The sequence below is a fragment of the Terrapene carolina genome, unplaced genomic scaffold (genome assembly GCF_002925995.2).
Source record: "Terrapene carolina triunguis isolate 2854851 unplaced genomic scaffold, T_m_triunguis-2.0 Scaffold111, whole genome shotgun sequence".
NCBI classification, from domain to species: domain Eukaryota; kingdom Metazoa; phylum Chordata; order Testudines; family Emydidae; genus Terrapene; species Terrapene triunguis.
In genome coordinates this window covers 8494788-8566876 of record NW_020664462.1, presented here as the reverse complement: position 1 = coordinate 8566876, position 72089 = coordinate 8494788, and positions in this window count along the sequence as shown.

The following is a 72089-nucleotide window of genomic DNA, read 5'->3' as shown; positions in this document are numbered from 1 at the left end:
AGGGCAATTGGTTTTCAGCCCTTGACCTACAAGATGCCTATTTCCATGTGACTATACATCCGGCCCACAGACGCTTCCTTCGGCTCGACACATTTTCAATACAGGGTTCTACCCTTCGGACTGTCTACGGCACCCCGTGTTTTTTCCAAGCTCCTAGCCGTAGTTACTGCCTACCTCAGGAAACAAGGGGTCATAATATTTCCTTACCTCGACAATTGCCTCTTCAAAGCCTCAACGTTCGACGAAGCTCTCCGGTTCACGCCGCTCACCGTCGATTGTTTCCTATCTCTCGGCCTACAAATAAACAAAAACAAATCCACATTACGCCCCACCCAGCACCTGGAGTTCATAGGAGCAGACCTCGACTCCCAGACGGGGTTGGCATCTCTCCCACCCGACCGCTTCAACTCCATAAGCCTACTGGCCACAAGACTTCGCAACAGTCCCTAGGTCACTGCTCGAGACTGTCTACAACTACGAGGTCACATGGCCTCGTACACTTTCGTGGTCCGAAATGCACGACTATATATGAGGTGCTTCCAAGCGTGGTTGGCCACGGTTTACAGACCGAATGTGCACTCTCTAAACAAGCCTCTCTCCATACCTTTCCGAGTCAAAGACTCTCTGCTGTGGTGGACAGTTCACTCCAACCTCTATTCTGGAGTCCCTTTTCTCCAGGAGGCTCCATCCCTCATACTGACTACCGATGCATCCCTGACAGGGACTATCCTGCATAACTCAACAACCATTTGAGCCCCTAGCCACTTGCTCCCTTTTACACCTTTTGATGAAAACAGCATTTTTAGTGGCAATTACCTCCGCCAGACGGGCAGGAGAAATAGCAGCTCTTATGGCAGACCCACCATATACGCTATTTTTCAAGGACAAGGTTACCCTTAGATTACACCCCAAATTTCTTCCAAAGGTGCATTCCTCATTCCACAGTAATGAGCCGATACAACTACCGACCTTCTTTCCGAAACCACACGCAAACTCGTTCGAAGCCACAATGCATACACTAGACGTACGCAGGGCCTTGTCCTTCTATTTGGATAGAACCAAACCTTTTAGAAATTCTTCTAGACCTTTTGTCTCCATCGCGGAGCGTTCCAAAGGGACTCCTATTTCTACCCAGAGACTTTCAAACTGGATTTCTCAGTGCATCTGATTGTGCTATCAGATGAAGGTTACACCCCCAGCCGACATCAGAACTCACTCCACTAGATCTCTGGCTGCCTCTGTGGCTTTCTTATGCAAAGTTCCCCTGGCTGACATCTGTAAAGCAGCCACTTGGTCCTCTGAACACACATTTGTTAAGCACTATGCCCTTACTCAGGGCCCTCTCTCTGATACACGATTGGGCAGAGCTGTACTATCTACTGCATTCCCATCAGATCCTAAGTCCCTACCTCCTTGAGACACACTGCTTTTAAGTCACCTGGAGTGGAGCACCCACAGGGACATCTCTCTCTCGAAGAGGAGGTTACTCACCCTGTGCAGTATCTGATGTTCTTCGAGATGAGTGTCCCTGTGGGTGCTCCACTACCCACCCTCCTCCCCTCTACTTCGGAGTTGGGGGGCCTCCGTTGTAGAGAAGGAACCGAGGAGACCGGCCACGCATGCGTACTATTAAGCTAGACTCAGAGCGGGGGGGCAGGCTCTGCGCATGCGTGGCCAGTACGAGTACTGCTACAAAAATCTCCGAGCAAAGGCGCTGGGACGCACCAACACCTGGAGTGGAGCACCCACAGGGACACTCATCTCGAAGAATGTCAGTTGCTGCACAGGGTGAGTAACCTCCTCTTATCTGGACAAATAGCACCTAATTTTTTTCTCTCAGGTTCCCCCCTGGTATCACACCACTGAAACCAGGAGAAGCATCCTTCAGGCTTCCCTGGAGCTGATGATCAATTCTGGAGACTAGAGCCCAGGAATGGTTAATTGCTTTGACCTTGATGAAAGTATCAAAGCAAGTGCGTGGCACGGGGGGAGAACCATTCATGCTTTTCAAGTGCTAACATCAATTCACAATAATTAAAATGAACCAAACAGCATAATTGCATCGAAGAAAGGAAACATTTTTAACAAGCACTCTCAATGGAATTTTGAATGGGACTGAATATTTTTTTCCCCCAGGGTGGCATAATTTAGAGTCACTTTTCCCCCAAACACTAATAATGTTATTATATAAAATCTCCTACTAATGGGAAAGGCCCATTATTCGGTGCCACTGTACAAACAGTTTCATTATTTAAATTAGCTCTATTTAAATTTGTAGACCCATTTTTTAAAAAGATTAATTATTTTTCAAGCAACAAACTCAATTCTGCTCAGAAATAGAGTGAAAATCCTTTCCAAGGACTAACAGATAAAAGGAATACACTTGCTAAAGTATCTATAAAGTTCTAGTGCATCAAAGTGAAGTGTAGTAGAAAATTGACCTTGGAAAAGAAATATCTAAATCCCTCTTTGGCAGGCTGTATCAGAGTAAAATGCATTTCCTAATGACCCTATCCAACTCCCATTAAACTCAGGGGAAAGATTCTCATTGGGCACAATAGGAATTAGATTAGCCCCTAAAAAAGCAGAGCTCTCTCCAAAGAATCTCTCTTGAAATAAAGCGAACATTTGGGTGCAAGAAGATTCTCCCTTCTGAAGCTAAAACTCAGGCCTGAGAGTCAGCACTGGACTCATGGGCGGTTGGTATAATAGGCAAGGCTAAGCTATGTCCTGGCATTGCCCATGCTCCACCCTCTCCCTGAAGCTGGTGTAAACTCAGCTACAGCTGGAGGCCAGCGGCCCGGTGCTGGGAGTAGTGATGGGCGACCCGGTGCTTGGAGTGGTGGTGGGCGGCCCGGGCTGGGAGTAGTGCTGGGGCTGGCTGGTGGCCCAGGGTGGTTTGGCCGGTGCTCCTCTGGCCATGGGGGTATATGGTAGGGACGGGGCCTTGGGCAGAAGGGGCGGGGCCACCTGGCTTGCCTCCCATGACTGGGCTCTACTCCTGGCTCTGCCACAGTCTTCCTGTGTGATTATCCCCTTCAAAGCCCTCTGCCTCAGCCTTCAGCTCGGACCTTGGCCAAGTCCTATGTCCATGTCAATTAACGCAGCTCCACTGACGTCCCATGTTTTTGTAGCCCCTGGGGCCTGATTCTGCTCTTACTTACGCTGGCTTCAATATCGTTACACCTGACTTACACCAAACATAAGTGAGATCAAGAGCAGGCCCTCTTTTGGCAGAGGAGTGTTTTGTGTTAGCAAAGGGATGGACAGCGAGATTCTCGAACCATGCCCTTATTGTATCAGGAGGATACAGGAAGTGCAACTGTGCCCCATTGCGGGGGGGGGGGGGTGGTACAGGTCCCCCCCACCGCCCCCGTGCCTGATCTGCAGAGGATCTGAATCTATTACAGCCCCCAACAACAGAGCTGGGGCTGTTTTGCTCAAGCTGTAACAGCTCATGCTCTTAGCTTGGGAGGCTCCCATCCCGGTGCGTAGGGCATGAGCCCCCACAACTCTGTGAATGTGTCCCTTTATGTCCTAGTCTCCAGGACAAAGATGGCTGCCTAACAGCCTGTCACGTGGCCCAACTAAGGCTTGTGAAGTAGAGCTATCCTGACACCAAGCACCTGCAATGTCCACTGCAGCTGACAGGAGCTGGCCGTCCCAGGCACGGGCCGTCCCAGGATTTGGTCCATAATTTCTAACCTCAGAGGAAACACAACAGAAAGGGTCAAGAGACTCACTGTCCAGGAAATGGCATTAATCCGACAAGACTTCGTGAAAGGAAAGGAGGGTCCAGCGTGCCTGTAAAGGCCACCACCTGGTTGAGATGGTGGGGGAAGCGGGCTGCTGCCCAGCTATACCCAACACACAAACTGGCAGTGGAGTCCTTCAGTGGCCGGAGATTAGCACACTTAAAGCAGGCCTACATTTGCCCCTGGTGTGTCTTGCATTTCACCATAGCCAGGACTCTTGTGGTCCAGCACACGCAGCTTTGCCGGGTGAGCTAAAGAGGAGCATCCTTTAGGGAAGCCAGTAAGAACCATGCCATGTCTCCATTGACAGAAGAAGGCTGATGGTGTGATTAAGACACTAGCCTGGCCCTTAGGAATTCTGGGTTCACTTCCCTACTTGGCCATAGATTTTCTGTGTGTGACCTTGGGCACGTCGCTTTGACACTCTGGCCCTCTTCCCTGTCTGTCAAATGGAGGCAATGCTTCCATTGTCATGCTTGTCTCTGTAGATTGTAAGCTGTTTGGGGCGGGGAGTGTCTCTCACTCTCTTTGTACGGCACCTAGCACAATAGGGCCCTGAGGTCAGCTGGGGCTTCTTGGTGCTACTGAACTACAAACAATAATACTAGTAACAGTTCTAGGCTGATCTGATCAGCCTCTCGTTTAATCCATTTCTCACAAATGCAAAGGCCCCTGGCCCTCACCTGTTGGCTCCATTCCGCAAGCAGAAATGTACGAACATTCTGTTGAAGTGGCATCCTACCTTTTAATACCTCCACACGGGCACTGACTCTATAGGTGCTCCGGGGCTGGAGCATCCACCGGAAAAAAATAATGGGTGCTCAGCACCCATGGGTGGCCCCACCGATCAGCTCCTCTCCCTTCCCCCCAGCACCTCCGGCCTGCCAGTGATCAGCGGTGTGCAGGAGGCACTGGGAGGGAGGAGGAGGAGCGGGGGCAGGAAGAGACGGAGTGAGGGCGGGGCATGCTCGGGGGAGGGGGCGGAACAGGGTGAGAAGAGGTGGGGCGGGGGCAGAGCGGGAGTGGGAAGGGGTGGGGGTGGGACCTTGGGGGAAGGGGTGGATTGAGGGTGAGGCCTGGGGCAGAGTTGGGGTCGAGCACTGCCGGGGAAACCAGAAAGTCGGCACCTCTGCCTCCACACACGTGCAGTTTCCAAAATCATAGTTTCATAGCCAAAATTTCCTGCAAAGCTTCTATATGAAAATAATGGAGTGAGAGCCAGTTAGCGCTTTGGAGCTCATTCACAGGCGCTTGGAATGACACCAGGGTCAGTTTTGAAATAACAGGGGATATACAGAACCGGGAACAGCGAATGAGCTGGTAGTCCCATATAGGCCTTTTGCATTTAGAAGAGCGCAATAGTATAAGGAGCAGTGAAGCAGAAAGGTTCATGTTCTGTTTGTGTCGAACTACAGTTCCGTATTTTAAGCTCTCAGCCAAAACATAGAAGTTGAGCAATTGCTTGAGAAATGAGAGCGGGGAATGAACCATATAGATTTTTCTCCTCCTGCTCATCAGCGTATTGCTGTTCGTCATGATAAACCGGTGCTGCTGCACAGTGGCAGAGGCAGAGCCAGCATTGTCCTGTCAGCGAGGTTGTCTTCTCCCACAAAACCTGTAAAAGGCTAGATCCTGAGGGGGTGTAAATCAGCATAACCCCAATGATCTCAGCAGAGCTCTGCCTCATTTACACCAGCTGAGGATCCGGCCCACATTTGCCAAAAGCAATTCCTACCGAGACGTATCACATGACACCCATCAAATTGCAAAACTCCAGGAGGGTGCAAGCTAAGGTAACATAAACCATTCCGCCACAGAACCCAGTGCACGCTCATCTAGCAGTGCATAGACTAGCACACAGGTAGCCTTAACTCTGCCCCTGTAGTTCTGTTAGCCTTATGTGTGCCTCTTATTAAAGGGGTAGATTTAGCCCAGAGCAGTGGGTCACGTGCATAGCTGTACCGCCCCAGAACCAAAAAGATCATGCAGAGGTAATGTGTATCTCAAAGGGTCTGTATTTGGAGGGGTGGGTGTATTACAAGACTCAGGGGGTGCCTGTCCTTGGAAGAAGGAAGAGCAGGGGTGGTGGTTTCAGAGTAAGACACATTCATGAGGGTTTCTTTCACAAGAGGAGCAGCCATAGGGCTTGGGAGAAGGGATCATGCCTATGGGGGGCAGATGTCTCAGGGCAGCGAGCAGAAGGGAGAGGTGTCTAGCCATGGCAGCCGTGCCAGGGGAAGTCTCTGCACCAGAGAACCAGCACCATGGCAATGCTGCCATCCCTGGAATGCGGGCCAGCGAGGTGCCACCCACACGGCCTCTCCCAAATCTGCTTCTAACCAAGCTTGGCTGCACGGCCTCCCTCCCGTGTATCTTGTTCAGTGACGTGCTGCTGGCTTCGCAGAGTGACAGCTGATTGATAGACACATACATAGCAATGCATTTAGTGTGGTGTTCTCAGGCTGATGCTGTACTGACTCACTGCCACGAGGACTACCCCAGAGTGTGTGTGTGGGGGGGGGGCGGTGGATGGGACTGAGGATTAGAGAGATGAAAACAGTCACCCTGTTGCATTTTCGGAGACCTAGCCACTCTGTACCCACTCTGATTACTTGAAGGTCCTGGGAGATGGAGCCCAGAACTTCCAGATGATCCAATATAGGGATGGAAAAGCCCAGGTATATTCACCTGGTTCATCTCCCCCCAGGATCGTTTCCTAATGTGGAGTTACAGGGGCATTGTCCAGTCTAGAGGAGCTGGTTGAAATTTTCCAAATTTTGATTTTTTTTCCAATTGAAAATTCCCATTGAACTTTTTTTTTGGGGGGGAGGGGAATTTTCACAATTTCCCCCTCCCCATTTGTACACCACCTCTACAGCTCTGGATTTAGCTGTGTCAGTAGAAGGTGGGTTCTAAAGCTTCCCTTCAAGAGGTCTCGCTGTCGGGAACTGCTCCCGGATAACTCACCCTACCTGTGAACATTCTTGACTTCACCCCCTTATGCAGCCTTTCATTGTGCTAAGATTCCTCTGCCTTCCTTGGCATTAACATTTGTAGATGGCTACTGTGTCCTTTCTTTACTGGGTGATGAAAATGATTAGAGGCCCAGAGAGACTTCCTGTGAGGAGAGAGCCTGAAAAGATTGGGACTACTTAGTGAGAGGGGAGATGAAAAAGAGGGAACGTGTTAAATCTATACACAATACCAAATGGTTTAGAGAAGGGAGATTGAGTGAATAGAAGTATCTATTCTCATAACTCAAGAACAGGGGAGCAGTCAATGAAAGCAAAGGGTAGCAAATCTGAAACTGTTTGATGTTCACGCAGTGCATAATTAAACTCTGGAACTCATTGCCACTGGATGTTGCTGAGGCCAAAAGATTAGTGGGATTAAAAATGGATTAGACATTTTACATGGAAAATGCAACCATCCATAGTTCTAATGGATGAGGTATTGATTTAAAAAAAAAAGAGATCTAAACCCTCATATTTCAGAGCACAAGTCAGCCAGTAACTGATGAGGGTAGCAAAAATATTTTCCTAAGGGCAGGTTATTCCATAATTGTCCTCTACAGGATTTCTTGCATCTTCCTCTGAAGCATCTGGTGCTAGCCATGATGGAGATAGGATGTTGGATTAGAATCACCTTGGGTCTGATCCGGTTTGGCAATTTCTATGTTCCTATAATGGTGGGGGGAGAGGAGATAGAAATCTTGCAAGATCAGTTGTTGTATCAGAATTAAATCAGATTCTCCGCTGGGGTTGGGATAAGACCCTTATTAAAGTCTGTAGGATATTTCCATAGGGATGAAGCCGATTGGCTTCTACAGAATTTTCTTTTTTAAACAGGAAGAGTTTAATAGCAAATTAGATCCTGTCGCTAGGTTATTTTTAAAGCCACCCTACAGAATTTTATAGCCTGGTGTTAATTCTCTTAAATTCTATAGGATGATTCGGGAAGCCTATAGAAAGGTGCGTCTCTATTAAATGCCATAGGCCTTTAGCACAAAGGACATCTGAACTCAGAGCTAGAGCTCTGATGGTGTCTAGATCTGACCAGCAACGGCTAAGACCAGGGCCGGCTCCAGGGTTTTGGCCGCCCCAAGCAACCAAAAAAAAAAAAAAAAAAGCCGCGATCGCGATTGCAATCTGCGGCGGCAATTCGGCGGAAGGTCCTTCGCTCCGAGCGGGAGTGAGGGACCGTCCGCCGAAATGCCGCTGAATAGCTGGACCTGCCGCCCCTCTCCGGAGTGGCCGCCCCAAGCACCTGCTTGCCAAGCTGGTGCCTGGAGCCGGCCCTGGCTAAAACAGTGATCACTGGTGACTGCTTTACCCTGACATGACTTACATACATGACCCAGCTTTATCGTTACCTTGTCCTTCACCCCAAGTCGTCTGTCTCTTTATCCACCTGTTACATTTTGTCCTAAACCAGGATTGTGTGCTTGTTCCACTCTTCCGTACAGTGCTTAGTACAACAAGGCTCTGAGTCCTGATTGGGGTCTCTAAGCATTATGATAATAGAAATATCAAATAATAATCGCATTGTCCGGACTCTCTCAATTCCTGTATTACTGGTATGTCCAGGCGTAGTGTCCTCGTGAACATGCACTGCGGGAGAGTTCTAATGCACAATGAGAAATCATCCTGGAAACGATTAGGTGCAGTGTGAAACTGCGTCACTGAAAGCTGTAAGTTTGGGAGTTGGAGCACAATGGCATTTAATACCTGTAAGTCTAATTGCCATGTAGAAATGGGTCACTGGAGCCTAACCCACACCATTCTCTGTATCTGATTAAACTGGGGTGTGCCAACAGCTTGGGGCGGGTCTGACCTAGATAGCCAATATAATCTGCTTGAGCCTAATTCTAGCCGAGATGATTAATGGAGGAAACACATTAGGGGCTAAATTGTGACCTGGGACTTCTGTGTGCACCTCTCGGCAGCTTCCCAGCAGGCCCATCTCAAGCCTGAATTAGTCTCCAGATGCGTTGTGAAAGGACAGGTGCCTTTGGCTGACGTTCTTTGTCCAGAAGGTATTGTAGTGTCCCTTGCTCCACAGCAATCGGGAAGGCAGCAGAGCAGCCCCAGTAGTCTTAGAGACTCCTGCAAGGTGAATCAGTGGGTTCCTTACCTGGCCATCTCCCCCCTGGCATCCCACTGCACGAGGCTTCTTTCCCTGGGGGTACGTCTACACTTACCGTCCGGCGGCAGGCAATCGATTTTCTGGGATCGATTTATCGCGTCTGGTTTAAACGCGATAAATCGATCCTGGATCAATCCCGGAAGTGCTCGCCGTCGACGCCGGTACTCCAGCTCGGCGAGAGGAGTACGCGGCATCGACGGGAGAGCCTTCCTGCCGCGTCTGGACCCGCGGTAAGTTCGGACTAAGGTACTTCGACTTCAGCTACATTATTAACGTAGCTGAATTTGCGTACCTTAGTCCGAAGTGGGGGGTAGTGTGGACCAGGCCTGGGTGAAAAGGCCTTGGGGATGTCGAAGAGACACAATCTTGATAGCGAAGTCACAGTTCCCTGTAATGTCACTAGGTGGCGTAGTGAACTAACCTCGTTATCTCCACACTGATTTATACCTGCCTCTGGAGATTTCCATTACTTGCATCTGAAGAAGTGAGGTTCTTACCCACGAAAGCTTATGCTCCCAATACTTCTGTTAGTCTCAAAGGTGCCACAGGACCCTCTGTTGCTTTTTACTAGGTGGCGTGTGACTGAGCTGCACCAGCAGGGCTAACAGATGGAAAACCTGGTATTGCTAGTAAAAAACACTAAGTGGGTACCACTCAGAGACCCCTAGCACAACAGGGACCTGATCCCTGGCTGGCATCGGGAGGTACAATCTTAATATAATGAAATAATCACAGGGAGCGGATAGTCACAGCTTACTCACTCTGTGACATAGGTGCTGGAACTAGGGGTGCTGCTGCATCCCCTGGCTTGAAGTGGTTTCCATCATATGCAGGGTTTACTGTTTGGTTCAATGGCTTTCAGCACCCCCACTATACAACTTGTTCCAGCACCCCTGCTCTGGAAAGGGCTGGTCAAATGAAAAATCCCATTTCCCTCTCCATTTTTTCCTGCCTGCTGTTGGTAAAGCTCCCCAATATGTCTCTGTTTTCTTCAGTCTCACACTTCCCCCTGTTTGTGTGGCTCTTTTCACAGCAACTGCGGAGAGACAAACATTATTTTAAGAGATTGGCCAGGGCACTCGCGGGGGGTCAGTGGAGCAGAAACGGAAACAACTTTAAACTCTTTAAAAAATAAATTGACTAGATCTCAAGTTGATGGCGTCCCTGTAAGATGAGGAAGCCCTGCCTAAGAGAGATCGGGAATGACTACTTTGCTATCTAAAAACTGAGTAATTCCTTTAGACCCCATTTCAGTGGTATGTTCCTATTTGACAAGGCAGTGGGACTTGAGCACATGCTTAAACGCTTTGCTGAATTGGGAACTAATTGCCTTCTGCTGCTTCGTTGTATCTACAGTTTCTATCTTTTGTTCCAGGGGGCAAGGAGGGAGAGAGAATTATACTTATTAAAGAAAATCCAGCACAAAAAGCACTTCCTCAAAGCAGTGGGGTTTTTTTGGAATGGCCTCTGCCTTCAAGATCTAGAAAGTCTGGTGCTCTGAATTTTTCCAGAGTTCGAATAAACCACAAGCCAGCTGTCTACTGTCCAGCAGTCACACTCCAAGGTTTGACTCTTAGTCTGTCAAGCCCTAAATAAATACAGGCCCAGTGCCACTGGTAATGTTGGTCCCATCAGGACTGAGGTTGATGGAGCCGGATCTCTCCACCCACCTCTAGATGATCACAAAACTACAAAAGACTCTTTTTTTCCCCTGGGCCTCCACGGTTATGTCTACACTGCAATTAAAAACCCTGCTGCTGGCCTGTACCAGCTGACTCAGGATGAGGGGCTTGGTCTAAGGGGCTGCTTAATTGTGGTGTAGACATTTGGGATCTGGCTGGAGCCCAGGCTCTAGGACCCTGTGAGGTGGGAGTAGGGTGACCAGACAGCAAGTGTGAAAAATTGGGACAGGGCGTGGGGGGTAACAGGTGCCTATATAAGAAAAAGACCCAAAAATCTGGACTGTCCCTATAAAATCGGGACATCTGGTCACCCTAGGTGGGAGGGTCCCAGAGCTCAGGCTGCAGACTGAGCCTGAACGTCAGGGGTGGCCAACCTGAGCCTGAGAAGGAGCCAGAATTCACCAGTGTACATTGCCAAAGAGCCACAGTAATACGTCAGCCGCCCCCCAGCAGCTTCCCTCACCCGCTTCCAGCATCTCCCACCCACCAGCAGCCCTGCCAATCAGCGCCTCCCCCTTCCTCCCCGCACCTCCCGATCAGCTGTTTTGTGGCGTGCAGGAGGCTTGGGGGGGGGGGGAGGGGAAGGAGCGAGGGCACGGCAAGCTCAGGGGAGGGGGCCGGAAGGGGTGGAGTGGGGGCATGGCCTGTGGCAGAGCCAGGGGTTGAGCAGTGAGCACCCCCCGGCACATTGGAAAGTTGGCGCCTGTAGCTCCAGCTCCGGAGTCGGTGCCTATACAAGGAGCCGCATACTAACTTCTGAAGAGCCGCATGCGGCTCCGGAGCCACAGGTTGGCCCACCCCTGGTCTACACTGCAATTAAACAATCCTGAGCCGGAGTCAGGTGGCACAGGCCAATCACAGGTGTCTAATTGCTGTATAAACTTCCCTATGTTGTTTCTAGGGTCCTCGGGTTCCCAGGTATTGTGACCCCACCAGAGCCATGCTACCAAAGCTGCCCAGACCTGCAGCTGCCTTTTTAAGAGAGAACATAAGAACATAAGAACGGCCGTACTGGGTCAGACCAAAGGTCCATCTATCCCAGTATCCTGTCTACCGATAGTGGCCAATGCCAGGTGCCCCAGAGGGAGTGAACCTAACAGGTAATGATCAAGTGATCTCTCTCCTGCCATCCATCTCCACCTTCTGACAAACAGAGTCTAGGGACACCATTCCTTACTCATCGTGGCTAATAGCCATTAATGGACTTAACCTCCATGAATTTATCCAGTTCTCTTTTAAACGCTGTTATAGTCTTAGCCTTCACAACCTCCTCAGGTAAGGAGTTCCACAAGTAGACTGTGCGCTGTGTGAAGAAGAACTTCCTTTTATTTGTTTTAAACTTGCTGCCTATTAATTCCATTTGGTGACCCCTAGTTCTTGTATTATGGGAATAAGTAAATAACTTTTCCTTATCTACTTTCTCCACATCACTCATAATTTTATATACCTCTATCATATCCCACCTTAGTCTCCTCTTTTCCAAGCTGAAAAGTCCTAGCCTCTTTAATCTCTCCTCACATGGGACCGTCTCCAAACCCCTAATCATTTTAGTTGCCCTTCTCTGAAACTTTTCTAGTGCCAGTATATCTTTTTTGAGATGAGGAGACCACATCTGTATGCAGTATTCAAGATGTGGGCGTACCATCGATTTATATAAGGGCAATAATATATTCTCCGTCTTATTCTCTATCCCCTTTTTAATGATTCCTAACATCCTGTTTGCTTTTTTGACTGCCTCTGCACACTGGGTGGACATCTTCAGAGAACTATCCATGATGACTCCAAGATCTTTTTCCTGATTTGTTGTAGCTAAATTAGCCCCCATCATATTGTATGTATAGTTGGGGTTATTTTTTCCAATGTGCATTACTTTACATTTATCCACATTAAATTTCATTTGCCATTTTGTTGCCCAATCACTTAGTTTTGTGAGATCTTTTTAAAGTTCTTCACACTCTGCTTTGGTCTTAACTATCTTGAGCAGTTTAGTATCATCTGCAAACTTTGCCACCTCACTTTTTACCCCTTTCTCCAGACCATTTATGAATAAGTTGAATAGGATTGGTCTTAGAACTGACCTTTGGGGAACACCACTAGTTACCCCTCTCCATTCTGAGAATTTACCATTAATTCCTACCCTTTGTTCCCTGTCTTTTAACCAGTTCTCAATCCATGAAAGGACCTTCCCTTTTATCCCATGACAACTTAATTTATGTAAGAGCCTTTGGTGAGGGAGCTTGTCAAAGGCTTTCTGGAAATCTAAGTACACTATGTCCACTGGATCCCCCTTGTCCACATGTTTGTTGACCCCTTCAAAGAACTGTAATAGATTAGTAAGACACGATTTCCCTTTAGAGAAACCATGTTGACTTTTGCCCAACAATTTATGTTCTTCTATGTGTCTGACAATTTTATTCTTTACTATTGTTTTGACTAATTTGCCAGGTACCGACGTTAGACTTACCGGTCTGTAATTGCCGGGTTCACCTCTAGAGCCCTTTTTAAATATTGACGTTACATTAGCTATCTTCCAGTCATTGGGTACAGAAGCCGATTTAAAGGACAGGTTACATCCGCAATTTCACATTTGAGTTCTTTCAGAACTCTTGGGTGAATGCCATCTGGTCCCGGTGACTTGTTAATGTTAAGTTTATCAATTAATTCCAAAACCTCCTCTAGTGACACTTCAATCTGTGACAGTTCCTCAGATTTGTCACCTACAAAAACCGGCTCAGGTTTGGGAATCTCCCTAACATCCTCAGCCATGAACACTGAAGCAAAAAATTCATTTAGTTTCTCCGCAATGACTTTATCGTCTTTAAGTGCTCCTTTTGTATCTCGATCATCAAGGGGCCCCACTGGTTATTTAGCAGGCTTCCTGCTTCTGATGTACTTAAAAAACATTTTGTTATTACCCTTTGAGTTTTTGGCTAGCCGTTCTTCAAACTCCTCTTTGGCTTTTCTTATTACATTTTTACACTTAATTTGGCAGTGTTTATGCTCCTTTCTATTTACCTCGCTAGGATTTGACTTCCACTTTTTAAAGAAAGTCTTTTTATCTCTCACTGCTTCTTTTACATGGTTGTTAAGCCACGGTGGCTATTTTTTAGTTCTTTTACTGTGTTTCTGAATTTGGGGGTATACATTTAAGTTGGGCCTCTATTATGGTGTCTTTAAAATGCGCCCATGCAGCTTGCAGGGATTTCACTTTAGTCACTGTACCTTTTAATTTCTGTTTAACTAACCCTCTCATTTTTGCATATATCCCCTTTTTGAAATTAAATGCCACAGTGTTGGGCTGTTGATATGTTCTTCCCACCACAGGGATGTTAAATGTTATTATATTATGGTCACTATTTCCAATCGGTCTTGTTATTATTACCTCTTGGACCAGCTCCTGCGCTCCACTCAGGCAGGGCCGGCTCCAAGCACTAGCCCTCCAAGCATGTGCTTGGGGCGGCACCTGGAGGGGGGCGGCGCTCACACGGGGAGAGCGGGGCCGCCGCCGGGCTCGCCGCCCTCCCCCGGCGCTCCGGCCGGCCGGGGAGAGCGGGGCCACGGCCGGGCTCGCCGCCCTCCTCCCGGCTCTCCGGCCTGTTGGGGAGAGCGGGGCCCCGGCCGGGCTCGCCGCCCTACCCCCAGCGCTCCAGCCGCCAGGGAGAGCGGAGCCGCGGCGGGCTCGCCGCCCTCCCCCGGCGCTCTGGCCGGCTGGGAAGAGCGGGACCGCGGCCGGGCTCTCCGCCCTCCTCCCGGCGCTCTGGCCTGTCGGGGAGAGCGAGGCTGCGGCTGGGCTCGCTGCCCTCCCCCCGGCGCTCCGGCTGCCGGGGAGAGCGGGGCCATGGCCGGGCTCTCCGCACTCCTTGCGGCGGTCCGGCCAGCTGGGGAGAGCGGGGCCGCGGCCGGGCTCGGCGCCCTCCCCTGCCGCGCTCCCCGCCGGGGGGCGGGGGGCGGCGGGAGGCTTTTTTGCCTGGGGCGGCAAAAAAGCCCGAGCCGGCCCTGCACTCAGGACTAAATCTAGAGTTGCCTCTCCCCTTGTGGGTTCCCGTACCAGCTGCTCCAAGAAGCAGTCATTTAAAGTATCGAGAAATTTTGTCTCTGCATTTCGTCCTGAGGTGACATGTTCCCAGTCAATATGGGGATAATTGAAATCCCCCACTATTATTGAGTTCTTAATTTTGATAGTCTCTCTAATTTCCCTTAGCTTTTCATCATCACTGTCACTGTCCTGGTCAGGTGGTCGATAATAGATCCCTAATGTTATATTCTTATTAGAGCATGAAATTACTATCCATAGAGATTCTATGGAACATGTGGATTCACTTAAGATTTTTACTTCATTTGATTCTACATTTTCTTTCACTCATAGTGCCACTCCCCCCCCCCCCCCCCCACACGACCTGTTCTGTCCTTCCGATATATTTTGTACCTCGGAATGATTGTGTCCCATTGATTGTCCTCAGTCCACCAGGTTTCTGTGATGACTATTATATCAATATCCTCCTTTATCACGAGGCACTCTAGTTCACCCATCTTATTATTTAGACTTCTAGCATTTGTGTACAAGCACTTTAAAAACTTGTCACTGTTTATTTGTCTGCCCTTTTCTGATGTATCAGATTCCTTTTTATGTGAATGTTTCTCGTCTGATCTGGCCCTTACATTATCCTCTTCCATCCTCTCCTCCTGACTATAACCTAGAGAATCTCTATCAATAGACTCTCCTCTAAGAGAAGTCTCTGTCCGATCCACATGCTCCTCTGCAGCAGTCGGCTTTCCCCCATCTCCTAGTTTAAAAACTGCTCTACAACCTTTTTAATGTTTAGTGCCAGCAGTCTGGTTCCACTTTGGGTTAGGTGGAGCCCATCTCTCCTGCATAGGCTCCCCCCATCCCAAAACTTTACCCAGTTCCTAATGAATCTAAACCCCTCCTCTCTACACCATCATCTCATCCACACATTGAGACTCTGAAGCTCTGCCTGCCTACCTGGCCCTGCGTGTGGAACTGGGAGCATTTCTGAGAATGCCACCATAGAAGTCCTGGATTCCAGTCTCTTCCCTAGCAGCCTAAATTTGGCCTCCAGGACGTCTCTCCTACCCTTCCCTATGTCATTGGTACCTACATGTTCCACGACCACCGCTCCTCCCCAGCACTACACATAAGTCTGTCTAGATGCCTTGAGAGATCCGCAACCTTCGCACCAGGCAGGCAAGTCACCATACGGTTCTCCCGGTCATCACAAACCCAGCTATCTATGTTTCTAATGATCAAATCTCCCATTACTAACACCTGCCTTTTCCTAGCAACTGGAGTTCCCTCCCCCGGAGAGGTAACCTCAGTGCGAGAGGCAACCCCAGCACCGTCTGGAAGGAGGGTCCCAACTATGGGAAGGTTTCCCTCTGCTCCCGTAGACTGCTCTGCTTCCCTGGGCCTTTCATCCTCCTCAACAGCACAGGGGCTGTCTGACCGGAGGTGGGACAATTCTACAGTGTCCCGGAAAGCCTCATCAACATACCTCTCTGCCTCCCTTAGCTCCTCCAGTTCTGCTACCCTGGCCTCCAAAGCCCGTACGCGGTCTCTGAGGGCCAGGAGCTCCTTGCACCACTTGCACACATACGCCACCCGCCCACAGGGCAGGTAATCATACATGCCGCACTCATCGCAATAAACTGGATAGCCCCCACTCTGCTGCTGGGCTTCTGCCTGCATGGTCTCCAAGTTAATGAAAGGGTTGTTTAAAGCAAGACGTTTTGACTGTAGTTTAGTTTATAGGTTTTAAAACAAAAATAACAGCAAGGGGCCCTTGCCCCCTTCCCACTCCCCTTCCAAACTCCCTTGCGAAACTCCCTCTGTTCGCGAGATGAGCCCAAACCCTTAACATGCCCCTTTAAGAGGCTCTGCATATAAGACTATGCAGCCTGAGGTCAATTTTTGGCTTTAACGCCTGTCCCTCAGTTTCCCCATCTGTTAAATGGAGATCATGATGCTTGGCCTTCCTTGTAAAGTGATTTGAGCTCTGTAGAAGAAACAAGCTAGCTAAATGCCAAGCAGGGCTGATGGGAAAATGGTGGGGGAGGGAAGGGGATTCCCAACTTGTTATTGAAACTTTTTCCCTTGGCTTTTTTGGGGGGTGGGGATGGAGAGGTGTATCAAGATTTCATCCTGCTCTTGTACTAAGTATTGTTATGAAGAGGAATCATAGAATATCAGGGTTGGAAGGGACCTCAGGAGGTAATCTAGTCCAACCCCCTGCTCAAAGCAGGACCAATCCCCAGGCATCCCTAAATGGCCCCCTCAAGGATTGAACTCAACCCTGGGTTTAGCAGGCCACGGCTCAAACCACTGAGCTATCCCTCCCCCCTGAATTAATTAATATGAATAAAACCAAGTCTCCCCACTGAGTGGCTTGGGGAGTCCCTTTGAACTGTGGTCCTCTACACAACCATGCAATTTCTCTGGATCCATAGGACATTACTGTGTGAGAAGCCAGGGTGTGAATCTACAGCACCCAGCTTTCCTCGCAGTAATGTCCTGTGTAGACTCTGCTGCGGCCCACATACCAGGCTGGTGGGTAAGTACCTTCCTCTGAAGGATACAGCATTGGCCAGTATCAGAGACAGGACTCCGGACTCGATGGACCAAGCTTAGACTCCAGTCTTGACAATTCTCATGTTCCGTAGATTTGTAAACGTACAGTAAACAGTAATGCTGGCAACTGTACGTCAACTGGGGAAGTTTCTCATATAGTGATTCAGCTTACAATTTAAATGTAACTTTAGAAAGGCAAATTAAATGCGGATCAAAGCATTTTGACAGCTGACAGCCTTTGATATGAACTTTTGATATGAATACCGGGAGGGGAGGGGGGGGTGGAGATGGGAGGGGAAAAACACAGCTAAAATATTTGTGGATAATGGCTTTTAAATTGCACATGCAATCACATCTAAAAGGTTTGGGATTGTGCAGAAAGCTATTACTTTATTCTAGCACACAGCATGTTGATATAGAGAGGAAAATGGATTCCCAGGGCCAATTTATCGCTGCATTGATTCCTGGTTGAATTGAAAATGTTTAACTAATATATCAGTCAACATGCATAAAACTTGACTGAGAGGCCGTTTCCCCCTCACCAGTGCTGTGATTCAACAGAACACTTAAGCACAAGTTTATTGACACTTCTCAAAGTGAAGCTTGGTTGCTTTGCTGGATTGGGGCCTGAACTTGTGTGAATGACACTAGTATATTAGGGCTATGCTGCTTTGGCTTCTGATTGGTTTTTAATATTTATTTGCATGATGGTAACGCCTAGGAGCTCTCATCATGGTCCAGAACCCCATGGTGCTAGGCGCTGTACAAACAGAACAAAAAGACAGCCCCTGTCCCAAAGAGCTTACAATCTAAGTGCAGTAACTCCTCACTTAAAGTCTCCTTATATCCAGTGCAGTGATCTACCCTTAAGGCACACTTGAGCTGGGTTGCCTCTGAGTGCTTCCATTCATTCCTGTGTGAGAAGTCTCGAAGGGTTTCTTGCCCCCACTGCTGGTGCAAAATGCTTCTGCTCTTCTCCAGCAGTGGGTCAGGCAGGGGGCACGCGATGCCAATGCACAAGGTGCTGCGTTGGCCCTGGAGTTGAAGGTGCGGCTGTTGACCTGTAGAGCCGTAGGTGAGTGGGAGATAGAGTTGCCAACTTTCCAATTTCTGGAAACTGGACACGCCTGCTCCGCCTCCTCTCCTGAGGTTCCACCCCCTGCTCCAATCTTCCTTGCTCACCCTCTGAGCAACTTACAGCAGCCCCGCTCAAGCTCTGCTTCCCACGGCCCCCACTGGGAAGCTGGACTGCAGCGTCCTGCAGCCACGCCTGTTCCCAGCACAACCCGTCAGCTGTGGGCAGGAGCCAGGCTGCCACAGAGCCTGTACCTGCCTTCTTCACCTTGAGTGGTCCCTTGAAATACGCATTAACTACTTATGCTAAACAATCTGTCCCACCTTGTACCTAGCTGTGACACCGAGTACCTTCTGAGCCCTGAAGAAGAGCTCTGCCTCTCTCTCCAACAGAAATTGGTCCAATAAAAGAGATTCCCCTGCCCACTGTCTCTCTCCTACAGAGCCTTCACGGCAGTTCTGTGCTGGCTCAAGAAGCCTCGTGCACAGGGGTTATTTTCAGGGGGCTGCATGTGCCTTTTAAGCCCTTTACCCTGCCAAAGTGGCACAAAAGAGGCCTGATTTTTGTTCGGAATCAGGGGCCGAGTTTCTGGTGTGGCTGCTCAGACCCAAGATAGAAGCCCATGAACTTTCAAGTTAGTAGCAAAAGGTGGAAGCTTCAGAAAGGAAGCTGAAATTGCCCAGTGCTGTGGGCTTGTAGGTGACTCTTCCTGCAGGCCCCAAAATACAGTCTGGAATCCTGTTAAGTAGGACACCCCTCTCAAATGGCAAACTTTGCCCTGCTTTGGATCCCACATGTTCGGGGGAGACAATCGGACAAAGCTGTCTTGCACACGAAGTATGGGAAGAAGAGATCTCTGAACAGTTGATTTTGTTGTGGTGGGTGAGAATTCTGAGCATCCTATCCCCACACCTAGTTATAGGCAAAGCAATTCCACAAACATCATTCCTCTTCAACTCCATTATTTCATAATAAATAGCTTGTATTAGTCAGAGGAGGCTTGCAAGGTCACCTACACTCCTGACTGTTTTTAGTTCAATGTCATTCCATCATCTGTCATTCAACCTGCAGTGAATTCTACATGAGTAACCATGCCTTATACCGTGTCGTATATAGACCAGCGAAAGGGAGCTGCTGGATATGGTAAAGGGAAAATTCTGCAATCGGACTCTTTAATGTCTGGCTTGGATATCATCATCATAATGATCACTAAGACGTTACATGATATACATAGACGCAGGGCCAGATTCTGATCTGTTACACTGGCTCAGGTCAGCAGTATTGTCTTAATGCTTTGTAAATCTAAGATTGTCAGTTGTTTAGGGCGGCAGTCAAGGGTTGTCTTTGTTCTTGCTTACACCCTGTAAACCAGCACTAACCCCATTAAAGTCAGTGTCAGATTTTGTTTTTATTGACACCAGCCTAAATCTGGACTAACTCTATTGACGTCAAATGGAGCATTCTGAGTTTACACCAGTCCAAGCGAGAGCAGGATGGGGCCATCAGTATTATAGTGGGGTAACACTGGTGTAAGTGAGAAAAGAGCCGAGCCTGGTATCTTCCTGTATGTTTGTCCAGGGCTGGCGTAAGACTTCGGATCCTGTCTGGCCTCTCTGGGAGCTACTTCAATAAAGAGTTAATAGTTGTAAATGTGAAAAGCCGCCTCGAGCAGAGAAATGGCTTGATTCTCAAATGTGCCAGCAAGCCCAGAACTGTATGTAGAGAGAGAAAGTCAAAAGATTCATACAGCACATTGTCCTCTCTCCTTTCAGTGTTCCAACAATGTGTTCCAACAGGAGACAGAGGGAGCTGTGTGCTTAGAGATGAAAGCAATGCTCATGTTGTAGACTTTAATATAAACGCGTCCAAGATAACATAGTTAATTGGTTCTTTTTGCTGAATGTTTGGGGTATGATATTAGTTAACCCTTCCCCCTCCCCCGCCGCCCACACACTCTGTTTGAAAACAGATTTATTTTTGTTGGGTAGTCTTAATACATCTTTTACAAATAATAATGTTTAAGGTATAAAATACACAGCAGGCTGCAGTCCAGTAGTGACAATAGTGACACTCTGTCTATGGGAATGTTTTCTCTAAAGGGAAGATGATACTGAGTGCGATGCAATTCTCTTGCCACTCCCACGCTGTGGATCAGGAGTAACTCCACTGCAGTCAGTGGGGCCGATTCACCGCTGCGTCACACTGGCATAAAAGTGGAGTGATTCAGTAGTGAATTGGGGCCCCGTTGGAGTTCTGTGGGCATAAGTAGGTTCAGAATGAGGTCCATTTCTATGGTCAGATACGCGGGCATTACTGCCGCTAACATTGGAGTGATTGGTGCTCTTGTTTCTAAAGGCAACCTTGGACCCTGGGAGTGAATCCCATCAACTTCACAGCACAGGCTGTGTGGCATACGTCCCACCAGACACCGACAGCAATCTGGGCAGGAGTGAATAGTAATTGCGCCACTCTGCCCCTGCTCAGGGAAGGAGAAGGGGGCTAGTGGGTAGCTCCTAAAGTGGGTTAGGTGGCTGGGTCTGAGCAGCATAACCGCACTGAGACCATGAGATCCACAGCAACGGACCTTGATTTCACCTGGCCCCTCTGGATCTATGGAGGCTGAGGGCTGCAACATGTCCCACTCTGCCACGGGGTTTGCTTGCTATTGTTATTTAAGAGCCAGCATGCTCATCCTATGCAAGAGACACAGATAAAGTTAATCTCCTCCCCAAGTTTTAGCAACGTAGAAGAGGGCTGCAGTAATTGAGGGCCTCTCTTTGATCCTCTGTGCACCTGTATCCATTCAAGATGCCATTAAAATATCTAGTTTCGCCAAATAAAACTTGTAATAGCCAAACTTAGCCGTCTTGCCCCCGTAAATTTGAAGCAGCTCTCTGGTGTAGCAGCCCGTAATTGGCCTCCTGGTTTCTATCCCTGTGCAGGAGCTCATTTTATTACAAAACAGGATGCCCAGCTACAGTTAGATTGGCCCTGACATTTAGATGACAAAGGAGGACTTTTGGCTTTGGCTCCATCCGTGGTACAGCCCAGCTCTCTGCTGGGCGAATCTATTATCCGCAGGTACTGGAGAGGCCAGCAGGGGCGGCGAGTTATATGGTACCGGGGTGCCCGTGCTCCAGGAATATTCAGGGCTCAGGGGGCCAGGCTCTACCAATGTTCGGGGCTGGGTCTCTCTCCCAGCTCTGCCTGCCGTCCCCGCGCGCCTCCCCCAGAGCGTCTCCTGGCCTCACCTGCCGCCCCTGGGCAATTTAAAAGGGCCCGGGGCCCCTGGCCACCACCACCACCGGCAGCGCAGTGGGGCTAAGGCGGCTTCCTGCCTGCCCTCGCTCTGCGTTACTCCCGTAAGCGGCCGGCACGTCCCTGCAGCCCTGGGGTTGTGTGTGTGTCTCCGCACGCTGCCCCCAACCCAAGTGCTGACTCCGCAGCTCCCATTGGCCGGGAACTGCGGCCAATGGGAGCTGCGGGGGCAGTGCCTGCGGGCAGCGGCACACAGAGACCCCCCCCACTTCCTCCTGCCGGAGCCGCTGCCAGAGGGGTGTGCTGGTCGCTTTCGGGAGCTACCCGAGGTAAGCGCCGCACCCTGCACCCCCTCCTGCACCCCAACCCCCTGCCCCAGCCCAGAGCCCGCACCCAAACTCCCTCCCAGAGTCTGCACCCCTTACCCCCTCCTGCACCCCAACCCCCTGTCCCAGCCCAGAGCCTGCACCCCACACCCAAACTCCCTCCCAGAGCCTGCACCCATCACCTCCTCCCACACCCCAACATCTTGCCCCAGCCCAGAGCCCGCACCCCAAACCCCCTCCCGTACCCAAACTCCCTCCCAGAGCCCGCATCCCACACCCCCTCCTGCACCCCAACCCCCTGCCTCAGCCCAGAGCCTGCACCCAGCACCCAAACTCCCTCCTAGAGCCTGCATCCCTCCTGCACCCAAACCCGTTCTGGCCACCACCAAAAATTATACAAACCTGCCACCCCTGGAGGCAAGATCAGTAAAGAGAACCAATACATCACTCCAGGGCCATCCTTAGGATTATTAAACTGGTGGCCCTATGCTGGCATAACTGGTGCCCCTATGCCGGTGCATTCGGCTCTCTGAATACTGGTGCCCCTATACTGCCCCTATACTGTTGGCCCTATGCCAGCGCAACTGGTGCCCCTACGCCGGCGTATTTGGCTCTGTGAATACGGCACCTACCTTCTGCCTAGTAAGGAACTGCAGAGCGTGCTGGGTGTGTGGGAGCTGACCTGCTCTAACCTGCTGTCCCGGTCGTAGGGGTGGACTTCATGGGTGGGTGCTCTGAGGCTGGAGCACCCACTGGCACCAAGCTCCCCCCCCTCACACGCCGGCGGCCCAGCGCTTATTAACTCCTCCCCCTCCCTCCCAGTGCTTCTGGAGCGCCGCGAACAGCTGATTCGCGGCATTCAAGCTCCAGGAGGGAGGGGGAAGAGGCGAGGAAGAGGCAGGGTGGGGGTGGAGTGGGGCAGGGAAGAGGCGGGGGCGGGGACTTGGGGGAAGGGGTGGAGTGGAGGCGGGGCCTGGAGCGGAGGCAGGGGGGTCGAGGACCCCCTGGCAAGATGAGAAGTCGGCGCCTATTGTCCGGTGGTGCCCCAATTTTTCAGGTGCCCTATGCAGTCGTGTATGCCGCGTATGCCTAAGGACGGCCCTGTGTCACTCACAGCCTCTCTGTTCACTTCCACTAGCATCAAGGCTGTTAATGGGTGATTTTACAGTTGGCCTTAATTTCTCATTGCCAAGAAACTCTCCTCTTCATCTCCTACCACCACCCCCTCACCATGCCAGTTGGGATTCAGAGGCCTTGGTGCATGTGAGCCGTGTCTCCTTAATTCAGGGTAGGCAGATGTGGGGCGGGAATATAATTAGCAGTCACAGTAGTGGGTGGAGAAATGCTACCCAGCACACACTCGATAATTACAGAGTGCTGGAATTGGAGTTCAAAGACTTCTTGATAAATGTGCTGTTTTGAATTTTTGATGATTGCACCTTGTAATCAGAGGTAGAAATAACCGTTATTTAATGGGGTGGTGATTTGCTGCTTCTCACAAGACCTGGATGAATCCTGCAAAACACACATCCCCTGGGCATGCCATGTCCTCTACTGAGTATAATTAAACACACACCTCTCAGGAGGTAATTGTGATCTGCTAGGAGCTTGCCCCATTCCTCACCGTGTGTTTCCCTGGTGGTGAATGATGTTACAGAGCTTGTGAAGGAGCATGTCCTAGGATTTAACCTCCCAAAAGGAACTCTGCTTGGGAATAATAACCCCATGGTGAAGCTGGTGCACTGAATAATGGGCACCAGCTGTCCAATGATTTAGTGAGAGCAGAACCTACTGCTCAAACTCAGTTTGAGACTTGGCGCCCCGACTCTTGTCGGGGCTGGAGGCATGTTCATAGAATCATAGAAGATTAGGGTTGGAACAGACCTCAGGAGGTCACCTAGTCCAACCCCCTGCTCAAAGCAGGACCAACACTAACTAAATCATCCCAGCCAGGGCTTTGTCAAGCCGGGCCTTAAAAACCTCTAAGGATGGAGATTCCACCACCTCCCTAAGTAACCCACTCCAGTGCTTCACCACCCTCCTAGTGAAACAGTTTTTCCTAATATCCAACCTAGACCTCCCCCACTGCAACTTGAGACCATTGCTTCTTGTTCGGTCATCTGCCACCACTGAGAACAGCCTACCTCCATCCTCTTTGGAACCCCCCTTCAGATAGTTGAAGGCTGCTATCAAATTCCCCCCACACACACTCTTCTCTTCTGCAGACTAAATAACCCCAGTTCCCTCAGCCTCTCCTCGTAAGCCATGTGCCCCAGCCCCCTAATCATTTTCATTGCCCTGTGCTGGACTCTCTCCAATTTGTCCACATCCCTTCTGTAGTGTGGAGACCAAAACTGGATGCAATACTCGAGGTGTGGCCTCACCAATGCCGAATAGAGGGGAATAATCACTTCCCTCGATCTGCTGGCAGTGCTCCTACTAATGCAGCCCAATATGCCGTTAGCCTTCTTGGCAACAAGGACACACTGCTGACTCATATCCAGCTTCTTGTCCACTGTAATCCCCAGGTCCTTTTCTGCAGAACTGCTGCTTAGCCAGCAGGTCCCCAGCATATAGCAGTGCATGGGATTCTTCCTTCCTAAGTGCAGGACTCTGCACTTGTCGTTGTTGAACCTCATCAGATTTCTTTTGGCCCTATCCTCCAATTTGTCTAGATCACTCTGGACCCTATCCCTACCCTCCAGTTTATCTACCTCTCCCCCCAGCTTAGTGTCATCTGCGAACTTGCTGAGGGTGCAATCCATCCCATCATCTAGATCATTAATGAAGATGTTGAACAAAACCGGCCCCAGGACCGACCACTGGGGCACTCCGCTTGAAACCGGCTGCCAACTAGACATTGAGCTGTTCATCACTACCCGTTGAGCCCGATGATCTAGCCAGCTGTCACGTTAGCTCAAGCTTTTTGCCTGAACAGCACTAAAAGGAAGGGTTAACTTTTTAACGGTCTCCACTAATTTGCCTGGAGGACTCTCCTATGATACTAGTCAGCTCCAGACCATAGTTCTTTGGCTCAACATCTAGAGTGGGTTGTCACCTTATGCTTCTTCTCTTCTTGTGCTGCTCCTGGAAAAGGGAGATGACAACATCAAGGGTGTGCGTGGGAAAAGATGACAGGCCAGGCTGAACCCAACCCGGGCTTGGGGAATGGCTGGCTTAGCTGTGCCCTGTAGGAGTGGCTGTTATTCAGTTTTCTCACCTGCAGTAGCTATTAGATGGTCTCCTTAGCCCTGGGGAGAGAGCAATGAGAGAACAGGAAATCCCAGCACCCTCACATCTGTGCTGAATTCTTCATCCAAGTGGGCATAGGGCAGCCACGTGGAATGCTTGGGAACACATTCTCCCCCAGATAAGTGTGATCCCGTCTGGCAGTTCTGGTGGGCCTGAGGTGCATCCTGTGTCTGGCAGTGGACTGTACGGATGGTTCAGAAGAATGTGTAAGACCCCCGCACTCAGCAGGTGCCCCCCACGTTTGGTCTCATTTCTGTCTCTAGAGACTGACTGCAACCCTGAGTTGTGAGGTTTCACAAAGGCAATTCTGTAGCCATCTCAATCTCCAATTCATTATAATTCTTGGCTTTCCTCCACGTTTCTCTACCTTTCCTGCTGCCACAGAGGTTCAAGTCTCCTGCAGAATCCAGTACTGAACGATGCTAAAGAAATTTGTGGCTTTGCACTGACTAGATTTAATTAGCCTGCCTTTTTTTCCCCCTCTTTGTTCTCTCCCCACTCTTCTCCAGCTTACAATATCTCCTCTTTTGCTGGCTTGTTTGAAACCTTGGCCTGTATTAGCCACCTCACTGCACTGCCTCCAGGCTTTTGTCCCATACAGCTAATCCACCTTCTTCCACCAGGCCCCCAGTGCTTCTTGTTTGACGGTGCCCCCATGCAAACACAATAAGCCACTAGGAAGCAGATGGCTCAGATTTACTTCAAGGTAACCAATGCACCTGCAAATGCAGTGACTCATCTCAGCTTCAGTTAATATAAATAGGGGAAGAGAGAGAAAGGGATTGAAAATAAAAGTCCCTGGAGGAGAAAAATATTTCATCTCATTGTTACCTGTTGCTTTTCCCTGCTTCTGTATAAACTCACAAAGGTTTTTAAAAATAATAACCAGCTGAAATCAGTCATTCCCCAAAATGCTCATACAATTAATTCCACTTTATACCCAGAGCCAGCAGCTCCCATGCTATAAGTCAGTGTAACACTAGTTACACATGCTGAGGAGCTCGCCTTCAATGTCTTACACCCTCTTCCTCCTCCTCGATCTGCTTTTGCCCTTGACACCGTAAACTCCTTATATACCCAGTACGACTCCATGATCACCTCTGTGCCTCTTCGACTGAGAATCCCAGGCACAGTAGATTCTAGACACCCTCCTTATGACAGACCTTCTTGTGGGTTTACAGGCTGTTCTGTGTCCTTAGGATTCTCATAGACTTTAAGGTCAGAAGGGACCATTATGATCATCTAGTCTGACCTCCTGCACAACGCAGGCCACAGACTCTCACCCACCCACTCCTGTAACAACCCCCTGACCTATGTCTGAGCTATTGAAGTCCTCAAATCGTGGTTTAAAGACCTCAAGGTGCAGAGAATCCTCCAGCAAGTGACCCGTGCCCCACGCTGCAGAGGAAGGCGAAAAAGGGTCAGATTCCTAGTCGCCCACCACATGGTTTGTACTAAAGCAACATCTATTGAGAACAGAGAGGAAAATCCATATTCAGCAAAGGATACCGTATGTGTAACTTTGGGCCAAACACTTAGCTGGTGTAAATGGGCATAGCTTCATTGGTGCTGGTGATTCACACCAGCTGGGGATCTGGCCCAACATACCTACCCTTAAACTCTACAAAAGCTCATCTAGATAAGGATAATCTACGTTCGTTACGTGTAAGTAAAAGGCTTACATGACTAGAGAACTCAGTCCCTTCTGTTTTTGAGTGGCGTCTATTGTCCCGGAGATCAGGGTTTCTCACAACAACATTTTTGGTGGCCTCAGAGTGCCGCTTAGTTTGCCTCTCCGTAAAATCCACCCCAGGCTGGTGCCAAAGCTTTAGCCAGAACATATGGCGCTTAACGCAATGATTAGCCACAAAGAGTTAAAGCCACAAAGGCATTATGGGGCTCTGAGAACGCCTACTGCCTCAGGCCTCACAGGCTGGGTAGACTGAGAAGCCCACTGAGTAGGGTTGCCAACTGTGTAATCACACAAACCCAAACACCCTTGCCCCGCCCACTGCCCCGCCCCTGCCCGAGGCCCCACCCCTTCTCTGAGGCCCCACCCCCTCTTGCTCCATCCCTCCTTCCTCCATTGCTCACTCTCCCCCACCCTCACTCACTTTCACCGGGCTGGGGCAGGGGGTTGGGGTGCGGGAGGGGGAGCGGGCCATGGGCTGGGGCTGAGGGGTTCCGAGTGTGGGAGGGGGTGCCGGGCTGAGCCTGGGGCAGCGGGTTAGGGTGTAGGAGGGGGTGCAAGCTCTGGGAGGGAGTTTGGGTGCTGGAGGAGGCTCAGGGCTGGGGCGGGGGGTTTTGGTGCGGGAGGGGGTGTGGGGTGCAGGCTCGGGGAGGGAGTTTGGGTGTGGGAGGGGGCTCAGGGCTGGGGGAGGGGTTTTGGGGTGTGGGCTCTGGCTGGGAGGTGCTTACCTTGGGTGGCTCCCGGTCGGTGGCCCCCTGCCTGCCCTGGCCCCACACCGCTCCTGGAAGCAACCAGCACATCCCTGCAGCCCCTGGGGAGAGCAGGGGGGCTCCGCACACTGTTTCCGCCCGCAGGCACCGCCCCAGCAGCTCCCATTTGCTAAAGTTCCCAGCCAATGGGAGCTGCAGAGTCAGTGCTCGGGGCAGGGGCAGCGTGTGGAGACATCCTCTCCCCACCCAGGGCTGCAGGGATGTCCTGGCCGCTTTCAGGAGTGGCGCGGGGCCAGGACAGGCAGGGAGCCTGCCTCAGCCCCGATGTGCTGCCGGGCTTTTAGCGGGCTAAAATCTCCCGGTTTGGCTTCAGTAGCCTCCAGGAGATAGACCCCGGTTCCGGGAGACCCCTGGCAAAACCGGGAGGGTGGCAATCCTACCACTGAGGCTTAAGAGTGAGCCAGCTGTCAAGCAACTCAGTGGCATCAGGACATGCATGGCTTTGTGCAGTGGTTCTCAACGTTTTTCTTTCTGAGCCTCCCCCTCCAACATGCTATAAAAATCCCAGGGTCCAGTGGAGGGGGGGGCTTCTGCCACTGGAAGGGAGGATGCTCGGGGCTTTTGCCCTGCAGGGCACTGGGGCTCCGGGCTCCCTGCTTTAGCCCCATGGGGCACTGAGGTTCGGGGCTCCTGGTTTTAGCTCTGCAGGGCGCCGGGACTTGGGACATCTGCCCTGTGGGGTGCCAGGGCTCCAGGCTTTAGCCCCACGCTCCCAACTTTAGCCTCATGGTGGGGAGATCAGGGATCACAGACCCCCTTGGTTGAGAACCACCTGCTTTGTGCATGCCCTGCAGTGGCAACTGAAGCATGGGGACTTTACTGGCAGAAATTTAGCCAGCTAGGGAATTTAGATCCCTCCAAGATTAGACACAGCAGAGCAAGGCTCTTTGAGGGGCTTAATGGTGCCTAAAGTGGCAGTAGGGGCCTAAGGCCCAGTGCCTCAAAGGTGCCTAACGCTCATTGAATTCAGTGGGAGCTCAGCCCCTTTCAGGAGCGCAGCCCTGGGCCCTCTGTGGCTCTAACCCCAGGCGCCCCGAGCACGCTGTGGCTATGGCCCGGGGTTAAGAACTCAGTGAGCGCGAGAGACGGCCCGTGGCCTGCTCTGAAAGACACAGTCACTGGCGAGCCGAGGGGAAAGGAGCCCCGAGCACTTGACAAGGCCATTCCATCAAGGTCTCCTCGCTGAGTTGAGTGGGCCCGAATGATGCCAGCGGGCGGCTGGGCTTGGCGTGTGTCTTTGCGCGTTTGAATCGGCCGAGTGAGTCAGAGTGTATTCATGGAAATGAGAGACACGTCTCAAGGACGACGGCGGGGGGGAGAGTGGGGCTGTTTGCGCCAGTAGAGCTGTTGTGAGGGAACAACGGGGAACAGTTTTCAGGTCTCACGTGCACAGAGGGGAAGGTAACCAGGCTGCGTGTTCTAGGCGCTTTCAGTGTTTGCATAAAACCACAAGGAGCATTTCGCTGTCAAAATTCAAAATACCTCCCCCGGCGAGTCAGCTCTGAAGGACGGGTTAATGGAATGGTGCCACTCCTGGCTGGTGTATTCCTTGTAGCCGCTCTCATTAGAGAGAGCACCCAGCGGTCAGGTTCCTGTGTGTTTTCCCCCCTAATATGAGTCCATTTGATTAATGGTTCTACAGCGTGTGGTTGCTGAATGCGACTAGCCAGCAGCTGTGTGCAAGCAAGCATGGCTGACTTTCTAGGACGGGGCCAAACAAGGCACTTAGGCCCAGCCCCTCAAAGGTATCTAGGCCTCTAACTCCCATTGATTTCAATGGGAGTTAGGCATCTTCGAGGATGTGGCCTGCTCCATTCCCCTCCCCCCACTCCCCAGGTCCGTATTCTTAGTTATTCCATTCCTGCATGGGAAGGGAAAAGTGGCTTTAAACTCTCTATACTCTACTCTGGGGTCATGCATGGACCTATCCAGCCCTCTGGTGTAAGTTAGAGCAGCCTCAGGGCTGCTCTAATTTTCAACTTTTCAGTTTCTTCCCATCCTCTGTGGGCCCAGGGGAGCAGAGACTAGTCCCAGGGCATTGTACTCTGCCCATGCCCCTAATTTGCCCTTTACCCAGGTGTTGCTAGCAGGGATGGGTTATAACCCTTATGTCAGCTAAGGTGGTCCCTATATAAGGGAATCTTCTCAGGGAGCTGTTCCCACCCACTTTAAGGCTCCTTTATGCTACCAGTGGGACATACACGGTGAATCAGGCCCCCTATTTTTGTATTTACCACTCTCCCCCACAATAGAAGGGAAACCGTGAGAGGGAAGTTCCTGGATCGTGTGGCTTTAATATTGTTTTCTGCTGCCCAGGGCAGCAAAACACAACTCCACTTCTGTAGCTTGGAACTAGCTGACACACGCAGTTCCTTCCAGGCCACGATCTGGCGGTACTTCGCAAATGTTTGCGAACTAATTCTCACAATACTCCTGAGTGGATGGGAAGAATCACTATCCCCATTTTTAGATGGGGAAACTGAGGCACGGGGCAATGAGCTGATTTAGTTTGAGGTCATGGAGGTAAATTCATAGAAGCACCAGCTTTCGTGACTTCCAGTCCTGTGCCAATTACACAAAATGATCCTTCCTCCTATGCACCCAAAGCATTTTACATTCAGACATTAATGCATTCTGTCCTAGTGAGGAGTAGGGACCTGTTAGCTAACATTTAAATATGGGGACGAGGCGGTAGGGAGGAGTTAAGTGGCTTCCACAAGGTGGCAGAGAAAGGTCTTACCCTAGCCCTTGGACAACACATCTCCCAAGTTGTCCTCTTCTCTTAAGCCTTTCTGTCAATCTTCTCTTCTTCTGGTGTGGTCAGGCAGAGCCCATTCTCTCTGTAGAGGCTATGCCTGTTCCCGTGACTCCCCAGGCTCCTCCCCATGTACTCTTTATAGCCACAGCTTAGCTCCCCGAGCTGTGTTGGCCTGGCAGTGTGTGTGGCTCAGGCAGTCTTTCAGAGTCTTGGAGAAGCTAATTAAGAGCCGGACACCGTGCACGGCCCTGAGCAATGCCTGTGAAATGCTGAGGGCTGTATGCTCCCAGGGGAGAGGCAGCTCACCCCACCAGCATATTCCAGCCTGTCCTGACCTGAAGGATGGATAAATGGAGTGTAAACAAAGGACCAGCCTGTTTAGGGAGGGCTGGGCTGCCTAATGATAGGTTTAAGGAGTCTCCGGGGGCTAGTCAGAGAAGCCCACCTCGTGATCCTCATCCTCCCCCTTCTGCTTCCTGAGCCCAGTTAGACTATAAGCTACATGGGGCAGGGACCCATTATTTGACTGGGTTGAGAAGCCCTGCCCAGCTATGGGGCAGCAGAAAGACCCGGCGTAGCCACCGGCTCTACAGCAGTGAATCCGTCCCAGAATCCCCAAAACCCGAGCAAAAGAAACTAGCTCAGCCGAAGCCTGAAAGGGCAGAACGACCAGCGGAGAGCACTTGGCAGGCAGCTGCAGCTTGGGAGCAGCATTGGCCTCCGTGCCCACTAGGGCCAGAAGCCTCTCTCTTCTCAACGGCCCCTGTGTGTGTTTGGGTGCAAAGAGCTTGGTGCCCCACTCCACGTGCTAAGGAAGGCGCTTCCCGGACTCTGATCATGAGAACCCAGCCCCCTTCCCTCCCAGGGTCTCTCAGCCCATGAATGAGTGACGTTGCACACTCCCTCGGGAGGATGGTAAAGATGATTGCAGCTGATAACCCAGTGATGGTCCCCTCCCAAGAGATTCAGGCCCAGATCCTCAAAGGTATTGAGGTGTTTAATTGGGAGTTAGGCACCTAAATCCCTTTGATCTGGGGCCTCAGGCCTTTCTGTCGCAGTTTGGCCCTTTGCCATCTTCCATTGCTGCTCTGGGTTAGAAGATGCTCAAACCTTCAGTCTCTGTCAAAGGGAAAGAGAACGCCCATTGCACAGCTGGGTTTTAGCAAAGTTTATTTACGACAGGGAGGGGGAGAGTTTCTGGACAGTTGCTGGCATCTTTGCCTCTGTGGCCTTCATGTCCCCTTCTTATCCACCTCTCTCCTTGGATTTCCTCCTCGGATTCCTTCTTCCTGTTGCTCACTCGCTTTGTGGAAGTTTCCTAGAGGGGATGTTCCTGAGAGCTGGAGCAGCATGTAATGGAACAGGCTTCCTCAGGATTTGTTACCATCTGCTGCCTAGTGGGAGAGGATCCTGCGGAAATGTCGCTATGGGCTGATCCCACGACTGACAGCATCACCCGCTTTACCCCATCCCAATAGATATGCTGAGCCACAGGATGTTTGCCTCTGATCTTGTAAATACTTCCTGTGGCCCCTGATCCCTGTTATCTGGTCTTCAGGAAGTGCATTAGTTTACCTGATGGCAGATGGTTTATGGTCCTCCAGCAATTTGTCCAGAGCTAAAATTGAAAGAGAAGGTGTGTTAATCCCAGTGCACAAACAACTGAGGCTTTAACCTGCATAGACCAGAACTCCTTAGTTAAACCACCCCCGTAACCACACAATGGCACCAATAACATGCCCATGCATGGGCAGTGGATATCAGACACACACATCTCAGGACTGTCAGAGCTCTCCTTTATATCACCCAGGCCCCCAGGTTCCCATCCTAGGGGCTTCGAGCCCAAGCTCTAGTCACACATTCAACACCCTGCCTGTGCTGTGGGACCCTATCCCTGCCCTTCTCCTGGGACATGCAGAGGGGAGGCTTCCCAGTTTCTGACATTATCCACATGCCAAGCATTTGAGACCTGAGTTTGGGAGCAAAATGGGCCCATGACATGAGCTACAAACTCTGAGGGATGGGCAGAATCAGGAGGGGCTTAGTTCTACTAAATCTTACTTTTTGAAGTTGTGTTTTGCTTTCAGCTCTGAGCCCCCAGAATCCGGGGTTGAGGTGATCACCAAAATGGTTATACTTTGGGTCCATCTCTGAAAACCCTGGGGTAATTTTCTCTTGGAATTATTTACATTGAACCATAAATAGCACAGCCCTCTGCAAATGAGAACTTGTCACTTGATATCATCAAAATCCACACCCATCCCTTCATACAGGTCCATGCACTCAACGAAGAAACTTACCTATATGGTTAAACCAAAACCCCTATCCGTTATCATGTTCTCAGGGAAGACTATGAAGTTTTGATCTGCTGCCAGATAAGAATCTCAGATCTTAACACACTTAGGAATTATAGGCAATACACACAATCAACAAATAATAAGACCCAACCAAGGTTAGCATACCTGTCAGGGTTCCCACCCCACTCTGAGCTTTAGGGTACAGACTTGGGGACCCTCATGAAGACCCCCTAAGCTTATTTCTACCAGCTTAGGTTAAAAACTCCCCTATTCCTTGGATTAAGTAACGCTGCCACCACCAAGTGATTTAAACAAACATTTAGGGAGGGCCACTTGGAGCCCTACCTTCCCCAAATATCCTCCCAAGCCCCTACACCCCTTTTCCTGGAGAGGCTTGAGAATAATATCCTCACAAATTGGAACAGGTGAACACAGGCCCAAACCCTTGGATCTTAAAACGATGAAAAATTAATCAGGTTCTTAAAAGAAGAATTTTAATTAAAAAAAGGTAAAAGAATGACCTCTGTAAAATCAGGATGCTAAGTACTTTACAGAATAACAAAAGACTCAAGAACATAGAGGATCTCCCCTCTAGGCAAAACCTTAAAGTTACAAATCCAGGGATAAACCTCCCTCTAGACAAAAACTCCCTCTAGGCAAGGAAAATCACAAGCCAAAATAAAAGTAAGCTAACACATTCCCTTATTATTACTTACTAATTCTAATTGAGTTGGATTGCTTGCCTTCTTGATCTGTCTCCGGCAAGCACACAGAATGGACAGACCAAGAACAGACAAAACAAAGCCTTTTCCCCCTCCCCAGATTTGAAAGTATCTTGTCCCCTTATTGGTCCTTTTGGTCAAGTGCCAGCCAGGTTACCTAAGCTTCTTAACCCTTTACAGGTAAAAGGATTTTGTGCCTCTGGCCAGGAGGGATTTTATAGTACTGTATACAGAAAGGTGGTTACCCTTCCCTTTATATTTATGACAATACCATTGTGGCAGGTGCTACACATACACGTAACATGAGACAGTCCCTGCCCCAAGATGTTTGCATTCAGTATAAACAAGACTGACGAAGGTTGGGGAAAGGAAGTTTTAACCTTATTTTACAGAGAACTGTGGAATCCTCTTCCACTGCATTCTTAAAATGGGTGAAGACAGCAAAACACCATGATAAAATTTCAGTTTGGCCAGGGACTATGAAACGACATTACTTCCAAAGGCATAACAAGTGAAATAGTCAGGAGTTAAAGTGTAAGATCCTAGCGCATGTGAATGGGACAGCAAAGGAGGCAATGCAGCAGTTGTTTAACAGCTGGACGGCACCATTACCCAACAGTTTGGGACAGGAGGTGGTCAAATCCGGATGACAGTGCCAAACAGGTGATTTCCAAGGGAGACTGAGCTGAGTTCACCAGTTCCTTGAGGAGTTGGCAAAAAGCTTGGGTGAGAGTGACAGCGCCTGGAGCAGTTCATTACTAAGGAACAAAGGGGGGGTGGGGGAGGCTGAGAGGGAATTTTCAAAGGCTGATTTGTTTTTGTTTAACCTGGGAGTGTGGAGCCTGTGTCTTTGACCTTCGTCTGGGGGCTGCTCAGATAAGCCCAGGCTGCCAATAATTAAGCTGGCAAGCAACTCAGGGTGTTGTTGCTTCTAAGAGACCCCAGAAAGACCCATGCGGTGTTATAGACATCACCTTCCCTGGCAGTCCGTGCAAGGGGACCCGTGGGAGAGAGCCTATCCTCATGGGCTAATAACCCAATAGGCACAGCATCCAACCCATACAGCTCCCACCATCTGAGCCAGATTGAAGGCAGCCACCTGGATGAGGAACTGAGCCAGCCAGAGGACTTGGGTAAGACCAGAAGTTTACAGTTGTTTTCTACCGTGTTTGTAACCCCAAGAGGGGAGAGGTGGGGCTGTCCCAGCTCAAGTAATGAAAAAGCCACTATCATTGAGGGAAAAACTCCCTGCAAGGTTTATTTGGCTCAGTTCGACATTATAGCCCTACTGAATGGTGGGGAAGGTTGGTTTCTAGCAGCCAACGGGAGTGGCCCAGATATGATAGTGCTGCAGAAGTTACGTCCAGAAAAGAGACTGATGATTCAGAACTGGAACAAGCCCTTGACATGGGGTTTGGAACAGGGGCACCATTTAGGGGGAGAAGGGAAGGGCTCTAGCCCCCGCCCTGAGTTTCGTAGGGGAGGTCTACTCACCCTAGCCCCAGACGGAGCTCTTAACGGCAATAGCTTGAGTGTGATATGTGGAGTTCGGAAGCTGGGAGCGGCGCAGCCTTTGCGGCAGGGAGTTCGTTTATAAACAGAGGCAGGGCGATTAAGATAACAAAAAGCTTGTCATTAAAGTTAATTAAGGATCATTAGATGATCCTAAAGAACTGCCAGGCACTTCAGTTAAAAGATAGGAAACAAAGGGTAGGAATAAAAGGTGAGAATGGAGAGAGGTAAATAGTGGTGTCCCCCAGGGATCTGTACTGGGCCCAGTCCTATTCAACATATTCATAAACGACCTGGAAAAAGGGGTAAACAGTGAGGTGGCAAAATTTGCAGATGATGCAAAACTACTAAGATAGTTAAGTCCCAGGCAGACTGTGAAGAGCTACAAAAAGATCTCACAAAACTGGGTGACTGGGCAACAAAATGGCAGATGAAATTCAATGTTAAATAAATGCAAAGTAATGCACATTGAAAAACATCATCCGAACTATACGTATAAAATGATGGGGTCTAAATTAATTGTTACCACGCAAGAAAGAGATCTTGGAGCATTGTGGATAGTTCTCTGAAAACATCCACTCAGTGTACAGCATCAGTCAAAAAAAGCGAACAGAATGTTGGGCATCATTAAGAAAGGGATAGATAATAAGACAGAAAATATATTGCCCCTATATAAATCCATGGTACACCCACAGCTTGAATACTGCGTGCAGATGTGGTCGTACCCAGTATGGCCGTTCTTATGTTCTTATACAGAACCCAGATGTATCTGCTCCCCGCTGTAACCCACTAAGAGCCCGATCTCCTCCCAGAGCTGGGATAGAACCCAGGAGTCCTGACGGGGTCTCTCTTTCCACAGAGTTAGCAATGAAGTAAGAATATACATTAACATTTTAAACCTAACCAGTGTCCCTTAAGTGACTTGCCACAAGATGTCAAAACACGTTGTTATTAGAGCTGAGTGGGTCTAATATTTATTTAATTTTTTCTTTCTTTCATAAAGGATTAGATACAGGGCTCCTGGCAGCTAATTGCTAAGTTATCTGCCAAAAAACTAGAGTTTTCAAGTGCTTAAGTAGCCCCAGGAATCACGGTTACAGTTGCCTCCACCCACCAAACTCTGAAATGGCACCCCTGGTTTGGAGCCCGTTCTTTGGAGGCGGAGCGGGGTTGGGAGCTGACAGCTCCACCACCTGGCCGGGCTCGGGGCTGACAGCTCACGGCTGCCACGAAATAGCCTCGCAACCCCCTGAGGGGTTGGGACCCCCAGTTTGAGAACCCCCGATCTAGAGTATCTAGTGGACTGGTTCCAACACAGTGCGATACACTTAAAAGCTGGGGTGTGTACAAGACGGGGGAGGGGGGGATCAAGCAGGGCCACGACCCCCCCAATAATGGTCAGGGACACAGAGCTCCTCCGGCCCTGGGGCTGTGGTGGGGAGAGCGAGCTCCGGCCTCAGGGCGGCAGTGGGGGCACACAACATGCCCCTCCAAAGACAGTCACATTTAAGTTCCTGCGCATGCCGCTGCTTACAAGGAATAGCAGAATGGTCTCGGAGACTTTCTGGTTAGGAATCAGGAGGTGTTCCCCCATTCCAAGAGAGAGATGTGCTGGACCAGTGCAGTACAGCCCAAGACAGAGTGGGGGAAAGCAACTTATTAAATAGCCACCAGTCACCATTTACCAGGAGCAAAGAGGGCAGACACAGTACAGGCCATCTAGGAAGTTCTTTAGGAAGTCCTTGGGCCTCAGCTGTAGTGCTGGTTAAGAAAAAGGATGACAGCCCCAGATTGTGTGGCCCATATCAAACGAAATGAAGTCACTTTAAAGGATTATTATCCATTACCATGAAATAGGTGATAGCCTGGATGCTGTAGCAGGTTCAATTTCATTTTCCACAGTGGATTTTAGAAGTGGATATTGGCAAGTGGAAGTGGGTCCAAAAAAGACAGGAGAAAAAAAAAACTGCTTTCACAGCAGGGTAAGGCCTGTGGCAACTTAAAGCGATGGCTTTTGGCTTGTGCAATGTACCAGCCACATTTGGGAGACGAAAGGAGAGGCTATTACAGGGCATGCCTCTCACAGCCTGGCTGTTACACATAGATAATATCCTGGCTCATGCTAAAACATTGGAGCAAGAACTGAACTATTTACAAACGGTCTGTGATGAGCAGAAGGTGACCAGTTTGAAACTGCCGCCAAAGAAACGTGAGTTGTTCAAAAAGAGGTAATTTGCCTTGGGCACACAATCAGCGAGCAGGGAATTTCCACTGACAAAGGAAACGGAGACTGTACAGAGCTGGCCAACTCCCGAGATACTCCCAGTTGTGCAGAGTTATAGGTCTCTGCTCCTATTACAGCAGGTTCATTTATGGGTTTGCCAATATTACTAAATCACTGCACAGCTGGGGGAGAAAGGGAAGCCGTTTCAGCGCTCAGCAGACTGTGATGTAGCAATTGCAGAGGGGAAAGAAGGCTCCGGTGACTGCAGCTGGCTTGGCCTCTCCATGTTTCAAACCCTTCTCATACACAGATGGTAGTCAAATATCAGAGGGGTAGCAGTGTTTGTTGCTTTTAACAGATCCAGACTAAGAGTCCTGTGGCAACGTATAGACTAACAGACGTATTGGAGCATAAGCATGCGTCTGACGAAGTGGTTATTCACCCACTTATGCTCCAATACGTCTGTTAGTCTATAAGGTGCCACAGGACTCTTTGTCGCTTTGTACAGATGGTAGTGTTTATGGCTGGGGGTAGTATTGACACAAAGGACTTGAGAGAGTGGTGGCTTATCAGAGCAAAAGTCTAAGGTCTCCTGAAAGAGATAACTGTACCATCTGAAAGGAACTCCTCCCGGGGTTAGATCTAGAAAACATTTTCCTCACTATCTGTATAGGAGGAAAGTTTTGGTCGGGCCAGACTACGCACTCCTGTAATGGCTCTTTAGATTCAGGAACCCTGAGGGAGAGCTTGCGAGGTGATTGAAGAAACTGCAGTGCTGTGAGTTCACAATTACACACAGGCCTGGCCATAAGCATATTAATACTGATGCCTTGTTAGGGTACAGATGTGGTCTCCTTATCTCCAAAAAGGATATACTGGCATTAGAAAAGGTTCAGAGAAGGGCAACTAAAATGATTAGGGGTTTGGAACGGGTCCCATATGAGGAGAGATTAAAGAGGCTAGGACTTTTCAGCTTGGAAAAGAGGAGACTAAGGGGGGATATGATAGAGGTCTATAACCAGGGCCGGCTCTAGCGTTTTTGCCGCCCCAAGCAGAAAAAAAAAAAAAGCGGCGATCACCAGGGGTGCCAGCTCTACCGCCGCTTCATTCTACGGCGGCAATTCGGCGGCAGGTCCTTCGCTCCAAGAGGGAGTGACGGCCCCGCCGCAGAATGGCCGGACGTGCCGCCCCCCCTCTTCATTGGCCGCCCCAGGCACCTGCTTACTAGGCTGGTGCCTGGAGCCGGCCCTGTCTATAAAATCATGAGTGGTGTGGAGAAAGTGAATAAGGAAAAGTTATTTACTTGTTCCCATAATATAAGAACTAGGGGCCACCAAATGAAATTAATGGGCAGCAGGTTTAAAACAAATAAAAGGAAGTTCTTCTTCACACAGCGCACAGTCAACCTGTGGAACTCCTGGCCTGAGGAGGTTGCTAAGGCTAGGACTATAACAGGGTTTAAAAGAGAACTGGATAAATTCATGGAGGTTAAGTCCATTAATGGCTATTAGCCAGGATGGGTAAGGAATGGTGTCCCTAGCCTCTGTTTGTCAGAGGGTGGAGATGGATGGCAGAAGAGAGATCACTTGATCATTACCTGTTAGGTTCACTCCCTCTGGGGCACCTGGCATTGGTCACTGTCGGTAGACAGGATACTGAGCTGGATGGACCTTTGGTCTGACCCAGTATGGCCGTTCTTATGTTCTTACTGTTTGCAATTAGCCCCTCAAGCAAGAGAGGAAGGAATAGGTTGCCCAAGGGGACGGGTGTGCTTCTGATCCTATGAATTGCAGAAGTGCACAAGTTCCTGGTTCATCCGGTGGAACAGGGGATGTGGGGTTGCAGGAATGTGCTTCAGAACAACTAAAAAACTTCCCCAACAGAGGATCTGGCTAGCAGAAGTGTGTGTGACTGGACAATCAGTTGGCAAACAGCCACTCTGGAGCACAGTATCCCCTCGGGATACCACTGTCCAAGTTTTTCGGTCACAATGGGACTGCTAGGTGTCCAAAGAGGAACTAGTGTATAGATGATGGGAGAAACCAGCAAGACACAAAAGCGGAGAAGGAAAGCCAAGGAGCAGAGAGGCTTTGCATTGCAGTTGCTGGCTGAAAGAGGCTTGGTCCTGTGAGCATTGATGCTGTCTCCTGTTATTTTGGTTCCTCCTGCGTTCAGGAAAACAGGACTTGGTACATTCCTTATAAATAAACAAGATTGTATCAAAGGTACCAGACTCGATCTTCATCCATCTTCAGTTTCTCCCCCAACTGGAACAAACTGTGCTACAAGACCCAGAATTTTTCACTAGTAGCTTAGGTCAAAAGGGGTAACAGGAGGTTAGTACCAAGTAATTGGGTGCAATGTGCTCTCGGGGTGGGATCTTTGCTTTGATAATTACACGGTCTTGTCTTCGGAGCTTTATTTTTACCTATTCCAGCTGGAGACCCTGTCCACCGGCTTCCAGACCCCTTCATTCAACCTTCATGAAGTGCTGCACAGCTCGCCCGGCAGCAACCTGGACAGATGGCTCCTTGTCTTGTAGCAATGAGGCCAAGGCTAAAAGGAAAAGAGAAAAGGGGTGTTCGTCCCAGAGCACAAACTGCAATCGCCACTAACCAGAAATCACAGCACAGAGAGAATCCAAGATATGTTCAGTTTGTGCATTAATATCGGAAATGTGTCTTCTTATGGGTAGCCTAGTTGGTATGAGATAGATGGATGTGACCTCAGTAAAAGGCTACATTGTGAAGAAATCATGCCTGAAACTGCTTGGGTCACCCCATTACTGCAGAGTCCAGTTTGGATAGAACCGGGATCCAGTACAGAGGTTCTTCCCAGTTCCAGTTTAGCGAGGTGGCGCTGTATCAAACAAAGGCACTGAAAGGGAACGTGATTTCTGTTTTACTGCACACGGGTCATTCTGCGCTGGGCGTGTTCTGCTTGTGAAAACGCAGAGGTACAAGTGAAAGTCTCAGCACTTTCGTTTTCTCAGTATACTCTCGATCAGACACCCTGCCTCAAACAGAAGCTCTAGCATCACCTCAGGGAGATGAGTTTGAATGCAGACCGAAGGGAAAGGCTGGAGTCACTAAGGGTACGTCTACACTACAAAATAAAACCCAAGGCAGCAAGTCTCAGAGTCCGGGTCAACTGACTTGGGCTCACAGAGCTTGCACTACGGGGCTAAATATAGTAGTGTAGATGTTCCCACTCGGGCTAGTGCTCAGGATCTGAGAAACTCCCCCCCCCATTCCCTTACCAGGTGTCAGAGCACGAGCGGGAATGTTTACACTGCTGTTTTTAGTCCTGTCGGGCAAGCCCCAGGCAGTTGAGCTGGGCTCTGAGGCCTGGTCTATGCTAAAAACATAAGTCGACCCGGCTATGTCATTGAGGGGGGTGAAAAAAATCCAACCCGAGCGACATAGTTAAACCAACCTAATCCCCGGTGTAGACAACGGTCCGTTGTCCTAGCAGCCGCCTCTTGGGTAGGTGGATTGACTACACTGACGGGAGAACCCCTCCCGTTAGTAAGCGGCTCCACTGAAACACTACACTGCCACGCCCGCAGCTGTGCCGATGTAGCGGTTTAATTGTAGACCTAACCGGAGAGACTCTGCCATGTTTTGGGGGTTTTTTTGCGGCGTAGATGTACTGTAAGTAAGACACTCCACTGGGTGATAATGTGGACCTGCAGAGAGAGGCAGAGATGTATTGAATGGCCACTGTCATAGACTCTGTACAACGATACCCTCGTGCGCAAACAGACCAATGCGCACAGGGGGCCGGGTTTGGTTTTATCTGGGTATAAGGGAGCCATCTGACTGGGAGACAGGGATTTGAGGCTGTCGCTGAGCCTGTAACCTGCACACTTCACTCCTTAGCCCAGTGGCTCTAGGAACTACCTGAGACAACATGTTCCCGTGGGGGCAGCTGGTATCTCTCACCCCCCACACCTCCACCTCAAGACTGTCACAGCTCAGCTGTGCATCACACTGCCAACAGCTTCCCATCCCATGGGCTCAGAGCCTGACCTCTAGTCACAGATGCACCAGCCTCTCTGTGTCCTGGGCCCCATCTCCCTGCCCCTCTCCTGGGACACACACAGGGGAGGCTTCCTGTCTCCTGCCATTGCCCACAGGCCATGGGTGGGGGAGAGACCTGTGTTTGGGAGCAAAATAGGCCCAGGAGGTACGTGAGTTACCAACCCTTAGGGATGGGCAGGTTGGTTTCACTTTTACAAAACTTCGGGGGGTGGAGCTGGATTTTGCTTTCAGATCTGAGGCCTGGAAGTTTGGAGAAATGGTTCTGCGTGGGCCCACGGCTTCAATTCCTGGAGAAGAGAGACAGTTTCCCCTTCATGGTTCTCTGGGCCTGGGAATACTTTTGTCCTGGGATTATCTGTAATGAGACATAACTAGCACAGCCCTCTGCAAACAGGAGCTTGTCACTTACACTTCATGATATAGGCCAAGTCCATGCACTTCACTGCGTCTGGGTCTGCTAGGGAACCTAAAAGCACATGAAGCCAAGCCCTGTTAGCTACCGGGAGAATCTGTGAAGTTCTGATCCGTTGTCAGGTAAGACTCTCAACGCACTTTACATGCAGGAGGAGTGACCTTTGCCCAGCAGAATCCTGCCGCTGGGTTCAGTAGACAGGGCCGGCTCTAGGATTTTTGCCGCCCCAAGCAGAAACAATTTTGGCCGCCCCACCCCCCTGTTTTTTTCTTACCCCACCCCCGGCCCCACCTCAGCTCCGCCCCTTCCCCAAATCCCCAGCCCTGCCTCCTCCCCCAGGCTCTCAAGCCTAGGAGGGAGGGGGAGCAGCGGCGCGCGAATCAGCTGTTTCGCGCGCCACGGCGCACAAGCGGCAGCAGCGGAGGTGAGCTAGGGCGGCCGGGGCACATTTTTAGGGGCTACATTCTGGCGCCGGCCATGCCGCCCCTAAAAATGTGCCACCCCAAGCACCAGCTTGTTTTGCTGGTGCCTAGAGTCGGCCCTGGCAGTAGAGCAACACGGCCTGATACAGCTTCATTTTGTACAGGGTCTTCCTGAAAAGCCATGTCCCCAAAAATTACAGCGTTAAGCAGACTATTAACAGAGTTAAAGTGCGTGACAAGAGCAGAAGGAGAATGAAATCGACTGGTATTGAGAGGGATGTTTTCAGCTGAGCTATGAAATGAGATGCCGAGTCAGTGAGGTGGTTAGTTACCAAGATGTTAGGCACTTTGGAAACACCCAAGAGAGACAACGAGAGATGCAGAAAGGCTGTTCCATAAGGTGTGAGCTGCAGAGGAAAAGGCTTTCACACCAACAGCAGCGAGTGTGAAGAGATAATAACTGGGAGGGATGTGGAGAGATACAGAGAAATATTAAGTCTGTGAGGTTGGCTGGAATGATTCTATAGAAGGTTTGAGGGTCAAGGGAGGCCATTTTGATATATCCGGAAATGTCTGGGAAGCCAGTGGGGCTACTGGAGGAAGGGGTGACAGGGTTTTGATTTTTTGTATCTGGGAGGTGGATGGCGAGAGCCGCATTCTGCATGCACTGGGGCCTGGAGACATGAGAGGAAAGGGAACTGACACTGTCTAGGGGAGATGAGACCAAAGTCTGGGAGACGATTTGGGCAGAGACGGGGGCGAGGCAGCGGTGCACAAGGGCAGTGTTAAAGCAATTTGTGGGCCTAGAAGATATGGGAGTTGAAGGAAAGTGCAAGGACCAGGATGATACCAAGGGCATGGTCAGTGGATGCACATGGGCGGGGGGGAGTTATGGAAGGAGCCAGGAGTGATGCAGCAGCTAGAGGACAGCTGGACAGGGACATAACCCAAGTGTGTAGGGCAGGAAGTGGAGACGACTATCCAGAGGCTGTACGCAGGGGATAGCGGGCTGTCCCCAAGAGAATCAGAGGAGTTCCCCAGCTTCTAGAGGAGGAACGGGCAGGTGTCCTGGGTGTGAGAGCGAGCGAGCGAGCGCCGAGAGGACTGAATGACTACAGAGATGCAAGGACGGGGCGGGGAGAGGAATTATCACAGGCTGGTTTGATTTTTTACCTGCGAGTGTGGAGGCTGCTTCCCTGATCTCAGTCGGGGGCTGTTCACATAGCCCAGGCTGCTCATGAGGAAACTGGAGAGCCACCCAGGGGGCTGCTGCTTCTTGGAGAAACCAGAACCCCCCCTGCAGTGTTACAGATATTCCTATGGGCCTGGCAGTCAGCTCAGTGTAAGAGGTCCTCTGGGGAGAGCACACAGCACATCCACATGGGCTAATAACCCTGTGGGAGCAGGATCCAGCCAACACAGCTCCCCCAACCTGAGCCGGACCACCCGGACGTCTACACTTGGAGGAGACGTACTCACGCTAGATCTCATTGAGGGGGGGTGCTAATAGTCAAGCTAGCTCTGGCAGTGCAAGTGGCAGGGAGGACTTGCCTCCCCAAGCGTTCGCCCGTCTGAGTCGCTAGATAAGTCCTTGGGGGTGGCTAGCCTCTCCCACTGCTCACGCTGCCAGGGCAGAGGACTGGATGCAGTGCTCTGGATGCAGTGCTCTGCCGGGCAATTACTCTAAGTAGGGTGACCGTATTTCCCAAAGGGAAAACAGGACACTATGCAGGGCTCGCCCGAGCCCCCGCACCCACACAGAGCTGGCCCAAGCTGCTTGCCCGAGCTTCCCCCCACCTGCACAGAGCTGGCCTGAGTCACTCACCCAAGCCTGCTCCTGCACGTGGGGCTTGCCTTAGGGCCCCCGTCCTCCCATGCACGGGGCTGGCCTGAGACGCCTGGCATCACTGTGTAACGCCGACAGACCCCGATTGTCGATGAGCAGGATCGAACCTGGGACCTCTGGAGCTTAGTGCATGAGCCTCTACAGCATGAGCTAAAAGCCAACTGGCGGTTAGCTAAGGCTGTAGCAGACTCATTTCTCTCTCTCTCTAAGTGGTCTCGGTGCCACTAGATGGGACAGAACACCACACCCAGGAGGTATGTGGGTTACAACCGCTCACCCGACTCCCGGCTGCTGAACGTTCTTCCGCGCCCCACTAGGGGGGCATGCCCCACCTTTTGGGCAAAACTGGGCATTTGTCCCTGCCAGCTGATCATCAGTTGGCAAGAGCAAATGGGACAAAAGCCCAGTTTTGCCAAAAAAAACGCCCAAGACAGGGCTTAAAAAGGGAACTGTCCTGGCGAAAATGAAAGGCCTGGTCACCCTAACTCCAGGACAGTTTGTCAGGACATGATAAATCAGACCTTTGCTTCCTGCCTGGTTCTGCAGCTTCCAGCCATTCCAGGTAGCAGAGGGGATCTCAGAGCAGAGGTCTGGATGGGAGGGATTCACTGACTGTATCACCCCTCTCCCTTCCCCAACAAACACATCTCTGAGCCCCATGTTCACACACCCCTCAGGTGGACTCACTATGAATTGGGAGACCTGGTGCAGAACCTGCTGGGTCTGTATCCAACCCTAATGCCTCCAAGCTCCTCTTCAGGGCATAGCTGGAAGCCTGCAAGACACAGGAGGAAGGAGGTGGTTGAGAGTGAGCCACAGAGCTCTGTCAAACCCTCCCAGCAGCAGGGACACCCCTGCAGAGTGAAGGATTACCCCCAGTCGCACCCCACAACAGGCTCTCACCCTCCCAGGTCTGTGGGACAGGGCTGCTGGTTCCAGCAGTGGGAGAATCCCTTAGCTTTGGGAAACACAGGGGACAACGCTGCCCACGTATGGAAATCCACAGAGGCTTTAGGGGTAGGCTGGGATGTAGGGCAGGAGAGAGCGAGACCCCCGGCATTTAATAGTGGGACAAAACTAGCAGGAGCTGCTGAGGCCTCAGGTCCTTCAGACTCACCTGGACCCTGGCTGCATTCTTGTCCCAGAGCTGCAGCAGCTGGGAGACCAGGCCACTGAGGACTTGGATCTGCAGGGCCTTTTGGTGCTTCTTCCCGATGGTCCCTAGCATGTCCCCGCAGAGCATGGCTGCCCCACTGCGAACCTCATCCCGTTCCAGGGGACAACACAGGCCAGACGTTTCCAGCTCAGGGACACTCCCGTCACCTCACAAAGTTGCTGAAGCACAGACTCGGAGAGAAGCAACCGAGCTGGGCAGCAAGTAGGCCAGTACAGACTGGTCTAAAACACCAGTAATGGAATGTACAGAGAGAGGGTGGGGGTTCACAGTGCAGTGTATGCCCTGAAGCCTTTAGCACCTGCATCCCAATGGCTTGTGACACAACCCTCTCCTAGATTATTGCATCCAGGGCACATATGCAAGAGCCTCTCCACTCCCCCTGTCTGTGTTATTATTTTACTGAATAAAATGGCAGAGGGAAAAGGGAAATGAAGGTGTCTGAGCAACAAGGCAAAGATGATTCCAGGTGAGATGTGCAACAAGATGCAGAATCAGTGAGGCACCAAGAGCTAGGTTGTTGCAGCTGCAGAGAAGGCTCTTGTGCCAACAGCAATGAGATTGTCTGGCGGGGCAGCCAGGAGCAGAGGGAGAAGGGCCATGAGGAGACCAATTCCCTGGAGGTTCTAATGTTACAATGGCAATGTGATCCCCCCCCCACCCCCAATAAACAGGCACCAGAGCTACGTTAATGCCTGTGCCAAGTGTGTCATGGAGCCAAAGCCTGTGACATGAGCAAAGAGCTCATCATCAGCTAGGGTAAACTAGAGGAGCCCCACTGATTTCAATGGCGCTGTTTTGATTTATGCCAGCTGGAGGTCTAGCCTAATGCTCCTTCCCTCCAGTGGCTGCTGGATTTCCACCGCACTCACATCCCCCTCCCACCATAATCCACAGCGTCTCACTCCATGTACTTACATCTTCCAGTAACGGCCAGAGGTTCGTTACCACAGCAACCCCGACAGCACCAACGCGTCGCCCCCGCCAGACTCTGGACGGAGCCCATAAGGGCATAATGGCCTCCAGCACACAGGCACCCAGAATCAGTGGCAGCTCTTTTGCCTGCAGAAGAGAAGCTCATTAGAACCGCCAAGGGGAAGATAATTACTAGAGGTGAGCATGTGGGGTTGGAAGAATTAGGACCCCCGGGCCTTGCCCAGACCTAACACTGACTCTCCACCTGACTCAGCCCCGATCCTCTCTCCCTGCAACCCCAGCAGAGCAGAGGTTCGTATGCTGCACACTGGGCCTTAAAACTTAGTGGGGCCACTCAGGGGACCCCAGAGGAGTCCCTGGGTCCCTCTACACAAGGGTGGGGAGCAGGGTGCAGTTGCTTTAGCAAATGGCACCCATCGGATGGGGAGAACAGGCCACCGTCACGGCCCCCTAAACACACCAGAGATGGGGAGGGCAGAGTGGGCTGCCAGGCTGCCCCCAAGAGGAGAGCCCAGCACTTAGCAGGCCTCCTGCACAAGGATAGAACCTGTGATAGATAAGGGGCCATAGGGCCTGTCTAGACTGGTTTGGATCAGTCCCATACGCCGCTGAAACCCTGGGGTTCACCTGAACCAAACCTGAGCTGCAAACCTCCTGACATTGGCCCATCGCTGACAATGACCATGGAGTGTGATCCTAGAAACCTCAGCACCCTGAATGGGCCTCCAGTGCCTGATGCTGAGGCATTTGGTTCTGGTTGGGCAGAGCTGGGAATCGGTTTTATTGCCAGTAGCACTAAATTGCTTGGTGCCGTTACATTTATCATCGGGCAGAGAGCAGGGGCCATGTGTTCCGGCAGCTCTCCATTGAAGTTGGCCCAGAACCATTGTCTCTCACCGTCAATGGGCCTACAGCTGCCGTCCCCAGTCCTCGGAAGCTGAGCGGGCGGACGGTGGGATCCGGTTCTTGGATTCCGCACCTCACAGCTCTTGCCACATCCAACTTTTGCAGCCGCTTGGCCATGGAACGGCTGCTGAGCAGCTGTGGCACACATGGAGCAGGTTAGTTACAGTCTGACAAACAGAGCTCCCAGCGTTGCTCTTCCTCTGCAGAGACAGCAGCACCCACTGGCCTCCTCTCTGATAGAAACTCCTCTGATAGAGGCCTGCGCCTCCCACTGGCACCACTCACCTCAGTGCTGCAGCCCAGGATGGCAGAAGAGCCAGATCTGACAGAGGTTGGCACTAAAATGCCCCAGGGAGGAGGGACTCTCCAGATCTCCTTGGGTCTCATGAGCAGGGTCATTGCATGGAGATGTGCCCCAGGAATTGGAGAACAGAGACCCTGAAAGAGAGGGAGGACAGGATCATGGCTGTGGTGAGCCAGAGACACATAGAAAGGACCCTGAGTCCCCCATCCCCTCGCCTGGCGGGGGTGTGTGTATGGGGGAGGTCAGTCCTGAGGGCTTGTGAGCATTTGCACAGCTACTGCCTCTGGGCGCAGGCAGGCAGGAGAGTTCACTGAGCAGCTGAACCCACAACCAGTGCTGCCTCTGCCCTTCCCACCATGGGAACCCTGCACGGATCAGCTGAGACCCCGCACTCGGTGCCCAGGTCCCCCACACTCGGTGATCTCCCTGCCCTTCTCCCCTTAGCCCTAGGCTCGGGGATCAGCTGGCAATGATCCACGTTCTGGGACCCCAACTGTATCCCTCACCTAATGAGCCTTACCTCAGTGAAGAAGGCCATTCCCATCACCCTCAGCTTCCCCTCGGCTCTGGCGAGGACTGGGATGAGGCGGTTCAAGATCCTTGGCAGCTGGGGAGTGAAATACTTCACCAGGCCTCGGAAACGTTAAACAAACACTAGAACCCTTCCTGTCAGGGGAGCGGCACAGTCACTCTGAAGCAGCAGCCCAGCGGTGAGGGCCCCGGCCCTGCTGTCCATGCAGCCAGCAGCCAGGTGAGCACATATCTGTCACCTCATCTTCCCAGCAGGCTGACTCCTTCCACGTGGCCCTGGACCAGCAGGTCTCAGCCCCGCTGCTCCTCCACGAAGGCCACCACCCCCTTGCTCCCCACGCTCACAAGCAGTGTCTGGAGCGCTGCCCCCAGGCAGCTGCATTCAAAGCAAGGGGCCCCAGGCTCAGAGTATGTAGGGGGAGCCCACAGCACATACTCTGACTGTATAGGGGCAGAAGGCAATGGGGCAGTGATCAGTGGGGGGGATAGTGTTCTAGGAACCCATAGGGAGCCTGTAGCACATGCACTCACCGGGTGGGGACACAGGGAAATGGGGCAGAGCTCAGGGGTGGTGCAGGCCACAAGGGTTACTGAATCACGGTGCAAGTGGGTTTGGGAAACTCTCCTGTGAGGGTGAGTCAGAGCCCATTTCCCCTAAAGCCTCGGGGATACCCCAGTCACCATATGGGCTAGTGGCCACATCCGTATGCACAAGGCTCATGCCCATCAATGCTCTAGACCAGAAACACCCATATCACTGAGCCTGGTGGGGCATCAATCAGAGATTCCACCTGGCTTCCTGAGGCCGAGGGCCCTTTTCTAGGGGGAGGGGAATCCTGGTGCCCCCGACATGGTCCCAGATCAGTGTGGTGCACATGCAGCTTTCACTGGGTTAATCCAGCCCCTGCCCCGCCTGCACGGACCCGGGGGAGCCCTGGAGCCCAGACTGAGATGCCCAGGTTTAAAGAGTTCAGGGGGTTATGTGGTCTGGTTCCCCACCAGTGTGATTCTCCTCGGGCCACCCACTTCCTCAGCAGTTACCTGCTTGGGTTAAACCCCAGGGCCACGTCACACTAGCTGGGCTCCCTTGTCCCGGTGGCCTCGGTCCCAGGGGGCAGAGTCACCTCCCTGAGGGCAGGGAGATGTATGAGGATGGTGAGCAGCAGCTGGGGATACAGCTTGCGCATCCTCTGTCTGCACCCAGGGGTGGAGAGCATCTCGTTCAGCGCACTTGCTGCCTGCGGGTGACAAAGACACAAGCAGTTAAAAGCCTCCTGTCCTCCGGGCGGAGAAATCCCTGGGCGTTGAGGCTTCCCTGAGCACCGGCCACACAGACAGTCGCCAACGCAGGGCATGGCTGGAGGAGCAGGGACTGCAGTGTACTGGGAAAGGGCCACAGCTGCACACCGGGATGCGGATTGTAACCCCCGTGTTTGGTTCCTGCTTCTCTCTTCAACGTGCCCCACACAACTCAGGTACCATATTGGGGCTGGCCCTGGCAAGGAAAGAGGAGGTTGGATTGTTACTTACGGACACCAGCACGTGCCAGAGTGTCCGGGCGGAGCTCGGTTGGCTCCCCTGGGAGGAGGCCATGGACAGCCTCGCCGCCAGCAGCAGCTGCAGGATCTTGGTGGAGGTGGCTGGTTCCTCACTGAGAACCTTCCACAAATCAACCGCAGTGCTGGGGGGGAAGAAGCAGAGACACCGGCCAGGCGGGAACCGCAGTGCTGGGGGGGAGAAGCAGAGACACCGGCCAGGCGGGAACCGCAGTGCTGCAGTGGGAGAAGCAGAGACATCGGCCAGGCGGGAACCGCAGTGCTGGGGGGGGAGAAGCAGAGACACCGGCCAGGCGGGAGGGCTCTGCTGGAGCCAGCTCTCCCTAGCTCACCTGTTCCTAAAGGCACCAGCGACTGTGCATTAACCTTATAGGAAACTGCTGCTAACACAGTCAACCACCGTAACACCTACATTCCTCCTGCAGAGTCCCCCCTCACTCCCCCAGCAGTAACCCTCCTGTTTCCCTGCTGGGGCCCTAGTGATGCCATCTCCAGTCCCCATTTCTCAGGCAATCTTTTGCCAGCCATTCAGGGGCTGGGCTCCATTTTGGCCCTGGCTGGTACCACGAGAATGGAAAGGGAGGCCTTAGGCCAGGGGGTGGGTGTAGGAATGAAAGCAGACCCCCTCCCGCCTGGCTGCCGGGGCCAGCACACAACCCCAGGTGCACAGAGCTGCTTCTCAGGCTGATGCAGAGTCACTGACCCCTTTCTAGTGCCCTATGGCACGGGGATGAACCGCTGACTCCCGCTGGTTTCCTGGAGGGGTGCCTTCGCTAATGGCACACGGAGTCTGGGGTACGATAGCCCTGGTGTTCGGGAGGGAGGGGGGGAGGCGCTTAACAGATGGTTCCCTCCCTGTCAGGAAGTTCTTGTCGGGCCTGAGAGGAGAGACCCACAGATCCCACCTGCTGGCAGGAATGGAGGGGAGGGCGGGACCAAGCTCCCAACGTGCCTGGGGGAGGGCAGCTCTGTACCTGCTCAAGGGGAGCGGAGAGTGAAGCAGGCTGGCGGGGACCTTGTGTGGGTGCTTGCAGTCCAGGAACTGCACAGCCCGCAGCAGCAGCTGCCTGGCGCTGGGGTCGCAGGTGGCGCTGAGCTGGTGCTGAGCTCTGCTATGCACCCTCTGGGATGTCTTGAGGTCCCACCACTTAACACAGCTCTCAGTGATTTCAGCTCTTAGTGGGGGAACCTCACTGCTAGTGCAGGCTGGGCCGTCTCTTGCGTCAGACACACTGTCCCAAAGCAGGTCTAATGCTTACACATGGTTATCAGTGATCTCAGCTCTATTGAGCAGCAACAAAAGACTCGATTGAGTCTTAATCAGCTCTGTTATTACACAGTAGAAATAGGGGAAGGATCAAATGGTGTCAAGGACTCTTGGGCAGCACCCATATCTCCAGTACAGGCACCTCTCCCCACCCTCTTTCATCTCTACTAGGCTTTAGCACCCCTACCCGCTGCTTAGCAAGCACAGTTCAGTTGCGGGTGAACCCCTCAATCAGGGCATGCCAAGCACAGTTCTTCTACCCTTGATTCTCGCAACAAGGATAACAACCCTTTAGTACCCCTGCACCCAATAACAAAGTGGCTTGCAATCCAACGCCCACCCAAAGCGACCATTTGGGCAAAGCAGCTCCATGAGGCTGCTCACCTAGGCAGAGTGGGTGCGTCCACGCAAAGAAGATCAGCTCCTGAAGACCTCTTCCCCAGCTCATCACTACATGTCAGAGGAGAGCTCCTTCAGACCCTGCTGTATTTAGTGAAGCCTTCTCACCCCAGGGGTATTACAGGCCTGCGACTGGGTGCGCTATGCGCCGCAGGGTAGCACTTTCTCCTGGCAGTTCTGGGGATTAGCTCTGCAGCGGTTGCACACCATCTCTCTGTGTCTTTCTCTCAGCCTGCAGCCCCTCTCTCGTGCAAGGAACTGCTGCTTCCTCTTCGTGACTTGGCCCTTCAGCCGGGTCACTCAGTGGGTTCCCCTTCTGGGGTGGTCTTTCAAGGACTCCGCAAGCAGTGTCAGGCAGTCCTCATGCCTACCACCCTGAGTATGTCACTCTGGAGGTCTTTGTATTCACTGCCCTTGGTAACACCACTCTGCAATGGTTGGTAGGGGAACCCAGGCCCACCCTTTAGTCTGAGTTCCAGTCGAGGGCCCTGGAGTGAAGGTCTGTATCTACACCAACCTTACTGCTCTCAGCCCTGGACCTTTCCTACCATGCTTCTTCTCTCTTACCTCAGGGAAAGGAACTACTGGCTTCCTTCCTGCTGCTCCTGGCTTTCTAGAAGCCCCGCCTAATGCCTCACAGCTGAGCTTCCTTCTAATTAACTCCCTCCACACAGCCTAAATGTCTGCCTTTTGCAGCTTAATTGGCTGATTGGGTCCACTTGGCCTAATTCAGCTCTTACAGGGCTGGGGTGGGGAGTGCACCCCATCGCAAGGCCCCTGAGAAATGTGGTCCCCTCTGTCACAGTTTGGCCCTCTGCCAATTTCCATGGCTGCTCTGGTCTAGAAGATGCTCAGACCTTTAGTTCTCATCAAAGGGAAAGAGAAACTTATCTCAGAGCTGGGCTTCAGCAAAGTTTATTTACAAAGGTCGGGGGAGGGAAAGGTTTCTGGCCAACTGCTCTCATCTTCTGCCCTTTGGTCTCTGTGTCTCCCCCTCATTCTCTTCTCCCTTTCAGCTCTTTTCTTACTCTGTGTTTCGATCTCTCACTCTTCGTTTTAGGGAGCTGTTTCCAAGAGTTCATTCACAGATATTCAGAGCACAAGGCACCATTGGCGATAAGTTAGAATGACCTTTTTGTCTAACACAAGCCAGAGAATTCCAGCCAGTGATCCCAATAACTTGTGATGGCTCCTGCCCCTGGCGGTATGCACGTGCTCGGGAGATGCCATCTGAAAGGGATGCTGCATCAAAAGGTGCCGAGTCTCTCAAGGGAAGTTATTAACATGAGATGATTCTGTACCCAATGGGGCAAACCCCTCAAAGGCCATTGCAATTTGATCCCGTGCCTCATGAGACCCAGTTCTGCACAAAATTATTACAAATGGGTCCTGCGGACTTAGTTCCCTTAAGCCAATTGCTTTACTGACAGCGGCCTGGACAGCCAGCTCCTTGTCCGGATGCAATTTCCCCAGAGCTGTTGTGAAAAGAGAAAATGGGTGTTGATCCCACAGCACAAATCACAGAAACAGAACCCTGGAGGTGCCTCATCTTCCCTTAAAAACATGCCTCAGTCTGACAGAGATGCACCGTTATTGCACATTCCAGTTCAAAGCAGAGCTTGTGTCCTGTACACACAATCAGCCCATTTCCAGCTTTGTTAAGCTGCGATTTAGCAGACAGAACACTGTCCATGTCCATGTAGCATCCACCCCAGGTCTCATTTGTCTTGGGGTGGTTCATATATGAATTTCCTCATGATACGGGTGATAGTCTCAGCACTTTCCCATTGTCTCTGTATATTATTCATATGAGACCTTCCCTCTTACAGGGAAGGATAGCTCAGTGGTTTGAGCATTGGCCTGCTAAACCCAGGGTTGTGAGTTCAATTCTTAAGTGGGTCACATAGGGATCTGGGGCAAAGTCAGTACTTGGTCCTGCTAGTGAAGGTAGGGGGCTGGACTTGATGACCTTTCAGGGTCCCTTGCAGCTCTGTGAGCTAGGTATATCTCCATATATGATCACCATCTCAGAGAGGTGGGGCATCATGCTGATATTGAAGGCAGACCAAAAGGAAAGACTGGTGCTGCTAAAACCCTCCATTGTGTGATAGAGAAAGGTCAGTGAAATAATCTCATTAAAATAATACCAACAGTGAGAGCAAGAGCAGCTGGAAACAAGGAAGAGAATCAATGCTATGTGGCGACTGACCTCTTCTCAGATCCACAGCGGGTGCTCCAGAAACCATAGCTGGGAAATACTAGGGTAATTGCAGGAGAGGCAGAAAATGAAACTGACTAGAAATAGACCTTGAAAGTGACAAATGGTATATACCAAGTGAAATGTAATAAAAAATAAATAAGTTGTATATTGTGAACAAAATTAGATTGAAAAAACTTCTGAAGGTTGTAATAATTTAAAATATTGTTGGAAAATCAGCTACTGTAGGGAAAAAATAAAAGCAACAAAAGCTTGCTCATTATTTAATGAGTTTATATTAGAGTACATAACCACAGTGAAGAATGAAAGGGGAAACAGCTGTTATTATAAAGCCCATGGTGGCCACACCCCACCTGCAAAGATCAGAATCATTCCATACTTTAATGCTGTCCCCTTAGTGAAATTAGGGGAAAAGAGAAGAGAGGAAAGCTGTGATCAAGGCACTAGGTGGGACACAAGAGATCTGGGCTCAGTTCTGCACAAACCCCTTGTGTGACCGTGGGAATATCACTTCGGAACAGAGCCTCAAAGGTATTTAAGCTCCTAATGCCCATTACAATCAATGGAAGTTAGGCACCTAAATCACTATGGAGACCTGAGCCTTCGTCTCTTCCTGTTTCAGTTCTGTAAAATGGGGCTAATCGCTCTGTCCTACTTTGATCCTGGGTCATGAGGCTACATCCATAAATATCTGGGAGATGCTCAGATACTGTGGTGATGTGGACCATGTAATTATAAAGAGAGGAATTGTAAATGCATGCCTCACTTTCACTCGGAGCCTTGTACTGAACTGAATTAAAGGTAGAATAAAAAGGGTTGGTAAAAACCAGAACCATCTCTTTTGCTCCATTTTAAATTTCACCATTCAGAGTCTGAGTGATGTTAAAAAGTGCTGCTGCTTTTAGTCTATATTAACCACTTTTTGCAGGGAATATTTTTTACAGAGGTGGAAGGATTCTAAAGGAAAATGGTCTTTGGTTGTGTAATAATGTCTGACAACATGGCTGCAAGGAAAAGGTCTTTTGGGCTAATGTACATTGGAGCCAACGTAGGCCCTGATTCTGCAAAGCACTTAAGTCCACACTAAGCAGGTGCGTAAATTGCACTGGCTTTAATGCTTATGTGCTTTTCTGAATCAGGGATGGAAAGAAAGACTTTGACTAAAATTAAGTGTGACAAGTTAATTCTGGTGTCTGTGCATTCATACATAATAATAATAGCTATACATAGTAACTGTATTCTAGCTGTAGTTAGCAGAGATGCTAAACAACAGGAAGTAATTAAAACCTACTTCTGCATATATCTACATAGGTAAAGAGTTTTATGTATGTATGTATTTATTTTGCTATTTCAGGAAATATTTTTCCTTCATGCAAATGAAATCTACTTGGGCTGAAAAGGGCCAGGTAACTGTACTCATCACACAGCAGTGTTGGGTCTGACTTCTACTCTGGGTGGTGTATGAGGACAGGGAAAAATGGATCCAGATGCCCCTCCCTGCCCATTTGCAGTCTTGGGGTGCTGTTCTCCCTGTTGCATCCAGAGCATGTGTCCAGCTGGGAGGGTGCTTCCCAGCACAGGCAGACAGACATGGGCTAGCTCTGTGTAACCCTTCTGCCCATCTGAGTTGGCAGCAACAAGGGCCGGGTTCTGTATCTAGGGGTTCCGTTTCAATAACGCAATGCAAAACCGGCTCGAGCCCCCACCCAGTGACCTGGGACAATTACATACCACCCCCCTGGGTACCTCTAAGAGGCATTACTTCCCCTCTCGCAAGCACGGAGTCTGAGTGTAGCAGAAAATGTTTAATAACATGAGGTAAACGACATCAGCATTAAATTGGAAAAACACCACAAACAGGATTCATAACACAAACCATGAGCAAAAGACCCACCCCAGCAAATTGGGCCGTGTCCTTTCCCTTTGGTTCTTGAATCCAGCAACCCAAAAATCACCCAAGTCCCCAAAGTCCAACACCCCAAAAGTCTCTTGAGTCCAGCAACCCAAGAATCCCCCAAAGTCCCAAAAGTCCAACAACCCAAAAGTCTCTGCCCCTGGTCAGTGCACCCTAGAGTTCAAACGTTTATCTGCAGGGTTTTACCCCCCCAGCCTGGGTGGAAAGGGGGGGGGAAGGGGACATGCAGGGTGTTAAGGGGCACCTTACATGGTCCGAGGCCGACTGCCCGCCTCTCCGTGGGGTTCCGCTGCAGCCTTCACCACGAGCCGCTCCACTCCACCAGCTGTCCCGTGAGCCGCTCCTGCCGCCCCACGAACTGCTCCGCTCTACCAGCCACTCCGCTCCGCTCCACTCTGCTCCTCCAGCCGTCCCCGCAAACTGCTCAGCTCCACTCCGCTCCCCATTCCGTGGGCCACTCCAGCTGTCCCACAAACTGCTCCGCTCTGCCAGCCGCTTAGCAATACAGTTTTAGGCTCCCCCACTGGTTAACACAGCACTCAGTGATCTCAGCTCTTAGTAACTTTAGCAATTTCAGCTTGTACTAGGGGAGCCCTAGTGCTGGTGCACCATTGGCCCAAAATGAATTCCACATAGCAGCCTATAACTAGACTCTTAATAGAATCAAAATTAGCTCTGCTATTCAACAGTGGAGAGAGGAGATGCTACAATTGGTGTTTCAAGCCCTCAAAGTGGGCCCATACCATCAGGTACAAATACCCATCCTCTCTCAGTTCACTGGGTTTTGGAACCCATGTCCCTTGTCTAGCGAGTGCTGCTTAGGTGATGGTGAGACCCTCTGTCATAAAACAGTTTCATTGTCCTTGATTCACATAATCAGGGTAACAACACTTTATTCCTCCTGCCCCAATAACAGAGAAACCGGGGATCCCAAAGTGACCATTTTGGGCTGCTGTGGGCTCATGCTAGACAGAGAGGGTGTGCCTATGCAAACAAGATCAGCCCCTGGAGTTCTTTTCCACACTCGCCATAATTCACCACCAGATGTCAGGGTAGAGCTCATCCTGACTCTGCTTACATCTGCATGAGCTAGCATGCTAAAAATAGTAGTGTGGCTGCCACGGCAAAAATAGTAGTGTGGCTGTAACGTGGCAGCTCAAGTTAGCCCCCTATTACAATCCTGCCCAACCCTCTGGGTACGTACTCGGGTGTCTAGACTGTGCCACTGTGGCTATACTGCTACTTTTAGGCACTAGCTAGCATGTATATGTCCACCCAAGTTGGGAATGACACCTCCCAGCTGCTGCGTAGAGCACCCATACAGGGGAAGTTGGGGTCCTGCTCTCCCCCCTGCATCCTGAGTCACAATCAAAGAAGAGAAGAGCAAGAAAATAAGGCAGGATGTTACTCCCCACATGTGACTTTGACAGCCTAGCCAAAGGTAAGCAGGGTGGTGGTGGAATACCTGAAGGACAATGGAAACTAGACTACAGCTGGCTCAGTGATGAAATCTCTATGAATCCCTGAGAGAGTTATATTGATCAAGACTCAAAAACATTACAGTGTGAAAGGAAAATTGCATTCTTAGCTCGGCATGTCTTTCTTAGCATAATATACGAGTGGTAACAATTTTACAGGTGCTTTTTATTTAATCTGAATGGAAAAGCAGTAGGCATAGAAAACAAATAGCTGTAAAAAATATCAATGAGCTCAAAGGGAATAAGCTGGTATTAGTTTCCATTGCTGGTAATAATTTCTATGAGCGAGGGAGCTTGACCATGCCATTTTCTGGTGTCACTGCAATCCCTTTCCAGGAAAGAGACTGCAGGGTGTGAAGCCCTCCTGTGTGATGTGAATATCAGCAAGATTGTTGGCATTGATTCCTTCATGATTCTGTGTAATCTGTCTGCTCATTCCTATTCCCAACCCCCCCCCACTGCAGAATGTGAAATGGATCACCAATGACCCAGTCTCATTACAACTTTAAGCCTGTAGTAGTACAGGTATTCAAATGCATTTGCTTCTGCGTGCTCCACTGTGCTGACTCAGGCCTGCTCTCCACTACACAGTTAGGTCAATGTAAGGCAGCTTATGTTGACCTAGTGATGTCAGTGTACACACTACAGCCTTGTCCCGCTGATGTAAGTGCCCTGCTATACCAACATAATATGCCTCCACAAGAGGCATAGGGCTTATGTCGGTGAAGTTAGGGTGATGCAGTGTTTGTGTAGACACTGCTTTCCTTACATGGGCTGTTAGCTGTCTTGTCAATTTCAATTTGAAATTGACGAGAAATCAAGGTGCCTGGCTCCCAGCCTGGCTGCCCTCAAGTCTCCATTCTAAGCTGGGCTGCCACCCAGGCTCCTGGCTTGGACTGTCACCCGAGCTCCCCAATGGGAGCCCAGCTGCACCAAGGCTTATGGCTGGGAGCCCCGCGGCACCCTGGCTCTTGGCGCCCCACTCCCTGTTGGGAGCATGGCAGCCAACCAGACTCCATGCGTTGATCTCCCCACTGGGAACCTGGCTGCCCCCAGGGGTTATCGGTTCCCCTCCGGGAGCACAGCAGCTGACTGGACTCCGGGCGCGGATCTCCCTGCCAGGAGTCTGGCTCCCTCTGCCCCCAGGCTCTCAGCTGGAAGCGGGGAGGTGAGAACCCTGGGCAGCTTCCCTTGCTCCCAGCAGGGAGGCAAGAAGCCCTGGGCAGCTTCCTCCGGGGAATGACATAAGATTGTAGTGTAGACAAGTCCTTAGTCATCACCAATGAGGAATAAGAAACAACTCCGCAGAACATTTTCCCAGACAGTCCTTTTCTGAGCTATAAAAATCTTCATTAGGAAATGAGGGGAAGAAAATAAGTAGGCTTGGCAGAATTCGATGTTTATATTTTTATAATTTTGACAGATAATATTGATGTTTATTTGAAGCATTTTTACCGGTTTTCACATTTGCACAAAACTCTGGATTAAGCATTTTTTCCCTAATTTTATCAATCAAAATGTTCACAGTTGTGGGAAATTATTGGGACTGGTCAGACAATGGGGAAGATCAGATATTTATTTAGTGACAGTAGACATGGAGATCCAAAAAGTTAAAGCTTTATAACCCTTTGAAACACAAATTATCATCATGGGATGTCAAAACATAGAAAGCAAACATCCCTGATCAAGTCCCATAGCAGCCATTCCATTATTTTGCCCAGGATCAATGTCAGCCTGACAGGCCTAAAATTACAGATCATGCCATTTCCCCTTGTTGTTAATTTTTCATTGATTTTTATAAAAAAAAAAAATTAAGAAGTACTAAAAGGTGAACTACACATAGCTTGTATATGTTTCCAAATACTACATGCTTCAGAACTCGCCAGTGGAATTATACAATTGTGCTCTACAGCTCGCCAAAGTGGTAAGAACAGACAATACACCTCTACCCCGATATAACGCGACCCGATATAACACGAATTCGGATATAACGTGGTAAAGCAGCGCTCCGGGGGTGGGGGCGGGGCTGCGCACTCCGGCGGATCAAAGCAAGTTTGATATAACGCGGTCTCACCTATAACACAGTAAGATTTTTGGCGCCCGAGGACAGCGTTATATCGGGGTAGAGGTGTACTGCATAGAAATACCATGATAGGATGGGGGCTACTCTAATACAATAGGAAAGAGGTACATGGATAGGGAAGGAGGGGACCAAGGAGGGCTGAGAGGGAAAACAAGGCAGGATTAGGTGGAGTGGAGGTCTGGCATTCTTTGGGCACTCTTAACTTTTTTCTATCCAAATGTATCTAGAAACGGGGTCCAAATTTCTGGACATTCATGTGATTGATCTCTCTGGCGATAAGCTATTCTCTGGCTGCTAACTCATGCAGGCCTAAATACCACTGCTCTATTCGACGTGTAAACTTACTCTCCCAGGCTTTGTAAAACTGTCTGCTTGGTGATCGCTGTAGTAGCCCTGGAGATCTAAAGCTTTTGTGGCAGAGCTAAACTCAGTTTAGCAGGTAACATCCTAGGTATACATCCTAGCTGAGGTTGGGCTGTTGAAGTCAAGCACTATTTTAATTCTTGTATCCAGCTGTCCACAGCTACTTGACTGCTGGACCATCCCATGGCATATGCATCGGCAGGGGCGGCTTTATGTATTTTGCCGCCCCAAGCACGGCAGTCAGGCGGCTTTCGGCGGCGCGCCTGCGGGAGGTCCGCTGGTAACGCGGATTCGGCGGCATGCCTGCGGGAGATCCGCCGGTCCCACGCCTTTGGCGTACCCGCCGCCGAATTGCCGCCGAAACCACGGGACCAGTGGACCTCCCTCAGGCATGCTGCCGAAGGCAGCCTGACTGCCGTCCTCACGCTTGGTGCGCTGGTGCCTGGAGCCGTCCCTGTGCATCACGGTCCCTTTTTCTTTCCATTCACCCTTTTTAAACATTGGCAAAACATTAGCTTTTTTCCAGTGTTTTGGAACTTCCCAGTTTTCCCAGACGTATGGAAAATCAATATTAATGGTCCAACAAGCTCCTCAGACAGCTCTTTTAAAACACTTGGATGCAAGTTATCTGGACCTGCCCATTTTAAAACGTCAACATTAGTTTGCTGCTTTTTAACACCCTCCTGAGTTACTATTTGAATGGAAAGTGATATGATAATAGTAATATGATATTACTACTACATCGTTTTTTTTAAATACAGGACATATTTATTGAACACTTCTGCCTTTTCTGCATTATTATTGACAATTCTATTATTTCCATCTATAATGGACCAATACCATTAATAGGATTCTTTTTGTTCCTAATATATTTAAAAAGCTTTTTAGTCTAGCCATAGACTTCTCTTTGTGGGTTTTTTCCCTTCCCTTATCAATTTTCTACAATTCCTAGCTTGTAATTTATATTCATTACTGTGACGGTGTGCACTCACCTCTCATTGGTGTCTCCTGTCAGTGGGGTGTGAACCTGTACTCTTTTCTTTTCCTGGCGCCCCCTGTCAGCTGTTGACTTCATCAGGTGGGTCTTCAATGACTCAGTCCTCTGTCTATGTCACACATGGTCTAATGCAGGGGTCGGCAACGTTCAGCACGCGGCTCACCAGGGTAAGCACCCTAGCGGGCTGGGCCAGTTTTATTTACCTGCTGACGCGGCAGGTTCGGCCGATCGCGGCTCCCACTGGCCGCGGTTCGCCGTCCTGGGCCAATGGAGGCGGCGGGAAGCGGCGCGGGCGAGTGATGTCGTGGCCGCAGTTTCCCGCCGCCCCCATTGGCCCAGGACGGCGAACCGCGGCCAGTGGGGGCCCCGATCGGCCGAACCTGCCGCGTCAGCAGGTAAATAAAACTGGCCCGGCCTGCCAGGGTGCTTACCCTGGCGAGCCGCGTGCCAAACGTTGCCGACCCCTGGTCTAATGCATGAAGGAACCCCTTCCGGGATAACCAAGTCCAACAAATGGTTTGCCGTCTCCGGGGTCTTCAGTTTGTCTCTGGGCCTGTGTAAATGCTAGCCCCTTTTTTGGACTTTTGGTACTGAGTCTTATCCCCTGCTTTGGACTTAGGCCAACTTCCCCAGCCTCTGGTGGGGGAATCCGGACCCACTACTCCCAGTCCAAACCCAGGGACCCTACAAATAGCAGTTACATGCTGCTTTCTCTAATATCTGCTGCTGCACTCCCTGGGCTGCTTCCCACTCTGCCCCACCACCTTCTTGAATTCTCTGTCTGTTCCCTGTTTGAGCAGGATATCTCCCAGGCCTCCTTGCCGGAGAGTTTCTCAACCTCTGTCCCCTTTTAGTCAGGGTTCTCTCTCCCAGGCCTCTGTGCCTGGAGAGCGTCCCAGCATTCCAGTGGGGTCTTCCTCACCCTTCTGGTCCCAGCCAGCAACTGCCCTGCTCAGCCCCTGCAGCTCCTTTTATCTGAGCCTGCTGTGTTCTGATTGGCTGCTTCCCTTCCGCCTCTCTAGGCAGTCCTGCAGGACCCACTTTCACTGCTCCTTTTCTGGGGCAGAGTGTGGTAGGACTGCAAGGCCTCCAGCAGGGGGCTTCAAAGGGCCTGGTACATAGGGTGACCAGATCACCCAGGCCAAATATCGGGGCGCGGGGGGGGGGGGGGGGGGGGGGCCGAGGAAAAAAAGGTGGCAGAGCAAAAAAACCAAAAAAACAACAACCCACAAGCGCTGGATGGAGGCCCCGGAGATGCAGGGGAAGCACGCTGCGCCCAGCCCCTGGCCAGTCGTGTCTGGGCTGCTGCCCAGCTGGTGCAATCCCGCGGCGGCCAGGAGTGGGGGCAGCAGGCTCGGGTCCCGCAGGGGAACGAACGGGGCTGGGCTGCCGATGCCTCTGCCCCGGGGCCGCCGCGGGATTGCACCAGCTGGGCAGCAGCCCAGACGCGACTGGCCAGGGGCTGGGCGCAGCGTGCGCGCTGCTGGGTCTCCGCAGCAGGCCCAGACTCTCACTCACCCCGGCCCCGCGCTTCCCCTGCGTCTCCCAGGCCTCCCTCCACAAGCACCGGAGGGAGGAGGAATGGCGAGCCTGGGGAAGAGGCGGGGATTTGGGGAGGGAGCCAATGGGGGAAGGAGGGGCGGAGTCGGGGCGGGGGGGGGGTGCGAGCCCTTCCGGGCTCTGGAGCATTTGCTTGTTTGTCCAGTGTCCCGACCTAACATCGGCTGGGACGCGGGACAAACAAGCAAATATTGGGACAGTCCCGATAAAATCGGGACGTCTGGTCACCCTACTGGTACGGCCCATCACAATTATTATCAACTCCCGCTTTCTTCCATTTGTTATTTATTTATTTATTTATTTTTGGGTAGCTGCCTTTACTTCCCCTCTAAGGCTGGTTGCTTTTTAACCAATGTGGCCTTTTTTCTTGATAAGTAGGATTATGACTTTTTGGGCATGTAGTAAAATGTTCTTAAACAATCCCCTATCATCATTCACATTTGTTTGTTTAAATTCTGATTTGGATTTTATTCAGTTGCACACAACAAATGTGATCAAGTCACTCGTAGCTAAGCTACCAATAACTTTTAGGTCTGTGATAAGTCCTCTTTATCTGTGAAGACAAGGATTAATATAGACTTCTCCCACGTTGGATACAACCCTTTTTGAGTTATGAAGTTGTCATCAATAATATTTAGGAATTCCGAGGATGTTTTAGTACTGGAAGCATCCGACCTCCAGCATATGTTACTCACGTTGAAGTCCCCCATGATCACACAGCTTTCCACCCCCCCCTAAACATTATAGAAGGTGCTTAAGGAGCCAGTCTTGTTCCCTAGGGTGATTTGGTAGCACCCCATCTTTTGCTTTTGATTGAGGGAATTGATCCATAAGCATTCAAGATCATTTTCTTCTGCATTGTCAGTGACTTAGAAATAGGAAATTTAGTTCCCTGTTCAGGTGAGTAGATTCATAGTTTCATAGAGTCCAAGGCCAGAAGGGGCCATCGTGATCATCTAGTCTGACCTGTATAACACAGGCCTTAGAACTTCCCCAAAATAATTCCTAGCACATATACTTTAGAACATAAGAACCAAAGGTCCATCTAGCCCCGTATCCTGTCTTCCGACAGTGGCCAATGCCAGGTGCCCCAGAGGGAATGAACAGAACAGGCAATCATCAAGTGATCCATCCTCTGTCGCCCATTCCCAGCTTCTGGTAAACAGAGGCTAGGGACACCATCCCTGCCCATCCCGGCTAATAGCCATTGATTTCTAAGGGGGCACTTGAAAATCATCCAATCTTGATTTTAAAATTGTCAGTGATGTAGAATCGATGATGACCCTCATTAAGTTGTTTCAATGGCTAATTACTCTCACTGAAAAATGCATGCCTTATTTCCAGTCTAAATTTGGCTAGCTTCAGCTTTCCGCCATTGGATCATGTTAGACCTCTCTTTGCTAGATTGAAGAGCCCATTATCAAATATTTGTTCCCCATTTAAGTACAGATAGATTATAATCAAGCCACCCCTTAGCATTCTCTTTGTTAAGCTAAATAACTAGAACTCCTTGAGTCTATAACTCCTTAAGACAAGGGCATCCATTCTCTAGCCCTATATTTGCCATTCAGATCTCATCAGGTTAATCTACCTAGAGTTTCAATTAAGGGTTGATGGTAGAAATGAACTTTTTTTTTTACCAGTATAATGTAATTAATTATTAGTTAATGGAGAGCATCCATGTTGAAGTCAGTCATTTGAATAAACTCAATATTCCACTGTCTTTCTCAGAGACTTAGCTTGTGACATTCTGAATAAGACTGTGTAATGTAACTCTGAGAGGGTACATGGTTAATGACGCTTCTTATTATCTGCTCTTGAAACTGGCAATTCATTCTAAAGAAAGGGAAGCAGAAATACTTGATAAACTGGATGCTGAATTCAGAAAATGCATTATTGCAGAGTTCATGCTCATCATTGGTGTAGTGCTGCTGCTGTGAAGAGGAAAATCAAGCTTCATTCTAATGGAGTAAAATAGTTTTCAGGAAGAAAAATGTTGCCCTATAACATGAAATGACATTTGACATCCATTATAGAAAACTGACACAGGAGCCACAGGAATCTGGAGTCAGAACAAGTTTAGTTACCTTTGTTCTTATGTGGCCATGTGGGAGACTTTGTACAGGGAGATCTTGGCAGACCAGCAAAATGCCTGGACTACTACTGATAATTGGAATATCAGTTATGCTTATTGCCAAAAGCAGCTAAGTCGGTAGGTCTTAGAAGGCTCTGCAATGGCCTTAGCATAACTAAGCAAGCAGCCGGGGGGCCGGAAGGGGAGCCTGACTCTCTGCCCTTCCTGATAAAACAGGAAGCTTACCCATATTTGCCCTTTGGGATGTGTTTGTCAGGGCCCTCAAAACATGTGAGTTCTGCAAAAAACAACACCACAAAACCCCACATCTGTCTAATTGATGGTTTAAGAAAAACTTCTTGCTTAACCTTTGAAACTTGCTTAACTCTGAAATGGCTTGACGTTATTATTACACTAACCTGAATCAATTCTATTTTAGTCCAAAGTGGAGCACAGGATCTGGTCCAAGAGGTAAATATAGCTGGATATGGGATTTAGGCTCCTAAGTCACGTATGAAAATATTATGTTGCCTTCTCCACTCAAGAGCTATATCAGCCAGCAAATCAACTGGAATTGACTTATTTCTTCTCTCTTCCGTGCCAGTCATTCTAAGGACAGTATTTTCTGTCTGCAGAGGTTTTTTGGATGACAAAAGTAAATGCAGCAATCCATTTTACATCTTACAGCGAGAGAAGGGGGAAGTGCTGGAAGCCTCATTGCTTCAGACACTTACAAGCATGTGGGATAAATCATTAGAAAATGTACTGTGGGGAACAAACATTCGGTGGCTGCCAGATAGACTTAGATGACAGTAAGTCGTTTTCAACTCTGATGGCTAAGAAAGAATGGAAGAAATGTACCGAGTACTATGCTCCTCATAAAGGCCCAGAATTAACCTTTGCAATGGAAGGCAGACAATTATTTCCCAAGGCTACATACTGCACATCTCCGTTAAGATCCATAGAAATCATAGGTGCTTAAATTAGCGGCAGCAGGACTCTTCTATTGGTGCCTAGATGCCATCAAACTGTGAAAGATACAAGGAGAAACTATTATATACACAAAAGATGCAGACTTCACACTCTGCACCCTAGCCATTAGCATTTAGAACGGAGACTGGGTTTGTACGTTCAAGAGAGCTTCAGCACGGATGAATGAATTCTCCCAACACCCCTGCTGAGGTAGAGAAGTGTTCTCATTCCCATTTGACACAGGGAGAAACTGCAGCAGAGCTATTCAATGACAGCTGAGCAGCAGATTTGGGATTAGAACACAGGACCCGCCACTCACCTCAATGGAGTCAGGATTTCACTCCTTCCTGCCCTCCCTTTGGTCGTTATTACCGACTTTCCAGCTCACACCAACAGCTACCACAGTTTAAGATCCAGTGCAGGGCCTGTCAATTGGCACATCCATTTTCTGCAGGTACAACGCTGCACCTCTGCAGATGCTTGGACTCTAACAACCTGATTTGAGGACACATTCAGTTGGTTAGGTGTAAAAATGGTGCCATTCGCAATTAACTGAATGCACACAATGGCTCCTGCAAAAGGGCAGGCCCCATATGAAAAATCAAGCCTTAAATCTAGTAATCTAAACTGAAAGACAGACAGGAAAGAAGGGGTCCTTCTCTAGACTTGAGTGATATAGGCCTCCGTAGATGGGGCTCCCAAGTCAAATGGCTTTGAGGAGAGATGAAACCAGTTCTCCATTCTCTACACTGGCTTCCCAGAGAATGTTGAATCGAGTTCAGAGTCTTGGTCCTTAGCTTCAAGGCACTCCTTGGGCGGGCCTAGGGTAGCTAAAAGAATGAGTAAAGCTCTGGGATGAAGACCATGGTGGACAGCTTTGCTTCTCTGGCAGAACGGAATCATAGGCGCCGACTCCGTGGGTGCTCCAGGGCTGGAGCGCCCCCGGAAAAAAATTAGCAGGTGCTTAGCACCCACTGGCAGCCAAGCTCCCCTCCCCCCCACCAGCAGTCCCGCTGATTAACTCCTCCCCTCCCTCTTAGCATCTCCCACCCAGCATGGATCAGCTGTTCCGCCGCGTGCAGGAGGCGCTGGGAGGGAGGGAGAGGAGGGGGATGGGGCACGCTTGTGGGAAGGGGTGGAAAGAGGTGGGGAAGAGGCACGGCGGGGTGGAGCGGGGGGTGGGAAGAGGCAGGGCTGGGGTGGGGCCTGGGGGAAGGGTTGCAGTGGGAGTAGGGCTGGGGGCGGAGCAGGGAGTGGAGTGGGGGTGGGGCTTGGTGGAAGGGGTGGAGTGGGGGCAGGGCCTGGGGCAGAGTGGGGGGATTGAGCACGTCCTGGCTAGAGAGGAAGTCAGCACCTATGAATGGCATGATCGACCATAAGGTTAAAGTTCATCCATGCAGGAGACAGAGCGTTCTCAGGGGCCGGTCAGAGACAGTGCAATGAACTCCGACAGCAACTAAGGACTGTCCCAAACCTCACCACCTTCCACTCCAAGGGCAGGGTGGATTTCTTTGACCTTTCCGTCTCTAACATGAATACACATGGCGATGTGTGTGTATTATGAAAAAAAATACCCAAACCACACTCCTGTGCACACTTTTCTCCACCGGAGGCGTGGATGAGAGAACAAACACGTGACAGATGTTAGTCATTGCTTAATGCACGACTCGAAGGCACTTCGCTACTATGCTGATGAGTGTGGTATAAGAACCTATGCAGAATAGCTGTCAAAACATAGCACAGAAATCTGAACAAAGCCCAGATTTCTGATCCCATCATAGAGACAGACCCCAGCGATGCCACATGTTATTTACATTCTGAAAAACACTTTCCAAGAAAGCTGTTATCTAAAGACTAATTTTGGCACTGTGATCACGGGGCCCAATCCAAAGCCCATTGAAGCCAATGAGTATCTTTCCATTGACTTCAGCGGGCATTTCCATCAAGCCCATAGGGCCAGAGTTGCAAAGGTACTTAGGCGCCTAAAGATGCAGATAGGCAGCTTGTGTGATTTAAAAATACTTAAGTGAGTTAAGCGCCTAACTCCCATTGATTTTCAGGTGCCTAACCTGCTTAGGTGCTTTTGAAGACTCCCCTAGGTGCCCATCTGCATGTTTAGGCTCCTAAATATCTTTGAAAATCTGGCCCACAGTGCATGGAGGATGAGTTGGGTCTGAACGGTTGTTTGGTTAACATTGTATTAGGCAGTCACCTGTTGCAATGGTTATTCATCTGTAAAGCACCTTCCACCTCTATAGTGCCTGTACTAAATAATTGTAACTAAAAAAACAACCGCCAAATTGAATGGCCACCATCTTGGTTGCTACTATGGATCGATCTGGGGACCTCAAAGATCATTATTCTTTGTACTACAATTTTCCTATTGAGATAAGGCCCACACTGTGCTAGGTGCTGTACAAACATGGTGAGAGACAGTCCCTGCCCTAGAGGGCTCCCTGTATAGATAGACAAGACAAGCTGCAGGAAGGGGAACAGAGGCACTGAGCAGGGAAGACACTTGGCCAGAATCCTGGTCTCCTGAGTCCCAATCCAGTGCTCAACCCACTAGACCACGCTGCCTGTTCTGAAGCACTGAAAGCATGAGCCTCTAGCAGGACTGGCTGGAACAAGTCGAGGGTGGGCAGCTCTTTTACTTCTGCCTTGGAATGAAACCAAGACCCTTAGAACTGATTTGTGAAAAAATGTTTGAAAGGGAAACCCAGCCCAGAATGGCCAATAGCCCAGTGGTTAGGAAATGCACCTGCTTTGTAGCAGGGACTTGAACTTGGGTCTGGCACGAGCATCCTACCCACTGGGCTGGTGGCCATTCTCAACCCTTACTCCTCCAAACCCCCTCCCAGGTGTCACCAGAAATTCCATCCTGGAGCTGAGAACCACTTTCAACAAATCGGCATTTTCAGAAGAAAAAAGATTCTCGCTGACAAATTCCCGACCTGCTGGATCCTCGACAGAGTGAGCTAAAGGACTACCATCCCTAACTGGCAGAGGCCTGACTCCTGTCTGCCGAGGGTCAGGCCTACAGTGGCCATGTGTTCTACACAGTGGGCTACACAACCAGACAGACCTTCCAGCAATAGGCACTATTAACAGGTTTCACTGTTTCACTTTGGCTGCTTACGATGCTATTCAGCCCGTGCCCTCCTACTACGCATCTCATTAAAAAGCGACGTCCTCTTCAATTACTGCAGATTTCAGATGCAATTTGCTACCCTATTAACCACCGCCTGAGTGATCAGTGAACTGCTATTAAAAGTCGGAGAAAACCCTAGAACCCGACTCTGCTGTCCGCTTCACTGGCTGTCATTTTCCATCCAAAAAATACTCTGTCACTCTGCTAGTCACAGGACAATTAATCAGCTCACCCTTCAATGTAACCCATATGCTGCCTGTAGCCATGCAGGAGCCATGTGATTGTAGGGTCAATGGGTTCCCGGGGTCAGCAGAGTGCAGGCTGGCTTGGTCATTAGTGGCTGGGAAAGTCATTAAAGTTTTATAAATGTATATAAAAAAATGCTTTTGCCTCTTACAGTTTGATTTGAGTACAGCACAACTCCCAGGCAATTATACTGATCAGAAACATTTTCTTCCTGCCACACGAATTAGCAGGTGGAGAAACTTGAGAAGCAAGTGTAGGCCCCAGCAACGTTAACCAGCTGGTGTACGTTTGTCAAAAACGACGTACGTTTAGTAATTGATGCATAGTTTGCAGATACATTTAGTTTCTTTCCTTCTTTCTTTTCTACGGTTTTCCCTAAGGAACTTGTTAAATTCTGATTTTGCTATGTTAAACATGGACAAGAACTAGAATAGGGATGACTGAGCCAGGCTGGTGCCTGACTATCTAATCTAATCTATCTATTTAAATTACGTATAGCACAGTACCTGAGCTCTTTTAACATATTTATCCTCACCATGCCCCTCCAAGGAAGGACAGCACTATTACCCCATTTTATGGACGGGCAACTGAGGCGCAGAGTGGCTTAGGGCCAGATTTTCAAAGGCATTTAGGTGCCCAAGGCTGGAGACAGGCACCTAGTAGGATTATCAAAAGCACCCAGGTGCCTAACTTCCATTGATTTCAATGGGGTAAAGTCCCTGCTTCATCACAAATGTCCTATGTGACCGTGGGCAAGTCCAAAGTCCAGGGCTAATGGCCTAACCTCCGGGACCATCCCTTCTCTTAATGCAAACCTAGTGGGGCTTATGGGAGCCCAGTCAGTGGTGCAATAGTTGACTTCTGCAGACCTGTTGCTGGTACTTAGCCAGACCTTCAAATGATAGAAAGTGACTTACTGATGTCAATGGCGCTACATTTCTTTTCACCAGCTGAGGATCTGGCCCCAGTCTTTGTGAAGATACGTGTAACCCTTCTGCCAGGTGGAGCCGGCAGCAACCAGGGCCGGGTTCAATATCTAGGGGTTCCTTTTGAACAATACAACACAGAACCAGCTCGAGCTCCCACCCAGTAACCTGGGAAAATTACACACCACCCCTGGGTGCCTCTGAGAGGGAATACTGCCCCACTCACAAGCACAGAGTCCGAGTGTAGAAAATAAACTTTTAATGAAAGGAGGGAAGTCATCTGACATTAATTAGGGAAAATGTCACAAGTAGGATTCATAAACCAAACACTGTGAGCAGATCACCCACTGGAGTGCTTGGGGCCAAGTCTTCTGCCTCATATTCTTGAGTTCTAAACAACCAAAAGTTCCTTTTCTGTGCCCCATTCTGCTCCCTCACCACACCCCACTCACAGTGGTTGTCCTTGGTCTGTGAGGACCCAGAGTTCAGATGTGAATCTGTGTGAGTTCACCTCCCACCCAGGGAAGAAGGTACCTTGTCTGCTCCACCATCTGTGCACTTTCTCTGGCCATAATTGCATTCCTAGGACTATCTAATTTCATGTCTGAACCTCTCGTATAAGTACAGCAAAATGTCCGAGTCAACGCAAAATATTGCACCACGTATCCTTCAGCATCTAACAGCAGATTTGCATAACTTTGTCAATTATGTGACCCTTTTCCAACCATTCTGCAAGTTCCATCCAGCATGTGATTGCCTCCGTGTGTTTCTTTGAACGGTAGTATTGGCACACTCACTCAGTAAAGCAGAAAAAGTCCATGAACCTAGTTTTATGGTTTGCAAAGGAAGACGAGGAATTTGGTTGGAAAAGTGAAGAAGTGAAACAGAACAAGAAGGCAACAGTCGAACTGTACCAAGATAGCTGGCATAACTCCCTATTAGGAGTTTGCCAAAGAACCACAATTTTAATACTTGTCTTCCTTTGAGTTTGCTTGGTGAAAAGCCTTGTTGCAAATTAACAATGGGACTTCCACCAAAATCAGTGAACAGAATCCATCACTTGTAGCCAAGTAGCTGGATCTGCCTTGTCAAAGGCAAAGTTCTGCCCCATGCTTTCAAGAGTCAAACCGTTTCCAGTGTCCACCTCCATAACAGTTGCAGTAGTAACCAACGGGCAACCTTCTGTCCCAGAATCAAAGATTCCAGAACCCAACAAGTCAATGCCATGCTCTGTGCTGGACTCATAGACTTCATCACCCAGCAAGTGTGACTAACCCAAATCAATATCCTCACTAACTAAAGAAGGCTCAGAACTGTGAGTAGCAGAACCATCTGTGGCTTGTTCACCAGGAACGTGGTCAAACTTTTGCATGTTTCAAGAACCTTTATAAACCACTGGCACTTCCTTTTAATCTTCCTTTTTATGGGCCTGGTTGAGCTCTGCTCTTGTGCTTGTAGGTATCCTTGGTGGAAATCACGGTTGACTGGAAGAATTCGCCCACCAAGCTCTTCACAAATTAATTCCTAGGCTTGGAAAGATGCTGTAGCGGGTGAATGATCACACTAATATCTCTGTGAAACTCTGCGGGAAATCAGGTGAAAGGCCAGCCCCAAAATAGCTCTGTGAAACTCAGAGCGCTAGTTCAGGGGAAACTAATGAGCCACAGCTCAGGAATGCAGATAAGGCCAATGAAGGTGAGGTCACTCGAAGGCAGTAGTTACAGAGATGGGCCCCAGGATGGAAGAAAAGAGAGAGAGAGAAAAAATTTAAAAAATAGAAGACTATTTCTGGGCCTGACCCCACTGGTACTGTTTGAACTCCCCTTTGCACAGCCTGGCTGCTCTCCTGCTTTCTAATCCTTCTCTCGCTCATTGGCTGTGTTTTAACCCAGCCTGCAGCATTTCTCAGCTCCAATTAAAAGCTCCTAGGGTAACTGAAGTCCATGGTCATCTGAGGGCTTCTCTAGCAGCCACTCCGAGCCTAGAGGAAAGTTTTCATGCCTTTGAGTGCAAACTCCCACCCATAGGTGTTGTTTGACTTCTTTATTGGGGGGGGGGCAGTGAGGTTCGGCGGGGGGCCTCTGAATGCAGGGGGGGAGGCTTGGTGGGGTATGGATCCAAGTATGGAGGGGACTTGACAGGGGGGTCCTGGTGGAGGTGGGGGCTCAGTGGGGGAGGTTCTGGGCTCAGTGGGGGGGTCCGAATGAAAGGGGGTTGGACGGACACTGGGGGCAGCTCCCCATACAGTGACCCTGAGTGATGGGAGCAGGAAGCAGGGGAGAGATGCAGAGCTTCCTGGAGCCGGGACGGTTCCTGGGAGTGGGTCTGATCTGGCCCCAGTCCCGTTCCCCCGTCCAGCAGCTGAGCCAGGGGCAGAATCCCAGTTCCCCCAGGAGTAATTCACCCCGTCACTCCCCTGGGCTGCCCCCTGCACAGACGCATGGGAAGCAGCTCAGCCCCCTGGGTCGCTGCTTTCCTGTCCTCCCGTTTCACAGCCCATGAGGGGGAAACTGACCTGCCAGCAGAGACCAGCTGGCTGGTCCTCCGTGCCCCCCGGGGGGCGAGCAGCAATGCCAGGTGCTCTGTGCCTGCTGGTCAGCTTCCCTCCATGGGCTGTGCAGTGAGTCATCAGGACCTGCTCCCTGCCCTCCCCTTACACAGCCCATGTGGGCAAACTGACCCGCTGGCACAGAGCACCTAGTGTCACTGCAGGCCCTGCTCCCCCCACGCTCCTCCGCGAGGGGGAAGCAGGGCTAAGGGAGAAATCTGGGTGCCCCCCCTCCATGCGTCACCTCTGTGACGTACCCAGTTTGGGGGGGGGGCGATGCTCATGCCCCTCCTGGACGGGGCTGAACAGTCCTCAGAGAAGGAAGCCTGGCCATCCTGCCCTCGCTGCGTCCTTCAGTTCGGGGGCCTCCCTCTTGGTCCAGAGGGGTTTATGCGGGTGTGTTACAGTCCCTAGCTGTGCCTGACCCACAAAGGGTAGGAGTTGTGCCCATCCCAGTTGGACAGCTGTCGCTCAAGCTGCAGCAGCTCCTGCTTTTCGCTCCGGAGGTTCCCCGAGGCAGTAGTCCCCCAGGTGTCAGCCGAGATGGTGGCTGTCATATCCATACAGACTTCATGGCTGGTGGGCGCCTGGCTCTCTTTACAAGGAGTCAGCCCTTCCCCTGCCTGGACAAGTGCGAGGCGTGCCCACCCCACCCCACCCCACAGGTATGTAATCACACTTTCAGACAGTTCTGAGTACTAGCCCAGGGG